The sequence below is a fragment of the Miscanthus floridulus genome, chromosome 1 (assembly GCF_019320115.1).
Source record: "Miscanthus floridulus cultivar M001 chromosome 1, ASM1932011v1, whole genome shotgun sequence".
Classification (NCBI taxonomy): Eukaryota; Viridiplantae; Streptophyta; class Magnoliopsida; order Poales; family Poaceae; genus Miscanthus; species Miscanthus floridulus.
The window spans coordinates 156,820,226-156,891,922 of NC_089580.1; the positions used below are offsets into that span (position 1 = coordinate 156,820,226).

Consider the following 71,697-nt stretch of genomic DNA (forward strand, 5'->3'; position numbering starts at 1 on the left):
AAGCTATTAATATTTATAGTACATAATTAATATCATTAGATATATCATTGGATCTATTTTATAATAAATTTATTTGGAGATACAAAAGTCGCTAATATTTTCTATAAATCTAGTCAAACTTATCAGCACGCAAACCGTGGTGACAGATATTTAGGGACAGAGGGAGTATGCTTTCACACATATGTTGCAAGTGTTTTATCTAAATATTGTGTATGTTTTCAATGGTTTTCAAGTGTTTTTTTATGTTTTTTGCAAGTGTTTCATACGCATGTTTCATCTGCCTTCAAACGTGTCACGTATGTTTAAAACACGATCAAATGTTACACATTGTGCAACAGGACGCACCTTCCACAGGCCGCAGAGGGGCCGCGAGCCCGCGTGGGCAAGCGAAACACATGCGCGGGGTGCAGTGGCAGAGCCAGGAATTTACGGCTAGGTATGCCAAATGTACAAAATTTTGAAGCAAATATGCAATATGATTGACGATAAGTTATAATAGTCATAACATTTAAACAAATCTATAGTAATAACCAAAGTACAAGTTTGAAACATAAATAATTAAGAAATATTACTCTCAATCTCAATAGAACGAGCATTTGATGCGGATGTGGAGGGTTTTTTTTGCCTTTGCAGCTTTCTCCCACAATGCAAATATGCTAACACCCTTCTTCTTCATCTACATTATAAGAATGAAGAATACAATCAAAAGAATTAGAAAAACAAATTTTCAATAGTTTACTAAGGAGTGAATCTAGGGTGCTCTGCATCTGCTATGCTCACCTTGCTTGAAGCTGCCTTGCAGAGGAGGAGGGTCGGTCGTCGGAGCCCAGAGGGTGCTCGGTGCTATAGATGGGGAGGTGCTGCCTAGGCGTCGCTGGTGGTGGGCTCCTTCATGCTGGGACTCTGGGGGCGAGCTACGAGGGGGAGGGGAAGGGGAAAGGGGCGAGTCGGCCGAAGTGGGGGAGATGGCGAGGACGGAAGGACACGAGGTGCCACCTGCCGGCGCCAGTCGCTGGAGACTGGTTGGTGGAGGTCCGAAGGTGGCGCGTGGCGGGCGTCGTGCTGCCGTGCGTGGCTGTGTGCTGTGGTGTGGAGCAACGAGCGTGAAAGCGCTAGTTTGGTTTTGGTGAATTGATAAAACCCTAAGTGCTAACCTAGTTTATCAAGTGATCATGAGATAGGTAGCACATTCCAAGTGGTGAAGCAAATGAAGATTATGACATGATGATGGTGATGCCATGGTAATAATCAAGTGCTTGGACTTGAAAAGAAGAAAGAGAAAAACAAAAGGCTCAAGGCAAAGGTATAAATGGTAGAAGCTATTTTATTTTGGTGATCAAGACACTTAGAGAGTGTGATCACATTTAGGTTCGATAGCCGTACTATTAAGAGGGTGTGAAACTCGTATCGAAATGCGGTTATCAAAGTGCCACTAGATGCTCTAACTCATTGCATATGCATTTAGGATCTAGTGGAGTGCTAACACCCTTGAAAATATTTGTGAAAATATGCTAACACATGTGCACAAGGTGTTACACTTGGTGGTTGGCACATTTGAGAAAGGGTTAGAAACTTCACCGGTGGAGTGTTCGCCCGTAGAGTGCGGACAGTCCGACGGTGCCACCGGCACCCTAAACTCAGGTGAACGTGGTCACTGTAAGTGACCAGACACTGGTCTCTGAAGGACCGGCGCGTTGGGTCAGTAGCAGCAGAAAAAGCACAACGTCGGTCGTCGACCGGACGCTGGCTGGTTGTGTCCGGTCACACTGACATGGTCATGCACAAGAGAAACGCCAAGTGACCGGACGCTGGGTGAGTCCGGTCGAGCATGACGGGACACGTCCGGTCGTGAAAAATCGTCTCTGGATGCTTACTGGAAATGACCGGACGCTGAGGTCCAGCGTCCGGTCACTTCGCAGCAGCGCGTCTGATCGTCACTTGACCGTTGAGATCGGACAATCAGCATTTGAAGAGAGGGGACATATGTCACGTATCGCGTGACCGGACGTTGAGGTCCAGCGTTCGGTCAATATGACCGGAGCGTCCGATCACTCCGTGTTGTGCCCAGTGAAGGGGTACAACGGCTCTATTTCGTGGGGGCTTCTATTTAAGCCACATGGCCGACTCAAGCTCATTTTCTTGGCCATTTGCATTGACATAGCAACCTTGTGAGCTTAGCCAAAGCCCTTCCACTCATCTCCATCATTGATTCATCATCTTTATGAGATTGGGAGAGAATCCAAGTGCATTGTTTGAGTGTTTGCATTTAGAGGCACTTGGTGTTCGTGTTTCGCTGTGGGATTCGCTTATTACTCTTGGTGGTTGCCACCACCTAGATGGCTTGGAGCAGCGAGGATCATCGAGCGGAGAGTGGTGATTGTCTCCGGCTCCGATCGTGTTGATTGTGAGGGGTTCTTGACCTTTCCCCGACGGAGAGCCAAAAGGTACTCTAGTGGATTGCTCGTGGCTTGTGTGATCCTCATCTTGTGTTAGTTGTGTGGCACCCTATTGAGGGTTTGGCGTGTGATGCCAATTAGCTCGTGAACCTCCAAGTGAATGAATCACCACAACGAGGACTAGCTAGCCAACAAGCAAGTGAACCTCGGTAAAAAATCATTGTGTTCATCATTTGATTCTGAGGTGATTAGTCTTCATTGGTATTCATTCTTGTGATTGATTGGCTCCTTCCTCGACACGGCGGTATAAACAAATTGCTTACTCTCTTTACATTACCACAAACTAGTTGTCAAGCTCTTTGGTGTAGCTAGTTGTGAGAGCTTGTTAGTCTGGTTAGTGTGGCTCTTTAGTTAGCCTTTGAGAGCACACTAACTTAGTGTAGTGACATAGCTATTATGTGGATAGAAACTATATAAACTAGAATTGTGGTAGGTGGCTTGCTATTTTAGTAGGCTAGCGCAACACTTGCTTCGCCTCATAATTGTTTAACCAGTTTGTTAAGTGTTGTTGTATAATTTTTTAATAGGCTATTCATCCCCCCTCTAGCCATTAGGACCTTTCAGAGCGCGAGCAAGGAAAGGGGCGCCGGGTAGGAGCAATGCAAGCGATAGTGGCTCCGTTCGCGTGTCCTTAAACCCGACTTGATCTGCTTCTTTTTTTCATCCGGAACAGTGTTTTCCTCTCACTTATTCCTCCAGATTCATTCAGATTCCTCCAAAATTCCTCCAAGCGAACCCTACTTTGTTGCTTTCGTGGGCTGCCAGATTGCCACAAACAGATGTTTTATTGAGCCTATGAGCCAGAAACGTGAATGTATGAAGATATGTATAAAGATGTATATATTTATTAATTTATTCTCTCAAATCTTGGGTATGCCTTGGCATACATGGGCATACCAGACGGGGTGGAGTGCAGGCGCGCACGAAAAACGAAGTGCAGCCACAGGCGGGTGGAGTGCAGGCGCGCACGAGAAACGAAGTGCAGCCACAGACGTCCGAACGTTAACACCACCGCTGGTTTATTTATTGGAACAAAGTAACAAAGCTGAGCAAGTACCATTGGGCATTAGCCATCTATATGGTGAGTTTTTATTGGGCTTATTTGAATGATGTCGTAAGATTCTTGCCTGACCTAGACAACGTCACGCGTCCGATTTCGTCTGCCTGCGACAGGATCATCTTCATGGGAAGCTGTGATCCAAACATATCCTAAGTCTACTAGTAACGGGCTCAACATGAACTGCGATTTTGCTTAGCCATTTGACAGATGCATAAGTCTGTTCGACAAAAACAAACCATGCTATATGCCTTATTTAAGATACAAATATATATGCGCTACTGAAAGATCTCATTACGGTCAGACATGATCAAACACATTCCAACTCCACGGCAGCTATTTTCCAGCCGTGTTCCTTTGCTTTAATTATCAACACCAAAACTATGATCAATACAGATATAGCTACCCTCTTTACACAAAATTATTTCTATATGTGCTGGTCATGGATCATCCACCATGCTTATGTACATATGGTCACAGCCAGCACAATGAATACTGCAGATGCAGACTCATGCTAACCTCTGGAGGATAGCCCTCGCCTCTAAAAGGCAACACCTCTGTCAGCTTATTGCCACCACCCACCACACTGACGGCTTAATCACCCGATTTCGCTGATTTCTGTATGGGAGACGTGCGGTTAAATTCTCTTTGTGCTTTCCCTGCCTTCAGTCTGTAGAAGCTCCTGATCTACGCACCTCTGACGCCCAATCTCAGCATAATAAATTACTCGTCTTGCTATTTAGCATCCGGTTCTCATCTTCTATGTCAGTGGATTAGGCTGGTGTGCCGTCTTGAGCCTCTTCTGTACCATCATAGTCATGGGCTCTGTGATTTTCCGCTTCATTTGCCGGTTCCTCATGATCCACAGCAGCAGCAGCTAATTCCTTGTCATCAGTAATGCTCTTCATCAGCCTTTTTGATCTTTTAGGCCTTGGTTCAGCAGTTCATTTTCTGTGTGACTACTCCCCGGATGATCTCCCACATCGGGCTCTCCAGTCTTGTCCGTATTGTCATTATCATGAGTATTCGTATGTTTCTTGTGGGAGCTCTTTTTCTGGAAATATTTTTCAAAAAAAACTTAAATTAGCAAGGCTTCTGAAAAAAAAATCAAGTTGGATAGACAAGGTGGCAAAAGAACATATGAAAATTATTTTGAGCATAATTGCTTTGCACACTAGAAAGTTACGGATACAAAAGGTCTCAACTCTCAAGAGTGTCAAATAGAACAGCAGTTTTGGATTGCAAGATAAGGCAGCCCAATATGACGTCAAGGTGCATAATGGCTCACGAAGGCAAATACAAGAAATTTATAGTAGCAGAGAATTCTCAAGCCCAAGCATTTCTGTTTAGTGCTCTCAATTTGCAATGATATATTGCACAAATACAGCAGTCATATTATAGTTATCATATGGACTAAAATGCAAGTCAAGTTCAACTGATATAGCCCAAAACAAAACCCCATATAAAGATTAAATGGGTTATTAAATTAAGTTCAATCCATTGAGGCCGGGCTCTTTCAGGTTCGCTACTTGCTTGCAGCAAATCATTGGCTCTCCTATGTTGGATCAGTGGCGAAGTCAGAGCTGGGGCTTCTTGTGAGTAGTGGTGTGTTAGGGCTTCAGCTGATGTTTGTTGTGGGAAATCAGAGCTGCTTATCGCTATAACTTGTGATGAGCTCAGCAACGATGACGTGCGGTGGGCTCCATCGGTTGTGTTATCTTTGTGTAGGTGGGTTGCTTAGGGTTAGTCATCTGGGTTGTCGTGTTTAGGGTTTTCGCCACCTTTAATAACTGTGCGATGTGAGGTTTTAGGCCTGGTTCCCCTTATAAACTGGGTCAATTCTGTTTCTTCTTAATTGAAGGGCAGAGATCCTGCCATTGCGTTAAAAAAAAAGCTATGCAAAATTGAATTTATGTTTCCTTTTACACTAAGTTTTAAATTCATGCTTGCATATTGAATTCTTTTGTCATTCATTTGCTTCCAAGTGCATATGAACAATTGAAGAAAACTCAAGAAACTGCAGGTATATATACATCAGAAAAGAACAATGACAGTTCGGAGGATGTGGGATACTCGTACTACAAAATAAATTAAACAGGTACCTCAATAGCTCAAATATATTTCACACATGTACCTTTTTGCTGGTTGTTTTATCTTGATCTACAGCTTCTGCAGTAGCAGTAGCAGTAGCAGTAGCAGTAGCATCATCCAAGTCTTCGAGCGTCAAATCTCCTTCTTTGTCAACCTTGATGCCCTTAGCTCGTCTTTTCTTTTGTCGATCCTTCGCCTAAAATGACAAATGGAGATGAAAAATGTTGTTTTTGCAAGACTTTTTCCCATTGAATTTAAATATAGTATTGTTTCCAAAAACAAGGGGGGAAAAGGATATTATACAAAATCGGTACTAGAAGCCATTGTTACAAGCGGGTGGACCAATATTTTCATATAAATAAGTCTAACAGACAGGTAAAATTTATGTCACCATAAAATATTGAGACACCAGTGGCCCTGCCTACCAGCAAGAACAGTAAATTTCTGGACAGTTGAACAATATAGAGCACAATAAAGTATAATCATAATGATGTAATAACAACAATAACACCTCACTATGATGGCCAAAAAGCAAAGAGCACATTATGTGTCCCCCCTCCCCCACCACCAGTAAAAGCTAAACTATGTTGTCCCTTCATTTCTACAAATTTAACACATGTTCGTCTTCCCCTATTTCCCCCTTTTTCAGAGGGATCCAAAGACTCCCAGTTGTCTTTGTCAGTCTAATCCTCTCTCTTCATGCAACTGGGCAATCCTCCAAGGATGCAATTTGAGAAATGTATTGCTATATCATGCAGGTATCATTAAGTATTGTACTATTGGAGATGATGTATCCAAAAAAATCAAAATTGTTCTGATACTTGCAAATATATATCCCCTACGCATTGGTTCGATTCCGTGTACATGTGACATATCATAGCAATTGCTACAAGCCAATACTGATATTGCAAAATGTATTTCTGTTTGATATGTGCTCCAATTGTACGAGTATCAGATATTCAGATAAGTGACCAAAAGATGGAAATGACACTATATATAATGTTTACCCGCATGGATATTTCTTTCAACTTATGTGCAATCTGTGTGTCATCAATAAGTAATGAAACAACATCCTCTTGTCTCATCAAATGATCATCCTGGACATGTTTCCCCTTCATAACCAACTCTTGCACTGCATTTTTCTGCTTTGCTCTTTGTAATATTTTCTCCTCAATAGTATCTTTGCATATAAGCCTGTACACAGTTACCTAAAATTGCGTGTTTCAAAGAAAATATAAGGACCTGACCTATTATAAAACTTCTTCATACAAAATAAAACAACAAAGATATTTAGTTCCAGTAACAGCCAAGAAGCCAATTCACAACAAATGGTCACAAATACTACTTGCTTTGGACATAAGCAGTTGAACTTTAAAAATTTTATCAATATCCCTTAGCAAATACATTGCAAACTCGAAAAAAACATGTCTAGATTTGTCTCAGAAAGTACCCACATCACTTTATTAGGTTCTATAAACATACTACAACAGGAATTAGCAGTAAAAAAATATGCTTTGGAGATTGCGTTGATATCCAAGACAAATATTTGTGACTAGTAGCAACACGGAATGCTAGCGGAAGAGTTAACAGGGTTGACAATTAAGTCTGACTTTATTGTAGAACAACAATCTACAAGGTGAAAAAAAGAAAAAAAAAAAGGAGTGGTGGACACTTTTAAACTAAACTGAATGAAAGGAATGATGATTAAAAGTGGACAAGAAAATTAAACAGCTTGTTAGCTTTCATTAATAAAGAGGCGTACCCAGTGCAGAGAGCTCCCACTCTGTGCGGGGTCTGGGGAAGGGTGTTAGTGGCAAGCCTTACCCTCGCCTGTGCAATGCGAGGAGAACGCGACTCGAACCCGGGACCTTCCGGTCACAGGCGGTAAGACTCTACCGCTTGCACCAGGCCAACCATAAAGATTATCATACAGCAGTTAGTCAAACTTCAGAAGTGACATGTTTTCATAGTAAGTTTGTCATGAAGTTCAGATGTCATTTAAAAATCATAAATGATGGTCTGTGAAATGAAGGAAATAAACTTAGCATAAACTGAAGTTTCAGTTACCTCCTTTGTTTGACCAAGTCTGTGCGTTCTATCCATTGCCTGCTGGTCTTGTGTTGGATTCCAGTCAATTTCATAAAAAATAACAGTATCAGCAGCAGTCAAATTAATACCAAGCCCCCCAGCTCTTGTGCTTAACAAGAAAACAAATACATCATTCCTGCAGAGAAGAAAAAAAATGGTTAAGGCCATGTTTCAACAGAGTTATGTCATCATATTGCAGCAGTCAACCCTGCCACCAATACATTAATATGCATACCTATTCTGGAAATCTCGGACCATGTCACGGCGGTCTGAGATTGCAGAAGACCCATCAAGTCTGAAATACTTGAATTTTCTGAAATTCATGTAATCCTGAAAATATAACATATTTGGTCGTAAATTGGAAGAATACTAATTTTAGTACACCACAACAGTACATTCTCCAGGAATAATGGACAGATAACTCATTTTTTTCCTTGAATTTGCAGGAGAGCTGTGTATCATTGCATTAAGGAGAAGAGAAAAAAAAATACAGAAACACACAACATCCACACACTCAGCACAACTCACACAACCCAACCCCTGACACAAGAGTTTTCAACTGTGCTGAAATATTTAGAAATCTATTTTCAGTCCCTTCATGAAAATCACAATGTTTGCATTACAAATAGTGGAAACGGAAATTGCTACCCGTCTTCTGAGCATCATTTGGTACCCATGGCTACAAAAGTATATAACTAAACTTATAGCATTAGTAGATTTCGCAAATTGTAAGTGCATACCGCATAGAAAGTACAAACATGTAGCATAGTGCACACATTAAATAGTAAACATGTAGCATAAAGTAATACCTCAAGAATGTCCAACATTTTAGTCATCTGGGCAAAAAGAAGCACGCGATGACCTTCAGCTCGAAGGCGCCGTAGTAGCATATCCAAGGTGTGGAGCTTCCCAGAATCCTGTCATCAAGCACTCCATATAGTAACACAGTACCACAATAGCTAAAGTAAGGTGCAATAAAAACAGAAATTGCTTGGCCTTTATGTAAAGGAGTTCACTCCAAGCGTTCTAATAATCAAGTTATTTCCTGTCCAAAGACATATAAATGATAACTTGGGACCTCTATTTGGATGAGGGATTTCTTCTAGAAACTTTCAACCTTTGGTTCAAATTTAATCTAATCTAAGGAACTGAACCAAATGTCCAAACAGGACTAAAAGGGTGATGAAATTATGCAGGTCAGCCGGTGAAAGAGCAAACATAAACAACAATGTGCAATTGTGCCACATAACACAGCAGAAGTGGTGAAGACTTACGGTGAGCATTTTAGCTGGATCAAAATTACTCATCGGTGGAGAAGACCCAAATATCCTATAGGGTAGCTGCAGCATCGGCTCAAGGATGGGGAAATCAGTATTGAGTTCTTGTATCAAAGGATGAAGAGCAACTGGTTGTCTAGGACCATTGAACTCAGAAGTACGAGCAAATCCCAGGAACAGTTTCTTGGCCCAAGGATCATGCATCTCATCGGTGAACTTATAGGCAAAATTTCGATCAGCACACCAAACATTTATCTGGCAAAGGGGGAAGGGCTGTTAATGAACACTGACAATACATTTGATAAAACAGATAGATGTAAAAGAACAACTCCTACAATACTTGGAGGTTCCAAACTCTTAACATTTGAGCAAAAAATGTACTCAGTTGACTCTATACACACAGATGGCCTCATGCAATGCAATATACAAAAGAAACCGACATGAATAAGACAAATGGACTCACAGGTGGTGCTCTAGCTGGCGGAATAAAAGCATATGCTGAACGAAGAAGCCTTATGTTCGAAGCAAGCCTGTCACGGTGAGAAAGCACCAGTGCTTCATATGGGCCGTCACTTGGCCCAGTCCCAATCTTTGTCCTAAGCAAACTGGGCTTGCCCTTTGTAGACGAAAGCAACAATCGGGCAACTGCACGAACTTTTGTGGAATCATTCTGACTGGACTGGATGTCAGGATCTTCTGAATCAAGAAATGCATCCATGATTTCATCAGTGTAGTTCCTATTCCATTGCATTACTGAAAACACTAGTCTCTCAAATAATGAAGCAGTAGCCAGGAAGGAAGCTTCAACTGGGCACAGATTTGACAAACGTGTAAAGCCAAATGCACCAGATGATAGAACAGACTCATTTGATGAATTAACTTCTGGAATGGCTGAGCGATGGATATTGCTGGCCAAAAATATATTAAACAGCCTGTTCAAATATCCATTCTGAAATCCACAGATGTTTCCAGAATTTTCCGTGTTGCAGATGATTCCCTCATAAACTAACTTTGGAATCTGAGGAGATTATGTAAGATAGATATTAATACAATGTTCATGATCAGGAAGAAATATATGCAGGAGGTTGTACAAGTGTGGCCAATAAAAGACAAGGGCTAAGGTAACAGAAATTATACCTCAAAGATTATAGGGTTTCTCTTGCCTGCATAGTGTACATCTTGTAATTCCCCAAATGGGGGAGAAAGAAGTGAGTTTGGGATATCAGCAAAGTAAAAGTAAGAGCTTCCCTCATTGCGCTCAAACAGCTCTGGGTGATTACAGACCTAAAAGGCAATGCAGGCAAATAACATCCAATTCAAACCAGAAAAAGGAGCCAAATTTAGCAAAATTTGCAATAGGGAATGGTTGTTTTCTGGGCAGTTGGGTTCTTCTGAATGATTTTACATATATGATCAAAAGTAAGAAACATACTATAACGATATACTACCTTCCGTAGCTGCATGACAATATTCATCAGGCTAAGTAACTTCTTATCATTTAGATTTCCACGACTTCCATCAAGCAACTCGTTAAGCGAGATCTTATTTTTTATAGCTTGATAGAAAACTTGTTGACGAGAACTCAATTTGCAGGGAACAATTTCTTCTTTCTTTTTGGTCATTTCAGCAATGACATCAATCTTAACCCGGCGGAGCATAAAGGGCTTCAAAATAGCATGCTGTGAAAAAAGAGAAGTGTCATTATAATCTTAGGAGGATAGCAATTGTACCAAGACTCAAAATATTCAATAAACAACAACATAAACAGTATGATCATGTCTTACCAATCTACTAAGCTGATGTACATTCAAAGCTCCTCCATGCTCAGCATGACCCTCAATACTGCCAAAACATCAGCAACTTAAGGATGGACAAAATAAAGAAGGTACAACTAGAAATAGAAACACACAAAAAAAAAACAGTACCCCTTTGAGAACCACTCGTTGAACTGTTCATGGCTGTCAAATAGAGTGGGCATGATGAAATGGAGAAGTGCCCATAACTCAGCCATATTGTTTTGTATTGGTGTCCCAGTAAGAAGTAGACGGTTCCTACAGTTGAAGCTCAGTAATGTCTTCCAGCGCTGGCTGCAGCAGAGAGATAATTTGTCAAGCAAGGGAAGGCATATAGGATAGTTCCTTAATAAATCAATGAAAACACACACACACACACACACACACACAGAGAGAGAGAGATTTCAACATGCAAGTCACCTGCTTGAACTTTTGATAGCCTGGGCCTCATCCAGTACCATGTATTGCCACTTAACACGTCTCAAAAGCTTCTCTTCATTCACAAGTATCTGATAGTTTGTAATAAGAATGTGGAACCTAGCATCTCTGCAGAGTTAAGAGAGAAAAGGTTAGATGATTAGGCAAACAAGTTATGAGCTTTTTAAAGAAAAGGGTCACTCGCATAAGTTTCTGCCCTTGCCAGCAACTTACCTGCGATACAGACGCTTGGGGTTGATATTCTTTCGAAGAACCATCCTCTCTGGGCCCCAGTAAGGAAGTATCTTTAGGTCAGGGCAGAACCTAATCAACTCCTCAGCCCAATTATTCACAACAGATGCAGGAGCCACCACTAGAAAGGGGCCCCATATGTTTTTGTCCTGTGTGATATATCGAATGGTTACCATCCAACCATTAGGTGTTAGATTTATACTCCTGTTCCAAATTGCAAGTCATTTTGGCTTTTCTAGGAATCTAGGTACATACTGGCTTTTGCTATGCACCGCTATGTCTAGATACTTGGTAAAAATTATGTATCTAGAAAAGCCAAAAATAACTTACAATTTGGAATGGAGGGAGTACTTTATTCTAAAATATATATAGATACGTTAACTGGATGAAAGAATAAAAAAATGAGTTAAAAATAACAGGAGATTGATCACAAACCCCAAACACATCATGGTACGAAATAATAATCAAGCACTGGACTAGTGGAAAAAAAATTATGTTAAAAGATAAATTAACCAACCTCAGCCAAATGAGACAGGAATGCCATAGCCTGAACAGTTTTGCCAAGACCCATCTCATCAGCAAGAATGCCATTCAACCCCTGCAATTCCAAAGTTTAAAGTGAATCAAAGAGTAGTGCTCATACTAAATGGTAAAAATGTATATGCTTTTAACATTAACAATTTACCTGTTCATAACAATTAACCAGCCACTGTAAGCCCTTTAACTGATATTCTTTCAATACACCCTTAAACAACTCCGGTGTCTGCACAGATGACTTCTCAGGCATTGTTGAGCTAAAAATAAGATAGTACCAAAGCAATCAGGTCTAGAGAGCTCATTTATAATGTTGTAAATAATAAACAAATTTTCAAGCAGAACTTACGGGTGTAATAGATCAATCTTGCTAGGGTCCATGCTAGATGAATCATCAGTTGGAAGAACAGATTCAGAAGTTTGACGAAGCCTCACAATTTCACTATCAAATGCATTTGTCTTCATCTTTTGTTGAGAGACGGCATGCTGTGCTGCTCTCAAGGCCTCTCTTTTCAATTGAGCTTCCTCAGGATCTTCTTCCTCATCTTCATCAGGGACATCTTCCTCATCAGGAGGTGCTGAGCCACCAGCCTTGTTCTGCATGAAATGACTGTAAAGCTCTGTTTGTGACAGCAGAAAGTTTAGCCTCTGTTGCTGTCTTTTGGCTTCACGTAGCTCCTCCTCACGTTTCAAAGCTTCAGCAGCTTCTCTTTCCTCTTTTTTCCTCAACTCATACTGATGCAGACAGGAAAAGAATTGAGTGTCATAATCTTATGTGTCTTGTTTTGAAGACAACTAAAGGGAAAGCATGTGCTAAACTGAACCAAACAAATGAGATATATGCAAGAGGAGTGGAAGAGAGAATATATGTTGAACTCAGTGCAGATAAATAAAAGGACTGAGAAATCAAAAAAGGTATAAATTTAAAATAAGCCTCAGCAGAGCGTAAGGGCAAAAAGAAAACCTGCTCTTTGTCTACACGTTTCCAAAATATCAGCATATCCCTAGCCAACTTCCTTGTACGTATTGCCGCACACCTCATCAGTTTCAGTGACCTGCTTACTTTGAGCTTTACCTGGATATTTCAGACAAACATTAAGACTGTAAACAAGAGCACATGAGAATTGTACGGTAAAGGCCAACAATATAAATGGGCACAATACCTCTCGTTGACAACTATCAGAGAAGCGCTTCGCATCTACTTGTTGTTTCTTCATCAAAGCAGTAAAATTCCTGTGATGCTTTGGGATGCTTTTGGTAGCAAGAGACTGCCATAGTTTGTAAGTCTTTTCAGACTCTTCTTTCACAATTACAGAAGGTTCCTTCTTTACTATTTGCTTCTTTGGTAAGCTACGCTCGATAATCTGCATTAATGATATCACATGGTTGCTAAATACAATGAATATAAAAAAGTGCAACTACAGTTATATCAGCTAATACCAACCTCATATGTATCTCCTTTTTCCAAGACTTTGACATAATGAACCTGCAAATTGCCAGCTTCTGATATAATAGACCTTTGTATCCTCCCAGCTGCTCCTTCCGGAATTGCAAAGGGGTCCTCGGTAACTTGCAGAGAAAATTTCTGCACCTTTACCCTTTCCTTGAGAGATTCAAATTGTGGCAGGGGTTCAGATAATCCACCACGATTGGAAGCTTCAAACTTTTGGTCAGTACCAAGCATTGCTGCTAGGGTGCGTAAATCTAGCATGCCCTTCAAGAAGTGTTCCTCGACACGTATATCAGAAGAAACAGGGAGATTAAGGGATGATGCTAACTTATCATAACCCTCTGGAACTAAGTAGCGTATATTATCCCCCATATCTAAATAGGTTGAATCAAGGGATGCTACAAGCTTGTTAAAACCACCATGAGTTTTAACACATTCTATCCCATTATACTCATGTGAGGCTTCTACCCCATCTAATGTCGCAACATCCCTGAAATCACTTGCGTGCTTCATAGTTTTTTTACCACCATTTTTGTGTTTTATTTGGGGGGTTGCCACACGAGGAGGATCAGAACTAAAAGCACCCTCCTTGAACTTTGACCTCCGGTACTTCTGGACATGTTCACTGAGCATAGCACGGTAGTGCTCCTCTGTTATTTTGTTACTATAGGCGTCTGCCTCATCATCATCGCTGGCACCATTAAGATGCCTTTTTCGCTTCCGATGCAGGCCATGGGAAGCATCATTTACACCATTGTACTGATCCAACAAGGATCCTTGACCTAAAAAGGAGAAGCTGAATAAGACAAATGATTCATATAGAAACATAACAAACGGTAACAGAGTTGCTCAAGCTGCAAGATGGGTTTTGAAAACAAACTACTGTTCAAAAGATAACTCTTAAACAGAAAACGTCAGAATAAAGGTCAAAGAGATAAAGGTGGCCGACCTTCACTGCTTGGACTCCCATTTGAGCTGCTATTACCATAGCAGGCAAGATCTTCTGGTACAGGAACCCTGAAGTTCAGCAAAGGCTGCAACAGTATTTCCAGTACCCCCCATCATCAGAATGGCATACCAATAGGAATAAGAAGGCAGAGAGACATAAGAGTAGATAAACTTATCTTCTTCACAAAGTTCAAAAAACAAGAGAACATGAATGTTACTCTACCCATTTCTACACTACCTGAGACTACAAGGTTTAAAGATCCTACACAGTCCAAATTGATAGATAAGCAACAATCAAAACAACACGAGTAATAAAATGATGGACCAATAGCTCAAAGATGCAAACAAATAAACAACACTGGCATGATCAACCGAAATTTCCCTTAGCAGGCACAAATCATAAGATTAGCAAACTGCATAAAATCAAAACACAACTATGCATTTTGCTGATGAAAACTATGTAAAATATAGCATGACAAGGAACTGTTTACGATGCATGAGTGCGCATGCTTAGAAGAATGAAACACCAAGCAAAACTAGTCTGTGTGAGTTTAGAGAATACAAGAATAGCAATAGTGACAATTGACACACTGCAAACTAAGCAGACCACAACCACACAATGCACAACATAAGAGCCTAGATAGATCCCAGCAACTAATAAGCGATCTATGTAACTCAAAACATTGAATAACTACATTAAGACCAACAACGTATTCAAGCAATTGTGCCAAAACAAATTCGCGGTCATGCATGAAATACTATAAATTTTGACAAAAATGATTACGCAGAAACAGCACAGCTGATATAAGTTAAACAAGACAATAAGAACACCTTTTCAACACACTAAGAATCATACTTAGACTAAAATAGAGCAATAAGGGAACCCAGTAACTTAGGCCTGGCAAAACACAATGCAGCAATTAAATGGTAGTCCAAACCAATTAAACAGTAGCGTTGAGTAACGAGTATCGGCCATCATACACAATAGAGCAGCACCACTAGGCAACCACTAACAACCGAACTGAAAAGGGGACCCCAACCCAAAATGGCCACCAGATTGCACCCAAAAAAAAAAGGAAGGGCACAAAGTATGTACCCCCGGGGAAAAGAATTAACCCAAAACCGAGCAATAACGAGCTCGGTGACTCAACAATTGCATCCACCACGCAGCGCCCAATCCAACACAGCCCCTAGCGCGCAGAGAAACCCTCTTCACGCGAGAGAGAGCAGAACTAAACAGCAAGAATAGCGGCTACCTCGAGGTTGAACAGCGTGGAGTAAGAGAGCCCGCCGCCGCCGTTGGCGCCCCCGCCCCGCGGAGGCGCGCGGCGCGGATCCATGTAGAAAACCCTAGCGCCCCGGCTCGCCGCGCGAGGTGGGGAGCCGGGGAGGGAGGACGCAGGGGCCGAATATGGCGCCGAAGGCGCGGTGCGGACGTCGGCGGGGTCGGTGCCGCGGCGTCTGCGGCGACGGGATTAGGGTTAGGGTTCGTGGGCGGAAGCGGAAGGGGATGGGGAAGGACGCGGAGGTGGAGGGAGGCGGTGGGGGTGGTGTGGAGGCCCTGTTGTGACGGGGTGGGGGAAGTAGTAGAACGAGGCATGGCTTTGGCTTGGCCGCGGAGGGGAGAGAGAAGAGAGGGGAGCAGAGAAAGCGAAACCGGAAGGGGACTGGGTTTTTCCGCTCCGCTCGACGTACGTGCGCCCACTAGACAGCTCTTGGATTTTGGAGCACGGCCTTTGTTTTCTTCTCTTCTTTTTGTCCCCTTCTGGGCAAAGACGAATTCTTTGCATCGGTGATTTTCAAACTTATCAAACTTATCAGGAAACGGATGCAAGCTATAAGAGTTTGTTATTACTCCCTCCGTTCCAGATTATTTTGGAGCACGGCCTTTGTTTTCTTCTCTTCTTTGTTATATACGAGTTAGGGTTCGTAGTCATTATATTACTTTTTTTTTTAAGTCAAAGCATCTCAAATTTAACCAAATTTATATAATAAGATAAAAAAAATACTAACTTTTATAATACCAAATAAGTATTATTAGATTCTTTATTAATTATATTTTTATAATATATCTATTTGATGTCATAAATCTTTGTAATTTTCTCTATAATTTTGGTCAAACTCGAGATGCTTTGACTCGAAGAAAGTTTGAGCGACTTATAATTTGGGACGGATGTAGCCATGTTTTAAAGACGGCTAGGCATCCAGGCGAGTGCTTGGTACGCCTGGACACCTAGGTGCCGCCTAGGCGACAAGGCGCCACTGTTTCCCAAGGTGAGCTGGGTACGTCTGGACGCCTAGGCGACGCCTTTAAAACCATGGGAGGTAGTATATAATTTTTGATAAAATAGACTGATTGATCTTGACTGTCCATTAGTCATCTAAGAGTCAACATTAGAGTGTTACTTTTTATTGTCTTTCACTGGCTCCGGTGGATTTTTAGTTTCTATTGTCAATTCTTATAGGAAACCAGCACAACCAGAGAATTGTCGATAGGAAAAGTTGACTTACAAATTTTAAGTTAGTTCTTGCATCTTTTTTAAGTTTGGCATAGTTTGATTGTGCTGGGGTTAGATTTTGATCCCAATGGGGAGCTGTCCCTGACCCCCGAGCATCACCAGGATTATTTTTCCATCCTCGTCTTTGTGAAACCTAACGGGGCTTTTTCTCCCCCATTTCATTCCCGTGGGGTCTAAATTGACCCCATCCCTGTCCCAGGGAATTCCTCATGGAGAATCAGGGATCAGGGGGCATTGACATCTCTATCTGGAGAGCTATCTCTGCCACTGCGTGAATCCATGGTTGCCCCATCTCAAGAATGCCCTAAATGCGCAACACACAAACTTCTCCGCATTCTTTAATGTTGCAAACAGTTAGAGCCATACAGAACCACGACATTCTTATTTCTATAGTACAAGTACAGATCTAGAAGGGCGGGCCTGGTGCAAGCGGTAGAGTCTTACCGCCTGTGACCGGAAGGTCCCGGGTTCGAGTCGCGGTCTCCTCGCATTGCACAAGCGAGGGTAAAGCTTGCCACTGACACCCTTCCCCAGACCCCGCACAGAACGAGAGCTCTCTGCACTGGGTACGCCCTTACAAGTACAGATCTACAAGGGATGGAAGGGAATTGAGAAAGAAAGAACCATACCTCTAGCATTAGCTAAGGGCCATGAATGATTGTTCTCCTTTAGAGCCTTCATCATGTTATTGTAATGTTCATAGTAGCATAATGAATGAACTCAAATTCGCTTGGTGTTTTAAGTTGAGATTTGTAAGTCAGGTGAATCAGACGAGTAAGATAGAGTATAATAACATATCAATGATCTAAATAGAAAATTATGGCATGTGTGTTTAGTTTGCTACCAAATTTTCCCATGCCAAAATTTGTCAAGCAAAAGTTGATAAAAATAGATAAAAAATTTGCTATGTCTCAAGCAAAATATGGCATGTGTGTTTAGTTTGCTACCAAAATTTTTCCAATTCAATCCAATCTTGTGTACATTCTTCAGTGATTTTTCCAGTTCAATCCAATCTCAGTCTGACTGTCTCCGCTTTATTAGCTTCTCTTGTATTACATCCATATTAGCTTCTCTTGTATTACATCCATAATAAGACTTAGAGCCTCTTTGGCAGGGTTCCTGCAGGGGCTTCAGCTCCGGCTCCTGCAGGAGCTGTGCTAAATGTCTGTTTTGGAAAGGGCTCCGCATGGGGAGCCGGTCAAGAGCCGGAGCCATTTTTTTGCCTTCGCAGGAGAAGCCTAAAAAACGAGCTTCGCATGGCTCCTTGTTGTGGGTTCACGTCGTCTAGTGCGAATGAGTCGTTTTGTCAAACGTTTTCCAGAACGACTTCAGCTCCTCCAGAGAAATTGCTCCTTCAGAGGAGCCAGAGCCATTTTCAGAGGAGCCAGAGCCTGTCAAACAGGCCCTTACTAAATCATCTTATTGACAAACATGTTAGTTCCATTGACAGTCATTTTTCAGTAACAAATAAAATATGAACGCGAAACAATTATTCATCCCTTATTAGGACAAACAATTGTTGTTCAATAAAGACACCTCTAAATCTCTACGGTCACTTTTAGCTTATACTATCGCTAGGGTGACTTTTAGCTTATACTACGTGGCACAATCGAAAAGATAGGATTCATAGGATAGGAGTGACATATGTAAGGTATGTAGGAATTCATGAAGCCGCAAAATTGCAGTGTGCAGCGTTACAAAAATTAGGGACAACTTGACTTGATTTAAGTAAAATTATTGTAACTGTATTTGTAGTAGACAGTACAGATAAACATCCTGATACAACCAGGTACCTAGCAAAACTGCACTACTTGCCCTATTACAAAGATTCAGGTACGACAGTTACAAAAAAAGAACCCAGTTGCTCCGCAAATCAACATGAAACTTTTTTTTCTGGCACACCAGTGATATGGTTAAGTAGCTACACAATACCTGGGCTGACAAACTCATTAGCCTTGACATATCAGCTCTAATCCACATCTGTACCAAAAGATCACTCAGATTGCTCTGCATGCTCGTCGTTGTCTGCACTCTCAATGTCTTCGTTATCTGCACTCTCAATGTCTTCGTTATCTGCACTCTCAGTGTCTTCGTTGTCTGCATTGTGTTCCTTGTGGCAGGGTACATTCATGTTCTGCTGTGATGAAATTATTCCTGCAATGGCTTTCATGGCAGCGGCAGTCCTGTTGCTGCTTACTCCGTCCTCTTCGGTTTTCCCAACAGGTTCAGCACTTTTAGATGCACCATCCTCACTTTGCTGCGGAGGGGGTACAAAAAAGGGAATTTTACCCCTCTGCCAGTCATGAAGTACCATCTTGGCTGCTGTTGTCAGATCAGGCTCCCCACCCTGAGAACCAAAAGTGTAATTATTATATTATGGGAAAGAATACCATTACCACGTGAATGAACAATAAATCATACCGTGTCTTTCTAACACAGGAGTAATATAGAATTTTGTAATAATCTAGTTAAATATCCATTTTTCTTAGCTTGGGAGAAATACTAGGTAGAAATATAGCAAAAGATATCATCAGATATTAAGAACACATGCAATACCTTGAGAAGTTTTCCAGTAGTCCTGCACAGCTGGACAAGAAAATCGTTATCATCAGACCTGCAGAGAAAAGATAAATCCAGAATCAGACCATGCCATCATAGGAGCATGCTGAAAACAAATATATTTATTCATCTTGGAGCACACTTTATATAAACAATTGATTGATGTATTCCTAACAATATGAAAGGTGCAATCATAGTAATACTAAACAATAACGTTGTTCTAAATGACATACCATTCTTGAATTTTGTACGCTCTTTGAAGATGCTCCTTTTTAACACGCCTAAGAACTTCACCAATGTGCTCAGCAGCATCCTCCAAATTTGTCACTCGTACCTTGTGACAAGTACATAAATTAGAAAGCATACATGTATTGATAAAGGAACGACTAAGAAAAATATTGTTTCTAAGATAGTTGAGTAGTTGCATAAAATATATTTAATATGGAACAGGACACGTCATCAACTCCCCATAGAAAAATGTATGAGCTAAACATTGTTTTACACGTGTCCCAGGAATAAACCTCATGTTGAACTAAAATACTTCCTGATATTTGTTCAAGGGGCAATAGCAACTGGGGAAGGGAGGGAGCACTACATGCTTGAAATAATTATTTTTGCCAATCCCAGGTAAAAAAAAAACATATGCAAAATGCACAGCTGAAGAAGATACATACCACACCCTTCAGAACTATATCAGTTTCTGAATCATTATTCTGATATACAACACCAGGACAATCAATCAAAAATATCTTTTTAGTGAGAGTGGTGTACTGCCACACTTTTGTCTCTCCAGGAATTGGAGCAACCTTGCAAACCTGAAGGCATAACCTAATCATCAGAATAACCTGAAAGACAATTAGAAAGTGCTACCTTTAAAGCATGATGATGAGAGAATTACACTCTTTGACCGTAGTGTGTTAATAACTGATGACTTTCCAACATTGGGGTACCCAACAAACCCGACAGAAATAGCTTGTTTGTCATTCTTCAAACGAGCAAACTGCCTCAATACTGACAGAAGAGATCCCTGTACATTTTCAAAAAGGTTAGGGCTTAATCAGATAGAAGAGATATGAGATGATACACCGAAAAAGATGATGCAAAAGCAAACTTACTTTGCCAAAAGACTTGTTGATGCTTGCATGGAATGCTAAGGTGGGATAGTCCTTCGAAAGGGTCCTTAACCATCCTTTTGTAGCCCAAGCAGGAATTAGATCACACTAAACGAAAAATGAAACAAACAATCAATACGCCACTAGACATAACAACAGGAAGGTGATTAAGATTTTGTACAGGAATATGCTGCAGAGTAGTTGATACCTTATTTAGTAAGAAAACCAAGTGTTTGTGTTTGCAATTCTCTTTTAGATGTTTCTCTAGATGGTAGCATCGAGTGCCCATTGGATCCCTAGCATCCAACACCTGCAGAATAAAATCTATAAAGATTAAGCATACCATTGGTTGAGTTCACAGATAAATCTTCACATGGACAAAAGAGTTGTGGCGCACTGGCGCTAACCTGCACAACAACGTCCGAAGAGTCAATAACTTTGTATAGTTCACCCCAGATTCTTTTGCTCTGTCCCTTCTCAAACATTGTATGCCTCACTAGATCCCGCAAGCCGTCGTCTTCTTCCTCCCTTGGCAACTTTGATGAAGCATACTTTTGCTCAAATGCATCTGAAGAAGATAAAACAACATACATGTTCACGAAAATAAAACAGCAGTACACCAAACAAGGAGGTGCCAGATGACCATTTTAAAGTTTAACCATCCAATGGGCTTCAAATTGCAAGTTCACTAGAACATGAACATCAATGATTCAAAACATTTTAAACCAACAATTGTGGAGTTAACTTTAAAAGATCAATAGAACCGATCAAATTGCTGTCTTCTAAAATGGCATCCACTACTTTGGATAGTTTATCAAAGTGTAATAACTATCAATGTCCATGACTCACCTTGGGAATCATCAGCTCTCTTCAGCAAAGATTCATAGTCAAGAGCAGTTAGTTTCGGGCGTTTCCTCTTGCCCTTTGGCCCAAAAGCATGCTCAAAAGGTTCAACATCAAGAAGATGTGCCCTCGCTTGCTGCATCAAAACAAGCAAATACACATAAGAATAACTTTTTGCATACCATACAGTGGTGGGATAAAAAGTATTAATATCCAGCCAACTCAACAGTCAACACACCACTTAACCAGCTAAACAGGGGAACAACATTGACAGTAGTTGCTTCAAACTAAAAAGGTCGCGATGTTACACTTGCCCCCGTCCTTATATTTTCAACAGGGTGATGACCACAATGGCAGATGATAATCAAGACACAAGAGTAGAACCTTTTGATGATCTTGCAGGAGCGATAGTGGCAGCTTCCGTTCTTTCAGGATGACACTGAAGTTGTCGGAAAGCCGACTCTGGAGTTCCTCCCGAAACATTGCAAGCTGTGGCTGGCCCACAACGCGAGTATTGCCTGCAAATACCAAGAGCTGGATCAACACGAGAAAGGTACAAGCAATCAGCGTCCGTCGATGAAATTTAAGCGGTGGAACCATCCAAGTAGATAACTATTGCCACATAGCAGCAATCAATCCTGGAGCCACAGTGAAGCATTCAATCGCACAATTGAAGCACCGACTAAGCGCATCTTATCCGAATAAAGCCGTTTGAACAATACAATTAGACACGAAGCTAGGCGGTGGCGATCGGACTCACCAAACCACCGGCGGTCGGGCTCGATGCGGGTGTTGGGGAGCTCTTTAGACTGGAAGTCGTTCCTGAGCACCTTCCCGGAGCGGTCCCTCTTGGGCCGCGTCTTGTACATCTTGAGCCGCCGCACGGTGGCCGCGGACCGGCTCCCGCCGCTGGCGCCGCCACCCGCGCCCTTCTTGTCATTGGGGCGGTTGACGTCGTTCGAGTGCCGCGGCTTGCCCGACACGTTCACCGCCTTCTCCTTCTTCTTCGCCATCTCCTTCTCGCTCGTCTACTTGGTAGTCTCGTGAGTTCGCGAGGGAGAGGAGGGGAGAGGGTGAAGAGTCGAAGGAGGCGGTGGAAGAGAGGAGGCGACGATGTTGGCAACCTAGGGTTTTGAGAGGAGACGGATGGGAGCGGTGGAGCGGGCGGCGTGACTCGCACGTGCGCGTCAGGCATGTGAGCCTTTTGTGGGCTGGGCTTTGCCGAATGTAAGGGTCCGCAAATTTTTGGCCCACTACTCATGCGATGGCGTCTTACCGTAATAAGTCCTTAACGGACAAGTAGATTTAACATGAGATATTTAAGCCATCAAAATAATGCGTCTTCCTATGTGGTCCGTTTTTTTTTTCCGAACTTAACTGTAAGTCCTTCCGTCCGTTTCTAGCACTTAACGGTAAAATAACCATTTTATCGCTACCGAAAAAAATAAATTGTAGAGTTTAGTGGAGTAATATTGCAATGTATTTGTGTATCTGATTATGTGTCCTATTATGTACTATTATGTGTGACCTTATTTGCACAATATTACTCTAAATCTAAAACAGAGAAGCTAAACTCTACAATTTATTTTGTTCGACAGGCGTAAAATGGTCATTTTACCCTTGACTTGACATCGTTAAGTGCTAGAAACAGATGGAAGGCCATGCAGGTAACACATTTTTATTTTCGGGCCTTACAGGTAAGTTCGAAGAAAAGCAATTCATGGAAGGAAGACACATTATTTCAAGGGCCATATAGGTAAACATCTCATTTAATATACCTAAGTTTTTCCTTTTTTATTATTACTATACTACTACTACTGCTACTTGTTGTTGCTGCTACTACTAAGCAACTTGATTATTAATTAATATTACTACCTCCGTCCTGGAAAAATTCAATCCTAGGTTTGAATTGGGTGAAAATTCTTTGAAGTTTGATTAGATGTATAAAAACATTACTAATATTCATAACTCAACATAGATCCACTATAAAAATATATTACATGATTAATATAATATAATGATACTTATTCGATATTATAAAAATTAATATTTTTAATAGATTTGGTTAATCTAAAACTATTTGACTTTTTTTATAAGTGAGAATTAATTACATCCTTTTGGGACAAAGATAGTAGGCGTAAGGTAATTTGCAACTAGAAGATCTGGCCTAGGAAGAGAATGTGCCATGAGATTCTGAGTTCTACGGATCTTGTAAATTCAATGACATACTTTTGTGTTGTTATTAGCAAAATCTATCAACAGAGGTTTAAGAATCCAGTTCTCTGTAGTAGCATGTTGCGGGTTGGTGATCATCTTCACCGAGACATCATTGTTGGAGATGTAGGCTTATTTGGTTCGCAATCTCAGCCACAAGCAGCCTGTTCGGTTGGCTGGTTCGTATTGTTGCTGGTTCGTGAAGAAGTACTGCTGGCTGATTTGTGTGAGAGAAAAATAATCTTCCGACTGAAAATTTACGATCGTTTATGACAAGCCTCAACCAAACGAACAGGCTGAAGGTGATTGAAAATCGATGGCCAGCAAGAGCTGCTTGGGCACCGAACCCACACCCATGGATTACTTCTCCGAATCTCAAGATGCCAATGCGAGAGCTATTGTTCCAGCCCAAAAAAACTGAGTATGTTGTAGTTGTTCGAGCTCTCATATATAATAACAGCAGCGGGTGTCCTGTCGCCCTTTGAGTATCTATATGTTGTTATCCGATGCTAGAGCTCCATCGGTCTGAGAAAAAGAGGAGTGGCAACATCTTGCTCTTGCTGCCTCCTCGATGTGAATTGTGGGCCAATAGTGTGGTGTTGGTCATGCGAGTTGGATTTTCTCATGGCACCACCATGGTGGTAACCTTGACGAAAACTTCATATATAGCAGTACAAGCCAGCATGAGGACATGGATTTCAAAAGTTTTTTGTTCGATATAAGAAGATGCCTATTATGCCGTTTATGAAGTCGTTTGTGTTATGTGTACAGTAGAGGTCAAAAAGAGGGATACTTCATTGGCCAAGACGCCAATTTATACTAAACTAATCCCTGAATCGATATATATACAAATAAGAAATTAAAGGAGGGTGTGAAGAAAAAAAAAAGGTAAATCCGACGGCCCACAAGAGCCCAGCCTGAGCCCATAAATCTTCTCCCCTCCGCCCCGCACCAACCCACCATCACTCTTGTGTCCTCCTAAAACCCTAACCCCTCCGCCGCCCCTCGGCCTCCAACCAGCAGCTGCCGCCGCCATCCGCCGGCGAGATGGCGCTGTACCTGCTGTTCGAGTCGGCCTCCGGCTACGGCCTATTCCACGCATACGGCATCGATGAGATCGGGCAGAGCGTGGAGGCCGTGCGCTCCTCTGTGCTGGACCTCGACCGCTTCGGCAAGGCCGTCAAGCTCACCGCCTTCAACCCTTTCTCCTCTGCCGTCGACGCGCTCAACCAGTGCAACGCTATCTCCGAAGGTTCTCTCCTCCCCACCTAAGCACGCAGCCTCGCTGCGAGATGCTTTTGTTTTGACCCGGGCTTTGGCCTTTCCTTTGGTCAGGGATCATGACCGATGAACTGAGGAGCTTCCTGGAGCTGAACCTGCCGAAGCCTAAGGAGGGGAAGAAGGCCAAATACAGCCTCGGCGTCGTCGAGCCCAAGGTCGGCTCCCACATCTCCGAGGTCACCGGCATCCCCTGCCAGAGCAATGAGTTCGTCCAGGAGCTGCTCCGCGGTGTCCGCCTCCACTTCGATCGTTTCATCAACGAGCTCAAGGTATCGCCTTTTCCCCATCCTATGTTCAGAGGCTCAGATTCTGCATTGTTAGTTTCCCGTGTGGCTCAAAGTTGCGTGAATATGATTGTGAAGCTTTGCCTGCTCGATTTGTGTTTAGCATATCATAGGCCTTCTTTTTTGGTAAAGCTGGATGGGTGGTGTGTAATTTGGTTTTCGGATGTTGATTGTCTCAAAATTGTGTGAATATGCTTGCGAAGCTTTGCCTGCTGGGCTTATGCATAGTGTATCATATATCTAAATTTGTTGTGAAGTTGGATGCCTGTTGCTTAATTTGTGTTTCCGATGGTGATTGTAGGATTCTGACTTGGAGAAGGCCCAGCTTGGCCTTGGGCATAGCTACAGCAGGGCCAAGGTGAAGTTCAATGTGAATCGTGTTGACAACATGGTGATCCAGGCAATCTTTCTGTTGGATACACTTGACAAGGACATCAATTCCTTCTCCATGAGAGTCAGGTCTGTTCCTTGTTCTCCTATAACTGTTTATTGTTAACTTTCTGAGAGGTGTAATAGGCCGTATTTATACAGTCTGCTCTGGTAAGAAACTCCGAGAACATGAATATGCCAATATGCCCTTAGTATGATTATTTATTGCTTTCTCAATAAAACACTGCAGGGAATGGTTCTCATGGCACTTCCCTGAGCTTGTCAAGATTGTGAATGACAATTACCTATATGCCAAGCTTGCTAAGTTTATCGTGAACAAATCTGATTTGGCGGAAAAAGATATTCCGGCTTTGGCTGATATAGTTGGTGACGAGGACAAGGCTAAAGAAATTGTTGAAGCAGCAAAGGCTTCAATGGGTAATGGGATATGATGCAGTCAATTTAGTTTGACTATGCTGATTGTAGTAAATGCTCTTATGTTTTGTTTTCTCTTGTTTGTTTTCAGGCCAGGATCTGTCACCAGTTGATTTGATCAATGTCCAGCAATTTGCCCAAAGGGTTATGAATCTGTCCGAGTATCGTAAAAACCTTTATGAATATCTCGTGACTAAGATGAATGATATTGCACCCAACCTGACATCGTTGATTGGTGAAGTAGTTGGAGCTCGCCTAATCTCTCATGCTGGCAATCTTTCAAACCTTGCTAAGTGTGCTGCCTCCACCCTTCAAATTCTTGGTGCTGAGAAGGCCCTATTCAGGTTGGTAAATTCTTAAAACATCTTATGGTTTCCCACTGTTTCAGTAAATTTGAGTTAACTCTGTAATTTGTGGTTATAATATGGTCGTATTTGAGTAAATTTTGCTACTAGGAAGATGTCTCTTACACTTCTCCTTTGTCCACCAGAGCACTGAAAACTCGAGGGAACACACCGAAGTATGGGCTTATATTCCACTCCTCTTTTATTGGCCGTGCTTCAACCAAGAACAAGGGCAGAATGGCTCGTTACCTGGCAAACAAATGCTCGATTGCTTCACGCATTGACTGCTACTCAGGTTAGTTCTAGGAAGCTCTGTTACCGACTCTTACATTTGCTAAGTTTGCTCATTCCAAAAGCATCATATTGATTGTTTTATACGGTATATTTGACTCCAGAGGCTAGTACCTCTGTCTTTGGGCAAAAGTTGCGCGAGCAAGTCGAGGAGAGACTGGAATTCTATGACAAGGGTGTCGCTCCTCGTAAAAACCTTGATGTGATGAAAGCCGCTATTGACAGTATGGTCAATGGCACCTCAATGGATGATGATGGTAAGCGTAGGCTAATTCCATCTCTTAGAAATGCAAACTGTTTTAATTTTAATTGCCTGTAGGACAATGCATTATTCAATGCATTTATGGTTGAGTAATATTTCCCTGTTCTTCAACGTGTGCAGATAACCAGAAGACTGATGCATCTGCCAAGAAAAGCAAGAAAAAGAAGACCAAGGCCGAGGCTGATGGTGATGCAATGGATGTGGATAAGCCCTCCAACGTTGCTGATGGAGAAGCTGAGCCTGGAACTGGGAAGAAGAAGAAAAAGAAGAAGCATAAGCTAGAGGAGGCACAGGAGGAGAACGGTGCAGCACATGCTAATGGCGATGCTGAAGCGACGGAGACTCCCAAGAAGAAAAAGAAGAGCCGTGAAGTTTCGGAAGAAGCTGAACCTAAGACGGCCACTGAGGGGAAGAAGAAGAAGAAGAAGAAGGCCAAGGCTGAGGATGACGAGTAGCCAAGTTATTTGTTGTATGGCGTACGAATCCGAAAGTATTTGTTGAAAACAGAGATAAACACCTAGCTTCTAGTTCATGAGGCGTTTGATGCAATCCAACTCAACTATGAAGTTTTCCTATCGTCTCTAGCCTGCTTGTATTTTTTTGGTTGTTGGATAGGCTAGTGAACTCTAGTGACTGCGTATGAGTGCAAAACAGCATAACCAAACAGCAGCCTAGTTTGGTGTTCGATTGTTATTGAGTGCGAAAACTGAGATTGGAAGGCATCTTCCCACTGTGTCATGCTCACCATACATGATTAGGGGATAGGCTGTAGGCAGGGTAGCATTGAACTGTGAAACAGATGATGCCTTCCAAGTTCCAACATGGCTTATCCATGACCAACGACTATTTTATACTCTCTCCATTTCAAATTATTTCAAATTATAAGACGTTGGGATGGAGGGAGTATATATCACACTGAAATACGTAGCAAGCAACGAACTGAAACGAAATCAGACCCAGCATTCAACCATCCATGTATCTCAAAAGCAGCAAGAGCCCCAATAGGGACGGTTATAGACACATCCCACAGTCAACAGCGACGAGCCGTGCCAAAAGAAACAAGTATTAACTCATTTTTAATGTTCTATATATACACGCACGAAGCTAAATGGCAAACGGAGTATAGTGCTACATCACAATATCATTTACAGCCTTTGTGTTGAGTGCATAGGAAGATGTCCTACACCTAACACAAGTTTTTTATACATATTTACAGTCCACTGAACCTGAACTCCTAAAGCACTGAGCTCATATCGTCTTTCTGTCTCCACTGAGATGTAAGTTACATGCTTGAGAATCCTGCTTTCTAGTTTAAATTGAAACACACTTATATTCAGAGCAAAAGCAAGCTTCATCTTAACACCCAAAATTTAGCTTCTAGGAGCATCAGATTAAACTCTTAAATTTCTCAATCAATCACTATGTTCTGCATATATACTGACTCCTGTCTTACAGTTACAGATCTGATCGTTTCGGATGATCCTATAAATCTAGTAAATGTAATAAGATGATCCGATGTTTATTGCAAGATTGGCAGAGGATGTATTTCTGATGCCACATTCGTGGAAAAGATAGTTATGTGAAACCCTTAATGTTTATTGCAAGACTGACAGAGGATGTTTATTGCAAGACTGACAGAGGTGCTAATCTTTTTGAAGAATCACGTCAAGATTGTTAGAATTGGGATTTTAGGTAGGACCGTTTTTTAAATGACAATATCGGATCATAGAATTTAAGAATAGTAGTGGAATTCTTTCTGATTGGACGAAATATATACTTGTAAGGTTTGTAATAAGTTGTAAAGATTAAAGCATATAATATTGGTTTCTAATTAATTTAATTGACTCTTTTATTAAATTATTAAGTAGATTCATTGACAATTTTTATCCACCTTAACTTTAAATGACATTTTATCATTATTATGTAGGATGATAGGACCAAAGGTTCTATGTAAGATATTGCCAATATTATGAGATGCTTGTTTAGAATCTAAGGTTCATGTTGAGATCATTATCGTTTTAGTTTGGTAGAATTATAAGTTTATAACGTAAGATTCTAGGATCCAAATCGGGATCCTGACAAGCTTAAAACACTGCTCGTTCCTATCTATTTTATGATTTACCAGCCCGTGGAAAAAGTACAGGTGCAAATGCGGTGCAGCACAAAGAGCCGATATTCCAGTATGTTAAACCAAACTGAAATGCAAAGCAGTATGTAAAAGCACATCGAGATATTCAGATTTTTTCTTGTAACAATAAGTATTCGTGTATGGCACTTTGAGAAATGTTTTACACATACATGCGTGACAAGCTCTTTTCTGATACATTCAACAATCCATTGAAAACCTAATTACAATGCTGTTTTCATCTTTCAACCTCCCTTGAGATGTAAATGCCATTACTTTGGGGCATGAATGTCGGTAGGGTGAAGCTTGTTTGTTTAGGCACAAAAGCTTTCATACCTTCGCTCTTGCTGATTTCAAGTCCGCATATTCCACACAGAGATTCCAGTTCCGATTCCTAAGCGTTTGCCAATAAGCTTCAGATAGTCAGTTTTGAACCTTGAGATTCAGAAACAGCAACTTCCCAAATGCTCATCAGTAGTGGATCGAATGGTTCTAGTTTACAGTAAGATTACCTCGATCATCAGGATTCCTGATAGATGTTCCAAAGGGTGGTGTTGGAGTTTGTAGCCACTATGGTTGAAGTACATTAAGGCCCTAGCTCGGACCTTCAGCAGAGAAATGGGAGGAGTTAAAGTTGATGCCAATACAAATGATCAGTGACAGTTTAGCTTGTGCACAAGGCAAGAACAGTATTTTGTTTATTTGTCCCCTAACAAAATGGTGCAGGTTTTGATATAGAACAACTGAGCAAATGTCATTAGCACCAGAAACTTCAGGTAGTAGTTTTTTATCTGCAGGGATCAAAACACAACCAAAGGGATAATTGGGAATGAAACTAACTTGAAATCTTTTATTCCTTTTGCCACGGAAGAGATCATCTGTTCAGTATCATTTAGGCTTCAAACTCATTTCAAGGATTGTTTTAACTTTTAAATAGCAATCGTGCTTGTAAGAAGAATAGGCTAAAAACCCAATATAGAAGAAAAATGTTATGCCTTCAACTGAAAATGCCGAACTTGCCATCATGGACTCACCTCGTTGAGAAAAGGTTCTACAAGGTGCAACTGAAGATCGGTTGCTTCAGCTGCTACCATGCAAAAGAAACGCTTGAAGTTTCCTAGGCGATAGCATCTACAGAAGATATATACAATTATCTAAGATTCAAAAAAAACATGGTGCAGCATGGAAGTAGCCAACTATGAATCAACAATAAGTACTTATGACCAAATCATACAAGTGGTCAGGCACAGAGAAAATGAAAAAGCATAAAGAATGAAGGTTTACATTGGCAAGCAATTCGTCTAGATATTACCTTAACAAAGTTCTAGCAAATATCATTTCCTTCGACCGTCTGACTGGACTAGCCAATTGACCATACCACAAAGAGAGTGAATCTATCTGAAGATAAATAGAAAGTTAGCTATGAATACAAGCTGTAAGATAAAGTATAAAGCTCTTGAATAGGAATAAAACAAATTTGAACACGGAAGCAGTGGGAAAGCAAAAACAAATTACCATTTTGTGTATTTTGCAGCCCAAATGTAGAAGCACATAGAAGGAATAATACTCGGCCTCCTTTTTGCTGTGTGAATCACGCTTATGAAGTACATGATACATATCATACAGAGAAAGCAGGCATTTTGTTAGCTGCTCCATGTTTAGGTAACACAGGGAAGATGCATCTGAATCCTGGCAAGACCTGGAAAGTCTTTGATGGGACCTGATATGAAATGTTACCTGGGAAGTAGGCAGGTATTAGATAAAGCTTAAAGAAGATTATTTTAATATAAGTTTACACTTGAAGCAATGATATTTAGCAGCAGGAAAAAAGTATGCCAGCAACATAATAAAAAGTAACAGTGCCAAACAAATAAAGGACCACCTAATGGATAAAAACTGATGGCTAAAATGCATGACAGAAACTAGCACTAATACAACAGTAGTTCAGAAAGAAACATAATTTCCCTCCCAAATTGGAACAAAAGAGAGCCTAAAGAAAGATTTGAGAATATCTAGTTACACTACCAGATATCATATGCATAGAGTGATCAGCCGCCAACATTATTAAAAATACTGCAACATTGCTTCAAGGAGAAAAACGAAAATGAAGACTGTTCTGTAGAGTACAGAAAATCTAACTTAAAAAGATGGATTTTGAATCAAGAAAAACTTCCATCTGATCAGACCAAACTTAGCTTCAAGGGTCATCAGACTAAACTCTATTGAAAGTTTGATTCAACAAAGCTGAAGTTTCAAGAAGAACAGAACAATCTAGGATCATAAAACATGTTCATGCAATAAAGAGAGTTCACAAGATAGGAATATACCACGTCCTCATATATTTGAACTGCTTGATCATTCACCATATTCTGCATACTTAAGTCTTGTCTTATAGATCTTGTCCTATCAAAGATGAAATCATGTATTGTCTCAAATGGATGCTCTGAAGAATCCAGTAAATGCAAAAGATAATCCATTGTTTCTTGTAAAACCGGCAGTGGACGTATATCTGACGGCAGTACATTAGTGGAAGATATAGTTCTGCAAAACTAGCGGGAAACCAGGGGTTAGTAAAAATAAAAATGAACTCCATAGAATACTTATTGGTTATTATGTTCTTTTATAATGTAGACAAAGTCCACGCAGTCACTCAGACAACAGAAAAGCATAAACTGCTACCTGAAACAATGTTTTCTGTTGGTAGATCAGCTATACCATGTGATTGATAAATGGAACGATCACATCAACACAGTTTGCGATTTTCTAGCCATAACTAATGGCGTGCGTTCTTTGACTCCCAATTCATGGCAGCATGAGAGAATTCATGTTTGAATCAACATGTAAAACTAATAACTCTTCAATATCCATATTACTACTTAACATTTATAATTCAGCAGTTAGTAAGGACCACATGGATGTAGAACAGGAGCTTCTATGAGCTCATCATTTTAGGAGATAAAACATGTGTGTCTCTAATGACCTGCTAGGCTGCTCCACTGCTACAGAAAAGTTCTCTACTGATTTACCACCACCTACTATGACACACTTCCTTCTTTCTCTGAAAGTGTGATTCCTTTGCTGATCTTCCATCTGAGCTTTTCAGGGAAACAGGATTGTGTCCTATCTGATAACTTGAAAAAGAGGGAATCCCAAAGCAAAAGGAAATGCTAGCCTAACTATATGTAGGACCATTTGCACATGAAGGCAGGTGCTGTCATTGGTGGCATATGCAATGCAACAATAGTTGGCAACTAACATAAAAAGTTCACCAGTTCCAGCCATGCTTACTAGCACATGGATCTCCCTGTGAGAAAAAATGGACAGTTGCATGAACATAAGCATACAATGCCATAAATCCACAGAGAGCAGGAGCTAACCTAACTACCACACGGAAAAGCCAAGCTAGTTAGGCCATTTTGCATCGGGGGAAGATTACAAGCAGTCAAGTGCATATACGGGCAGAAGGACCAGAAAGAAAGACTAAACCTTACACATCAGCGTGAATAGACGCTGGACCAATAGCAAAAGGGTACAAGCATGAGCGAATGGATGGCTCACCTTCTTGACGGCGAGGGAAGGAGACGTGCGCGTGGGGTCGCCGCCCACCCGCTCAAGCACGGCCAGGTCCCTCAGCCGCTCTCTCTGCACTCGTTCCCTCGCTGCAGCAGAAATCATGGCAGCCATAAGCTCGAGCATCGACAACTGATCCAACCGGACCGCTGCTCGCGCAATTTGGTCGAACAGGTTGTGCGCGTTGGCGCCACGGCAACACCAACGCCCGGCTGCCGGCTGGTTTCATCGCCTTCGCTGAACAGGCGGCTAGCGCCGATGTAAGAAGGGAGGGGGTTACCTGGGCACATGTCGGGGCAGGTGCCCATGATCGGCGCTGCGTCGTCGACAGGAACGGCCGGGGTTGGGGTGGGGTTGAGCGCCGCAGGGGAGGCGGTGGAGGAAGGTGGTGATGGGGAGGGCCGGCCGCCGCCGCGTCCGCGTCCTCGCCAGCCGCGTCCGCGGTAGGAGCTCTGGCCCCGGTGGCTCGCCTCGCCGCGGCGGTCCATGGCTGTCTGGCTCTCCGGGGCTTCGAGGCTTCGATCTAGACCGGAGGGGAAGAAGAAGCAGTTGGAGTAGTGGCTCAGTCAACTGATTAAACTGCCTCAGGTCACTTTTTTGAGAAAACTCCTTTAAACTGCTTCGAGCCTTCGACTTTGTATAAAATAATATTTTGTTTTAAAGGATACTCGTAAACACATAAACATCTAGACATCAAACAAGATTAATTAGATACATCATGATATTTATTTTAGTTGTATATTTATTTGATATCGTAGATGTTAATAATTTTTTTTATAAAACTATTCGAAAGTTGAAATTAGATAGATTTAAACAAGGACAAAACTAAAATGATGTACTCCATCTGTCCCTAAAAGAATCAACTCCTGAAGTTGTCCTAAGTCAAACTTTTTAAACTTTGATCAAATTTATAAAAAAACATCAAGATTTATGATATCAAACTAGTATCATTAGATGTATCATAGAATATATTTTCATAATATGCTTATTTCATGTCATAGATGTGTTATTCTTTTCTATAAAGTTAGTCGAACTTAAAAATGTTTGACCGGTACGAATTCTAGGAATTGATTTATTTGATGACAGAGGGAGTATAACTTATATAACTTGAAAAGAAGGGAGCGTGGTTGAGTAAAAAGACACAAGTTTTAGTTTTTTATGTAGAATAATGCTTTCTCCATTCTAAATTATAAATATTTTGGTTTTTCTACATATATTGCTTTTACTATGTATCCAGATATAATGTATATCCAAGTGCATAGCAAACTACATGTGAAAAGTGCAATCAAGCCCTAATTATGGGTTTTGGTGATAATAACCACGTATTTAGAGAACTAATGAGATTTATCGAGATGACAAGCAGGGAATTTAAATTCGAGGATGCTACACGAAACGGAGGAGCCCCCAATTATATATGTAGATGGTTTCAAACTCAAAGAAGGTTTAAATTCTTTTATATCTTAAATTTGAGTATAGGAAAAGCCGTTCTATAAAAGAGGACACAATGCTTAAGCTAATATATGCTACCAAGTGCTCAAACTACCATAAGCATCCTCAGATTCATAGCCAATTCAGTCTGTACTTCACTATTACCCTTGCCGTCTTGCGTGGTGAGAGCTCCATCTCGCCCGACCCCTTGGGTGCGGGATCTGGCTCGCCTGACCCCTTGGTCGCGGGATCCGCCTCACCCGACCCCAGGGTCGCGGGATCCGCCTCGCCCGACCCTGAGGTCGGGGGCTCCGTCTCGTCCGACCTCAAGGCCGCGGGTCTCGTCTCACTCGATCCCTTGGGTGCGGTGTCCATTGAGGGCTGAGGTATATATATATATATGACCGTTGGGGGCTGGGGGTATATATACATTTCTCTTTCCTTCCCAACGGTATGAAACTAACATGTTCTCTTTCTTTCTCACTTCAGCACGCCCAAAATAGAGCAGGAGCTCTATCTCTCTCTCTCACTCCATTATTGACCTAAAGCCCCAAGCAAATTCAGTGATTTCCCCATCAATCATTGGGGGAAAATGGTTAACAACTTGATTAGAGAGCAACTCCATTAATTTCCAAATTCTAAAGAGCACTTGGTTCACGTTTTAGTTGGCGGTTGTGTTTGTTGCTCTTAGAGCTTGGCTCCTAGCTGGCTAGAGCGTCGCCTGTGGAGCTTGCCAACTTATGTGGCAGCACCGGAAGGTTTGTAACCATATCTTAAAGCTAGTAAACTCACTCATCATCTCAAGAGTTAAGTCTCTTGACTTGAGAACGAGGAAGGGCTAAAAAGCTCTAAGCCTTAGTGGTCAACCTCAACAATGTATAGGTAGGCAAGCCTTGGTGGCGAGCCGAACCATAGGATAAATCATTGTATCACTTGTGCTTGATTTACATTACTTGCATGATATATTATTGTTGAGGTGATTTCTAGAGTTTGAGGCTGATCTATTTGTGTGTGGTGTTCCCACCACTTTTAGCTATCGATCTATGATCTACTACCCTGCAGGAAGCTAAGAAATATACCCAATCTAAATTTCGTTGAGTAGATTTTGAACTGTGAATTAATCTCTTCTGCAGGTACGACAGTGCCGCGGGTGAATTTGACATCGGTTTGAGTTGAATTTTTATAGGCCTATTCACCCCCTCTAGGCGTACCAGAGATCCTACAAGTGGTATCAAAGCGAGGTTACCTCGTGTGCGCTTCACCGCGTAAGGTATGGAGCTCAGGAGAGGATCTGATGTTGTGAAGCTCATCAACGTCGATCCGAAGGATGTTGGGCTGCATGATACCGTCAGCAGTGAGATTAGCGCCTCTACAATAAGCAACTCCACACTCCCACAGCTAGAGGCAACTGATGCCAAAAAAACTCAAAATGAAGAAGAAAGAAGAAGGACAGCTAGAAAAGATAAAAGAGAAGTAAGAGAGAAGAAGAAGGAGGAGGAGCGGTTAGAAGAGAAGAAAGCAAGAAAAGAAGAAAGAAGACTCAAGAGAGAAGCTAGAAGAAAAAAGAAGAGAAGCAAGAAAGAAAATGAAACAAGAAGCAAAAGCCTCCAATGCATCTTCAAGTGAGCTATCAAGCAGCTCCGAAGATGGTGATGATGATGAGTCCTACCAAGTGCATAGCAAGAAGAACAAGAAAGGAAAGGGCAAGAAGAATGACGATAATAAATATGCTGCCGTATCCTTTAACTATTCTTCTATGTCTATGACTAACCATGATCACAAGTCATTCATCAGTGTGCCCATGGGCAAGTTATCTCATTTTGATGGGACTAACTTTAACAAGTGGAAGCACTTGATGAGATCCTATCTTATAGGTCTTCATCCCAGTATTTGGGAGGTTGTTTGCAATGGATTTGAGCCACCAGTTGATCCCAAGAATCCAACCATGGAAGAAATGAGAATCATCCACCTCAACGGTCAAGCTACTAGTGTGCTACCTAGTATCTTGGATGATGATGAGTATAATAGAGTGATCAGTGTGGATGTTGCCAAGCAAATTTAAGATACTTTGCATCTTGCACATGAAGGGGTTGACAAAGTGAGAAAGGTAAGAATTGATTTGCTGATGTCCAAGCTCAACCGATTTGTTATCTTAGATGGAGAAGGGCCACAAGAAATGTTTGATAGGTTGATGACAATGGTGGGTAAGATTAGAGGCTATGGTTGTGATGAGCTAGATGATCATAAAGTTATCAAGATTATATTGGAAGCTTATTCACCTAGAAATAAGACTATAGTTACTCTAGTTAGAGACAAGAAGAAGTTTGAATACTTCACACCAAATGATGTACTTGAGAGGATCTTGACCTTTGACATGCAAAGAGAAGAAGCAAATGAGAGGAAGAAGCTTAGAGAATTGCAAGCAAAGCTAGAAGGCATCAAGATCAACAAGGATGTAGCTCTCAAGGCCAACAAATCAAGCAAGCAAGGCTCTACTAGCAAATCCAAGACCAACAAACAAGCTTCAACTAGCAAGCCCAAAGCAAGCAAGCAAGTTCAAGAAAGAGTAGAGACCACATCATCTTCAAGTGAAAGTAAAAATGATGATGATCAATATGATAAAGTTGAGTATGTTGCTCTCTTTATGAAGAAGTATCACAAGGGGCTAAAGAAGCAAGGCTACAAGGTAATGAAGAGAAGCTTCCCAAACAAAAAAAGAGGGCATACTACAATTATGGAAGCACCGATCACTTTATTGACAAGTGTCCATATGAGATCAAGGACAACAAATACAAGAAGGACAAAAAAAAGGAGAAGACCGACCAGAGAAAAAGCAAGAAAAACATGAGAGAAGCTCACATTGGGCATGAATGGGATTCATCTATTGAAAGCTCAAGTGAAGATGAGAAAGTTGCAACCATTGCTATCCATAAGCCATCTTCTTCACCAAGACTCGTCACCAACATGTCTGATGATGACTACTACTCTCCTCACATTTGTCTTATGGCAAAGGGTGAGAAGGTAAAATCTAAATCCAAGTCCAAAGCTCCTCCACCTCCACCTCCTAGTGATATCTCTAGTAGTGATATTAGTGATAGATCTAGTGATGATGAATCTAGTGATGAAGAAATAAACATGATAACTAAAAATTTAGATGGAAAAACCAAACTATTCATCACTAAACTAATGAAGGACTTAGAAAGTGTCCAAGCCGAGCTAGAATCTAGATTGGAAACTCTTATTCAATAAGAGGATCTCTACATTGCTAGCAAGGAAGCTCTTGCATTAGAGAGAAGTGAGGTGGAATCCTTGTACAAGGCCTTAGCCAAAAAATAAGGGGAACATTCTATCACAAAGAAAGAAAATATTGCTCTCAAGAAAAAGTATTGTGACTTAGATAAAAAACACAAAGAACTTGAGCTATAATATAACATTCTTTGGAACAGCAACTCACATCCCTCTAAGGCAAAGGATGCCTCTACAACCTCCACTAGTCAAGGTTGTGGAAAATATTATAATATTGATTTGAATGCTTATTCCACTAACCTTGCAAACATGGAGGCAATGAGAAAAGAAATTGCTAGACTCAATGAGATCATTGTTAAGGGCTACTTGAGTGGTAAGGCTCAAGTAAGTGACAAAAAGGCAAATGATTTAAAAGTGCCTCAATTCAAGCAAGGGAGACACCTCTCAATTAAGCATGGGCTTGGGCACACAAAAGGAGCCAAGACAAATGGAAGAAGGATAGTGAATGGCTATGAGTGTGTGCAGTTTGAGATGAAGGGAAAAATTGGTATAGATCACCCTACACAGACCACGATAGTGCAACATCCTCGAGTAGCAGTGCCGCACAGCGGCAGTGTCGTAGTGAAGGGTGGCAGTGCCACGCCCCTCAAAAATAGGAAGGCTACCAATTTTGTTTCTGATCAAATTAAGCTCAAGAAGAAGGTGTCCCAGCAGAAATAGGTTCAATAGAAGCCAAAGGAATCAGTGTGGGGCACTATGAACAAGTATGCCCACCAACCAAAGTTTCAACCACCTCGACAAAGTTTGACTTCGTGTTTTGTTTTAAGGGACAACAATAGTGAAAAAGTGGTTGTCAAATATGTTGGAAAGGAAGCCAACACATATAAGAATACTTCTATTTGGGTTTCTAAATTTCTTGTGACTAACATGCAAGGCCCCAAATCAAATTGGGGGCCTAAATTAAGTAACTAAATCTATTTTGCAGGCATACTTCTCCGGTGGATCAAGTTGGGTGCTTGATAGTGGATGTACAAATCATATGACTGAAGAAAGGAGTATGTTCTCATCATATTCTCCAATGACACACTTAAATGAAAATATTGTCTTTGAAGACAATTCAAAGGGGGATGTGATTGGTCTCGGTAAAGTTGCTATAACCCTTGAACATTCAATTATAAATGTATTACATGTTAACTCATTGAGTTATAATTTGTTGTCCGTTTCTCAATTGTGTGAGATGGGCTACAATTGTCTCTATGGATAAGGGTGTGAAAGTCTTTAGAAGGGTGAAAGGATCAAGATGCCCAAGAGGGGGGTGAATTGAGCTAATTCTAAATTTCTTTGCAATAATTAAACCCTACGGTTAGCCCACTTCACCCCTTGTGCCTAGAAAGTGTTTCTAATATTCTACCGCACAAAAAGTCTTGCAACCTAAGTTCCAATCCTACTTTAACATGTCAATTCTATGAATGTAAAGACAATAATTGAATTGCTCAAAGTAAAGAGAGAAGGAGGAACGCGGCGATGTTTTGTCGAGGTATCAGAGAATCGCCACTCCCCACTAGTCCTCATTGGAGCACCCACGCAAGGGTGTAGCTCTCCCTTGATCCACGCAAGGATCAAGTACTCTCTACGGGTTAATTCTTTAACACTCTGTTGTGGTGAATCACCCAAAACCGCTCACAACTTGAGTTGGGTCATCCACAAGCTCCACCGGATGATCATCAAGCTCCCAATCACCACCAAGCCATCTAGGTGATGGCGATCACCAAGAGTAACAAGCACGAACTCTCACTTGACCACGACAAGCCTAATGAGAAGGGTGGATGCACACTTTGCTACTCTTGCTTTCACTAATGAGGTCTCTCTCTTGGATTCTCAAAACTCAATCACCTCACTAGGACCTTGCTCTTCTTGGCACTCTCAAGGGTGTTTTTCAGCTATTGGAATGAGCAAAAGTGCCCCTCACATGAATGGAGGAAGCATTTATACACCCGTGTTCAAAACGAACCATTATGTGCCTCTATAGGGTGACCGAACGCTCTGGTCAAGTTGACCAGACGCTTTGGTCAGTTCTCCCCGCCATCGAGCAGTTAAGTAGTGACTGGACGCTAACCAACGTCCGGCCAGCACTGGCCGAACGTGTCCAATCACAAAAACTGCCCTTTGGAACCTTACTGATGTTGACTGGAACTAGCACCCAGCGTCCGGTCACTTTGCTTCTAAGTGTTCGGTCAGTAGCCAGAACCTTACCGGTGTCTGGTTAGCACTGACTGGACATGTTCAATCAGGATTCTCCCTCTCTAGGACCTTACTAGAGTTGACCAGATGCTAGCACCCAACATCTGGTCACATTTCACTCAGCGTTCAGTCACATCCAGATGACTTCACCTTGATCAAATGTACTGACTAGACTCTACGCCAGCGTTCGGTCACACCGAAACCAGCGTTCGGTCAACATTTGACCCTTCATTCACTTCCAACTCACAATCATATGTGAATGAAGTTTGCTCCAATTGATCTTAGGGCTACTTAGGAGCTACCTAGTGCTAGTTTTGATAAGTATGCACCACACCTAACCCACTAGACTCACCTAGGTCAAGCTACCCGTCCATACCCCCTTAATAGTATAGCCAAAGAAAAAAAGTCCTAACTACTCTAAGTGTCTCTTCAACACCAAACGACACTTAGAACTAGTCCATCATTAACCTTGTCGTCCATCCTTTGAAAACCAAAATGATTTCCATCGTAGGGGCATGACAACCATGATTGCCCAATCAATTGCCATTACCGTGACCTAACTTAATTGCCTCTACAAAACACATGTTAGTCACAGTAATCATGTATTGTCATTAATCTCCAAAACTCAACTAGGGGCCTAGATGCTTTCAATCTCCCCCTTTTTGGTGATTGATGATAATACAACCTCAAGTATGTAAAAGAGATGAGGTTTTCAACATGCTTGATTCATATAAGCTTTTGACAATAAGAACAAACGAGTTAGGCAAGCTTATATGACCTAAGCCAACATGGTGTACTCAACAAATATGAAATAAGCATGAGTACAAATAATAAAGCTCATTTGCATCAAAGTATAATGCGGAAGCAAAGCAAATGAGCACAACCAAGTGATATGACATATAAATAATTCAAGTAGAGAGCACACATGTCACATATCACATTGATATCACAATTACGATCATACTTATATAGTTTAATGCATAAAAGTAAACATGAATGTGCATAAAAGTAAACATGAATGCATAAAAATGTATCACGCATAAAAAGCCAAATATAATATATAAGCTCCCCCTAAATATATCGCTCCCCCTATGTCTAACATACTCGATCCCTCTCCCCCTTTGGCGTCAAACACCAAAACCTAAGGGTCGGTTGGTGGGGCTACAACGGACGAGTCAAGCACTGAGGTGCGGTGAGCGATCTAAAACTATGTGCCATCATCATCTGATCCTGAGGTCTGAGCTATGTGACCCTCTATCACTGAAAGTGACGCTGAAGCGATCTGGGTCAGATCTGGTACTAGGGCGGCCTAAGACTCTGTAGGTATGACTATAGCAGGCGGCTCTGATGATGCAACTGAGGAAGGGAGTGTCTCTGTAGTCCTAGTAATAGGAGCAACTATGGAAGGACCAGAGACATGTAGATATGGCAGAGTAGGCTGCCCTATCAACTCATTGAATGTCACACCAAGGCTCCTAGATACTGAGGTGTCTAGCACAAGTAGCGAGGAAGTTTAAGTTAGTGTGAAGCCCATCTGAAGAGGTGTGAACTGTGGGGGTGGCACTAGCGAGGCAAACCACTGGGACACCTGCTCTATAGGCGAAGGAAACTGTGCTGCTGGTTGTCCCAGACTCTGAAGCCCACTGGGCTAGAAAGCTAGAGTCTGTGAAGTGGTGGCAGGCTGACTGATCTAGGGTAAAGGCTATGGTAGTGGAGTCCCAATAGTAGTAACTACATGCTGCATGAATCCAAGTAACTGCTGTTGCATGGCCTGCTGCTGCTGTATAGCCTACTATTGTTGCTGGAACTCATCCTATCTAGCCTGAACCTATGATAGAGCAGCAGCTGTCTCTTGGGCCTAGTGAGCCTGATCCTGCCTCATCTACTCAAGGATAGCAAGTAGAGCGGGGTCTATCTGTGGTGTAGGTGGAGCTGAACTAGAGCTACTAGCCTCATGATTATGTCATCGTGGAGGCATCTGAGGAATGTCCTGGTAGTCATCATCAGTACTATCACTGGGGTCGCTCTTGACCATCCCCTCCTGCTGAGCATCAAGCTCCTCCTCCTCTGTAGCTGCTATACCCCTGATGGTCTCATTCTACTGGGTTGTAGTCTCAGGCACCTCTAGACGACGGCGTGGCTAGCTAGGTGCCCTCGGTGTACTATGGCAGAGCAGTTGAGTCATGTTGTATGCAGGAAACTCTGTAGTAGAACTACTATACTCTACCAGCATCTTAGGTGGCCTCATAGTAACTACCCTATGAATCAGAAAAGTAGTCTAGTGGGCATAGGGCAACTGTCGGTGACCTCTGAACCCCTCTGCAATAGTATCCTCCATCTCTGATAGTAGGAGATCCCAAATATCAAATACAGTCTGTTGTATCAGAGAGTTTAGTAGCCATAACTGTATGCAAGTCAAGCCCTCGTGATATCCCATCCTGGGAAGCAGGGTCCTCCTCATGATAGCATAAAGCACTCTAGCTATAGGAGTGAGGTCACTGGGTGTCCTACTTGACCCTTCACTAAATGGCTCTATGAAGCAATGGCGAACCAAGTCTGTAGGAGGCACCATACTGCCATGAGGGCGTCTAGGAGGTGCTATTTGTCCATAGCAAACCTCATGTAGCTAGATAGGTAGCTCCTGAAGCATGAGTATCTCCCTGACCCTAAATCTTATCAGCCTGTAATCTCTACCTCTGAATGCAAAATGTATAAATCTATGCTGTGGGTCAATCCAAAGTGTAGCATAGAACTCACGGACCCAAGATGGAACATATAAGCATGTCCATCCGATTAAGTCTGTTAGCCCTAGCAAGTAAGATAGGTAGGGGCAAATATGCTCTCTAGCTGCTGCTATAATGGACTCAATGTTGCACACCCTCTATGATCTAAAGGTAGCCCCATTGTTAAGATATGCATGATAAAAATCCTCCTGCAGTGGTGTGTAGAAGCCCTTTGATGCATGCTCATCCTGCCTCAGCGGAAACCACTCCTTGAACTGAACAAACCTGAGCTGTTGCACCTGCTTGGCCATGACGGTCCTCAAATCTAGATGAGTCACTAGAGGTAGACCCTATGGTCTAGGAGGCAAATGAGAACCCCTCCATTGTGTCTTTGCCCTCGGTGTCACCTAGGTACAAGTACAACCAGAGCGGCATAACTGTGGCTGAGGTGCCTGCTCTATCTCCTCTGACTACACTCCCTCCTGAGTCTAGTCTATCTCCTATGCTTGCTGCTGTGACTCCCCCTGAGGCTAACTCTCATCAATAGTGCCACATCGTCCTCCAACCATGGCTATCCTAGCTAGACCACCATGATGATGCTCAATCTCCTAGACAGTGGCCCTCTGAGCTGCTGATAGCTGATCTGTAATCTAGACTCCACTCCTAGCACCTCCTGCCTTGACACGCTCTGCAGCGGCTACAACTGTGGCTGCTCTCGCTGTATCTGCATCTGCATACTTCTACTTCTTTGACGTGAGCTTCTTTGTCGCCTTGCCTTTTGCCTCAGAAGGTAGGTGAGGCAGGGGCCTTAGATCCTCATCACCAGGACCACCTCTGACATTCTTGACACAAGCCATCTGATGGAGCTAAAAAGAACAACTACACTGACAAGAATCAACTGTCAACTATCACTTCCGAGGCTTGGCTTCGATCTATACTCCATGAGCTTGGCCCCGAGTTAATTGACAACTACTAATGTGACCTTAGAAACACTGACTCGCTGCATGTTAGAATAGATCAGATATATGAATAATTACAATATATCTAAAGATACGAAACCCTAAGAAGCAAGCAATAGGTACGGAATTAAAAATGAGGGCTTGCTACCTGACGAACCGGTGAACCAAAGAATAAGGAATAGATCACAAAGAACAACTGGGTCGGCACTGGGAAGCTAGGGTAAGGGTTGGTGAAGTGCGGTGAGGAATCGGCCATGGAGAGGTAATGTGGGCACTAGCGCGTGAAGCAATGCGGCAGGGGAGGCACTAGCGTCAGCTAGGGCATGGGCACGGTGGTGGCACTGGAGCACAATGCAGGCGAGCTACGATGCGGACACGGGCATGCATGGTGTGGGCACGGTGGTGCAGCATGGTGGCACATGGGCGGTGCTGGTGTAGGAAGACGGTGCTAGCATAGGAAGGCGACGCTGGCGTGGGAAGGAGCGACGCTGGCGGATTAGATGGCTAGGGCATGAACACGAGCAATGGCGAGCTCGAGGCAAGGCGGCAATGTCAGTGTGGGTAGAATAGGTCAAAGGCGCGACGCCGGTTGGATTATATGGGTCCCCATGATGGAATAGAAAAGGAAAAAGATAAGAGTTTGAATCCTGCATGATTTCTATTGACTGGATGCTCCGGTGGCAACAACCAGACACTGCCATCCAGAGTCCGGTCGACTCTAGAGAGGTCCAAAACCCTTGGAGACACGATCAGACATGTCCGATCACCACTTACCGGACGCTGCTAGAGTCCAGTCGATCCTGACTTTGTCTTCTTCGCTTGATAGGACGCAGGATCACCTTCTGACCGAACATAGGGAGAACACTGTTCCAGCGTTTGGTCACTCCTCGCAGCGTGGTTCACCTCCTGTGAACTGACCGGACACAGGGTAGCAGAGTTTGGTCCAACGTCTGGTCACTCTTTTTCAGCAAATCTTCAAAGTTCCTTCGTGCTGCCTGTTCCCAATGAAGTCCCAACTTCAATAAGACCCAAATAAATACCAATTGGGACTCATGTGAGTGACCTCTCTTAAACCCTCAAAATTTTCAAAATATTTTGCCTTAGGCTATAATTCTTTTTAAGAAAATAGGCAATAAAAAGAGTGATTTAAGAGAAACGACAAAAACAACATTCATGCATATGCAATGCAATACTTGAAGGTAATTCTAATTGCTTGTCAAGTTTGATCCAAGGTTAAGCTTCTTCACACGCTTAACGACGGTTATCCTAACCATGTTAGACAAGCCCTAAATGCATTACCACAAAATAAACATGTTATATATTACAATGCAATGCAAGGGACAACACAAGCTCATTTTCTAGTGAAGTTGCTAAAATCAAGCACATTGGGCTCATTCCTCAACCGACAAAATGTTGCCTCATCTAGCGGTTTAGTGAAGATATCCGCCAATTGATCCTCGGTCCTTACACCTTCTAATAAAATATCATTTTTAGCAATATGATCCCTAAGAAAGTGATGGCAGATATCTATATGTTTGGTGTGAGAGTGTTGAACCAAATTATTTGCAAGTTTTATCGCACTTTCATTATCGCACAAAAGAGGTACTTTTTCTAGAACTACACCGTAGTCTAGCAAAGTTTGTTTCATGTAAAGTATTTGTGCACAACAAGCACCCACGGCAATGTATTCTGCTTCGGTGGTGGACAAAATTACACTATTTTATTTCTTTAAGGACCAAGACATAAGTGGTCTACCAAGTAAATGGCACTCTTCGAATGTGCTTTTTCTATCAACTTTGCAACCGGCATAATCCAAATCGGAATAGCCAACTAATTCAAATATAGATTCTTTGGGATACCAAAGGCCAATGCTTGGTGTGTGCTTAAGATATCTAAGGATTCTTTTAACGGCAATCAAATGAGTTTCCTTAGGATTAGCTTGAAATCTAGCACACATACACACACTAAACATGATGTCGGGCTTAGATACGGTTAAATATAATAAGCTACCAATCATAGAGCGGTAGAGAGTTTTATCAACCATGTTACCTCCCTCATCTAGGTTGAGATGTCCATTTGTTGGCATTAGTGTCTTGATTGGCTTACATTCATCCATTTTGAATCTCTTGAGAAGATCATTAGTATATTTCTCTTGAGAGATGAAAATCCCTTCTCTCATTTGCTTGACTTGAAAATCAAGAAAGAATGTAAGCTCTCCAATCATTGACATCTCGAACTCCTTCGACATCAATTCACCAAACTCTTTGCAAGAATCTTCATTTGATGATCCAAAAATGATATCATCAACATACACTTGACAAATGAAGATATGTCCATCAAGCTTCTTGGTGAATAGTGTGGTGTTGATCTTCCCAATGGTGAAGTCCTTCTCAATGAGGAAGTACTGAAGGCGCTCATACCAAGCTCTTGGGGCTTGCTTAAGCCTATATAACGCCTTGGACAACCTATAAACATGATTAGGATATCTAGGGTCTTTAAACCTAGGAGGTTGATCAACATAAACTAGTTCATTAATAAAGCCATTTAAAAATATACTTTTCATATCCATTTGATATAGTTTCATGTCATGATGTGATGCATATGCAAGGAGGATACGAATGGCTTCTAGTCTTGCAACCGGTGCAAAGTTCTCTCTAAAATCCAAACCTTCAACTTGATAGAACTCCTTTGCAACTAGTCTTGCCTTGTTCCTCACAACAATGCCTTGATCATCTTGCTTGTTGTGGAACACCCACTTTATTCCAATGACTCTTGCACCTTATGGTCGCTCTTCAAGAGTCTAAACTTCATTGCGGGTGAAGTTGTTCAACTCTTCATGCATGACATTTATCCAATCTGGATCTTGAAGAGCTTCTTCTACCTTAGTAGGCTCAAAACAAGAGACAAAGGAGTGATGTTCAATAAACAAAGCAAGCTTTTAAGAGCGAGTCATTACTCTCTTTGATGGACTCCCTATGATGAGATCTTATGGATGAGCTTGTAGTAGAGGTTAATTTCTTCTATCAACCACTTGAGGGGAGGTTGTGGAGCATCAACATCTTGTGCTTGTACCACTATTTGTTCATGAGAGACATAAGTGTCTTCATTTTCTACTCTCCCATCTTTATCACCATCTTATGGCACATTTGATGAAGAAGGTGGATTGATCACTTGTACATCATCTTTATCATCATTAGGCTTGATGTCTCCAATCAAAATATTCTTCATGGCCTCTCTCAATGGTTCATCACCTACATCATCAAGATTCTCATGTGCTCCTTGGGAGCCGTTAGATTCATTAAATTCCACATCATATATTTCTTTAACCAAGCCGGTGGTATGATTAAATACTCGATATGCTTTGGACTTTGATGAGTAACCAACAAGAAAACCAATATCACAACATCTTTGAAACTTTCCTAGGTGTTGCCACTTCTTATAGATGTAGCATTTGCAACCAAACACCCTAAAGAAGAAGATGTCCGGCTTCTTAACATTGAGCAACTCATAAGGTGTCTTGCCAAGAAACTTTTGAAGGAATAGGCGGTTGGATGCATAGCATGCGGTGTTGATAGCTTCGGCCCATAGAGCTTCGGGAGTATTGTACTCATCAAGCATTATTCTTGCTAGTGTGATCAATATCCGATTCTTTCTCTCAACTACACCATTTTGTTGAGGAGTATATGTTGCAAAGACCTCATGCTTGATCCCAACTTTATCATAATAGGCTTCAATATTTGTGTTATCAAATTCTTTCCCATTGTCGCTTCTAATCTTCTTGAGCTCCACTTTAAACTCATTTTGTGCTTTCTTGGCAAACTTCTTGAAGCATGATGCAACTTCAGATTTGTCATGAAGGAAGAATACCCATGTATATCTAGAGTAGTCATCAACAATCACAAGACAATAAAGATTTTCTCCCAAACTCTTGTATGTTGTTGGTCCAAATAAGTCCATGTGCAGGAGCTCTAGAACTTTTGTGGTTGACATGAAAGCTTTTGTAGGATGAGTGTTTGCAACTTGTTTGCTGGCTTGACATGTAGTACAAAGCTTGTCCTTCTCAAACTTCACATCCTTCAACCCTCTTACCAAATTATTCTTCATTAACTTCTTAAGTGAGCTCATCCCAACATGAGCAAGTCTTATATGCCATAGCCACCCAAATGTTGTTTTGGTGAATAGGCAAGTCTTCAAATTAGCATCTTTGGAGATGAAGTCCACTAGATATAGGTTGTTGTATCTGAATCCCTTGAATATCACTTGATCATCATCTTTCTTGGATACAACCACTTCCTTCTCGGTAAGTAGGCATTGAAAGCCAAGATCACACATTTGTCCAATGGATAGCAAGTTGAAGCTCAATGAAGCAACATATAGCACATTTGAGATTGAATGATCATTTGATATTATCACTTTGCCCAATCCTTAAACCTTGCCCTTTGAATTATCTCCAAATGTGATTCTTTCTTGTCCATCTACTTCTTCATCTAGTGAGGTAAATATACGAGGATCACCGGTCATATGTTGTGTGCAACTACTATCAATAACCCAATGACTTCCACCGGTCTTGTAGTTCACCTACACACAAGAGATCAAGCTTTAGAAACCCAAACTTGTTGAGGGCCCTTCACCTTCTCAACAAGTGACTTTGCTACCTAAATTTTCTTAGGCCTATTCTTGTTGGGAGGTCCTAAGAACATGACTTTCATCTTTCCACTAGAATCATTTCTAAGCATGTAATGAGCATTGAAAGCAAAAGGTCTAGCATGCTTGGGCAAGGGTTGTGGTGGTGGAGTTTGGCACTCATGGGCAAAGTGGCCTTCTTGTACATACTCAAAACACTTTTTTGGCTTTGGCTTTTGTTGTTGTTGTTGAGATTAAGCCTTCTTCTCTTTATTTGCCATGTACACAATGCCACTTCTATCCATCTTCATGATGGTGTTCATTAGTAGTTCACTTTGAAGATGTTTGCCTCTTGTGAACTTGATCAATCCAATCTTGAGATGCTCTTTCTCCAACTTGAGCTTCTTGTTCTCTTCCTTGAGTGAATCATTATTTTTCTCTTCCTTGAGTTTCTTGTTCTCTTCTTTTAGCTTTTCATTCTCAAGAATCAAATCACCATCATGATCAAGAGTTTCTAGCACAATAGTGTTGTGGGTTTTGATCTCTTCAAGATCTTTCTTGAGCTTTTCATTGTCATTCTTGAGCTTGACAAACTCATCATAATTATCGGTCTCAACCACTTGCTTGCCCTTGCTACTAGAACTTTGCTCAAAGCTCTCAATGATCAAATCATCACATGATGTAGCTATATCAATCTTAATAACATTGTTAGTAGCATCATATGGCTCATTGGATAAAAATTCTTGAGTAATAACAAGATTATCATGATTTATCTTGAGAGTTGTATATTCTTTTTGTAGCATATTGTGGCTAGTGATGAGCTCATTATGTATCCTCTCAAGTTTATCATGTTTTTCTTTAAGCTCTTTCTTAGAAGATTTGAGCTCCTTCAGTTTGGATGTCATAGCATCATTTGCTTCTCTAAGCTCAACACTAGCCTTTTTTGCTATATCACATTTAGCTAAAAGAGAATCATTCTTAGCTTCTAGCTTGTCATTTTTAGCTCTAGTCTTTCTAATGATCTTAGTATATTGATTTAGCAATTTAACAAGATCATCATATGAAGGTGTTTCATATTCATCATCATCACTATCACTATCACTGTCATCATCATTAGCATGATCATCACCACTACTATCATCATCATTTGATACATTTCATTCACCCTTAGCCATAAGGCATAGGTGTGTAGAGGATGATGGCAGTGGTGTCGATGAAGATGATGAAGAGTCAATCACAATTGCGGCCACCTTCTCATTATCACTATCATCATCGGATGAGCAACTAGATGAATCAATGTCCGTAAGCCAATCACCGATGATGTATGCCTTGCCATTCTTATTTTTCTTGTGGAAGTCCTTTTTCTTGTCATCCTTCTTCTTGTATGGCTTGTTTTTCTTCTTCTCATCTTCTTCTTCATTACTTGAGTCATCTTTCTTGCCCTTGTACTTATTCTTGTACTTGTCTTTCTTGGACTTTGTGCATTGGTGTGCTAGATGACCAAGTTCTCCACAATTATAGCAATCCATCTTAGAGATTGGCTTCCTTCTAGAGCTAGTGAAGAACTTCTTTTTCTTGCCATCAAACTTGATGTTACTCTTGTTGAGCTTCTTTAGCATCTTAGCGGTTCTTCTCACCATGAGAGCAAGACTTGCATCATCAACTTCATCATCACTTGAGCTCTCATACTTAATTCTTGCTTTGTCCTTCTCTTGGCTAGCCTTGAATGCTAAGTCTTTGTCTTTCTTCTTGGTAGAGGATGAGCCATCTTGTGGTGTGATGTGCATGTACATCTTATGAGCGTTAGTCTTTTCCAAGATTTGAGTTGGTGTAGCGGTGGAAAGATCTCCTTGATGAAGCACGATCACAATATGCCCATATTTGTCAATGGGGAGGACACTCAAGATCTTCCTTACAACATCGGATGGTTGTATTTGTGTAAGTTCGAGCCCATTGACTTCCTCTACAAGAACATTCAAGCATGAGTACATTTTATTAGCACTCTCTTTAGAAAACATCTCAAAAGAATTTAGCTTTTTCATAACGAGATGATAGCATTCCTCATGCTCGCTCTTAGTTCCCTCATGGAGCACACAAATGTTCGACCATAGTGCATGGGCGTCCTTGTGGTTCCTCACCCGATTAAACACATCTTTGCAAAGGCCTCTAAAGATGGTGTTTCGAGCCTTTGCATTCCATTTCTCATAGTTCACTTTATCACCTTGAAGGTGCGTGGGATCCCAAGGTTTTGGGAATCCTTGTGAGCCGGCTCTAAGTATTCCAACATCTAGAGCTTCTAAGCGTGCCTCCATGTGGATTTTCTAATAAGAAAAATCATCCCCCTCAAAGATAGGAGGAGGTCCATCCCCATGAGACATCTTTCTCTAGGCGGTTAAGCCTAAATACGTGAGCACGAGGCTTTGATACCAATTGAAAGGATCAAGATGCCTAAGGGGAGGGGTGAATTGGGCTAATTCTAAATTTCTTTGCAATAATTAAACCCTACGGTTAGCCCACTTCACCCCTTGTGCCTAGAAAATCTTTCTAATATTCTACCGCACAAAAAGTCTTGCAACCTAAGTTCCAATCCTACTTTAGCATGGCAATTCTATGAATGCAAAGACAATAATTGAATTGCTCAAAGTAAATGCTCAAAGTAAAGAGAGAAGGAGGAACACGGCACGGCGATGTTTTGCCGAGGTATCAGAGAGTCGCCACTCCCCACTAGTCCTCATTGGAGCACCCACGCAAGGGTGTAGCTCCCCCTTGATCCATGCAAGGATCAAGTGCTCTCTACGGGTTGATTCTTTGATACTCCATCACGGTGAATCACCCACAACCGCTCACAACTTGAGTTGGGTCATCCATAAGCTCCACTGGATGATCACCAAGCTCCCAATCACCACCAAGCCATTTAGGTGATGGCGATCACCAAGAGTAACAAGCACGAACTCTCACTTGACCACGATAAGCCTAATGAGAAGGGTGGATGCACACTTTGCTACTCTTGCTTTCACTAATGAGGTCTCTCTCTTGGATTCTCAAATCTCAATCACCTCATTAGGACCTTGCTCTTCTTGGCACTCTCAAGGATGTTTCTTAGCTGTTGGAATGAGCAAAAGTGCCCCCTCACATGAATGGAGGAAGTATTTATACACCCATATTCAAAATAAACCGTTATGTGCTTCTGTGGGGTGACCGAACGCTCCGGTCAAGTTGACCAGATGCTCCGATCAGTTCTTCCTACCACCGAGTAGTTAAGTAGTGATCGAACGCTGACCAGCGTCCGGTCAGCACTGACCGGACGTGTCTGGTCACAAAAACTACCCTCTATGACCTTATTGATGTTGATCGGACACTAGCACCCAACGTTCGGTCACTTTGCTTCTCAGCGTCCGGTAAGTAGCTAAAACCTGATCGGCGTCCGATCAGCATTGACTAGACATGTCCAATTAAGATTCTCCCTCTCTGGGACCTTACTAGAGTTGACCGAACATTGGCACCCAGTGTCTGGTCGCATTTCACTTAGCGTTTGGTCGCATCCAAACGACTTCACCTTGATCAAATGTACTGACCGGACTCTGCGCCAGCGTCTGGTCACACCAAAACCAGCGTCCGATCAATATTTGACCATCCATTCACTTCCAACTCGCAATCATATGTGAATAAAGTTTGCTCCAATTGATCTTAGGGCTACTTAGGAGCTACCTAGTGCTAGTTTTGACAAGTGTGCACCACACCTAACCCACTAGACTCACCTAGGTCAAGCTATCCGTCTATACTCCCCTTAATAGTATGGCCAAAGGAAAAAAGTCCTAACTACTCTAAGTGTCTCTTCAACACCAAATGACACTAAAAACTAGTCCATCCTTAACCTTGTCATCCATCCTTTGAAAACCAAAATGATTTCCATCGTAGGGGCATGACAACCATGATTGCCCAATCAATTGCCATTATCATGACCTAACTTAATTGCCTCTACAAAACACATGTTAGTCACAGTAATCACGTATTGCCATTAATTACCGAAACCCAACTAGGGACATAGATGCTTTCAAAGGGATAATTCCTCTATTGTCTTTATGGGTCATTTAAAGAACAAACTTTACCTAGTTGATTTCAACAAAAGTAAAGCTTATCTTAAGACTTGTTTAATAGCAAAATCTAGCATGGGGTGGCTCTGGCATCGCCGACTAGCCCATGTTAGGATGAGGAACTTGGCCAAACTTCAAAAGGATGAATACATCCTTGGGTTAACAAATGTTCACTTTGAGAAAGATAGGATATATAGCGCATGTCAAGCCAGAAAGCAAGTTGGCATACCTCACCCACCAAAGAGCATCATGACCACGACACAGCCATTGGAGCTCATACACATGGATCTCTTTAGACTGGTCGCCTACCTAAGTATCGGGGTAACAAATATGGTCTTGTTATTGTTGATGATTATTCCTGTTTCACTTGAATATTTTTCTTGTTTGATAAGTGTCAAGTTAGAGACAAGGTGAAGACCTTTGTTAGAAGAGTTCAAAAGGAGTTCAGTCTCCCCATCAAGAAAATGAGAAGCGACAATGGGACCAAATTCAAGAACATCCAAGTTGAGGAGTTTCTTGATGAAGAGGGCATCAAGCATGAGTTTTCAACTCTATACACCCCTCAATAAAATGGTGTAGTAGAGAGAAAGAACCATAAACTAATTGACATGGCAAGGATAATCCTAGATGAGTACAAGACACCAGACCTCTTTTGGTGTGAAGCCATCAACACCGCTTGTCATGCCATCAACCGCCTCTACCTACACAAGAAGTTGAAGAAAACTTTATATGAGCTTCTAACCGCTAATAAGCCTAAGGTATCTTACTTTAGAGTGTTTGGGTGCAAGTGTTTCATACTTAACAAGAAACCCAAAATCTCTAAGTTTTTACCTAAAGTTGATGAATGTTTTCTTCTTAGTTATGGATCAAATGAGCATGCCTATCGTGTTTTCAACAAAACCTCTGGGAGAGTTGAAATAGCGGTAGACGTGACATTTGATGAATCTAATGGCTCTTAAGTGGAGCAAGTTGATTCAAGTGTTATAGGAAAGGAGGATCCACCATGTGAAGCAATCAAGCAATTGGCTATTGGTGGTATTAGACCATAAGAAGATGACGTCATTGAAGTGGTGGTTCCTCAAGTTGCTACTGCACCAATTTCTGCTGACGTACCTGATGCTACACTATAGCAAACACCTGCTACAACTCTAGAGTGCGGTAGTGCCGCACCTACATAGTCAGCAATAGCTGATTTGACTCTAGCTTGTGGACAGAACCTACAACCTATATTCGAGCAAGAAGATAATGAAGATCCAGAAGATGGACAAGAGGCCATTGATCATCCAAGGCTAAGGCAAATAATACAATGGGATCATCCCATTGATAACATCCATGGGAGTCTTCGAAAAGGGGTAACAACTCATTCACATTTAGCAAACTTTTACCAATATTACTCGTTTATTTTCTCTTTGTAACCTCTTAAAGTTGAGCAAGCACTTGGTGATATGGATTAGGGTGATGGCCATGTAAGATGAGCACAACAATTTCAAAAAAATCAAGTGTGGACCTTGGTGGAGAGACCCAACACTAATATCATTGGCACCAAGTGGGTCTTCCACAACAAGCAAGATGAGAATGGAGTAGTGACAAGGAACAAGGCAAGGTTAGTTGCTCAAGGTTTTACTCAAGTAGAGGGTTTGGACTTTGAGGAAACATATGCACCGATGGCAAGACTTGAAGCAATCCAAATGCTTCTAGCCTATGCCGCTCATCACAATTTCAAGCTATATCAAATGGACGTGAAGAGTGCATTCCTCAATGGCCCCATTCAATAACTTGTCTATATTGAGCAACCATCGGGTTTTGAAGATCCCAAGTTCCCCAACCACGTCTACAAACTCCAAAAGGTGCTCTATGGGCTTAAACAAGCACCATGAGCATGGTATGAATGCCTTAAGAAATTCTTGCTTAAACAAGGCTTTGAAATAGGCAAAGCCGACTCTACCCTTTTCACTCACAAAGTTGATAAAGATATATTTGTATGCCAAATATATGTCGATGACATAATATTTGGTAGTACTAATCATACTTTTTGTGAGGAATTTAGTAGGATCATGATGAAGAGATTTGAGATGTCCATGATGGGTGAGTTGAAGTTCTTCCTCGGATTTCAAATCAAGCAAGTGAAGGATGGAACTTTTATTAGTAGGATCATGATGAAGAAATTTGAGATGTCCATGACAAAGTACACCCATGATATGCTCAAGAAGTTTGATATGGTAAATGCCAAGCCTATCAAAACTCCCATGCCAACCAATAGACATCTTGATCTCCACATTGAAGGAAAAGCTATGGATACCGAGGTATGTCGTTCTATGATCAGCTCTCTACTTTATTTGCTCGCATCCAGGCCCAATATTATGCTTAGTGTGTGCATGTGTGCTAGATTTCAAGCTAACCCAAAAGAGTGTCACTTGATGGCCATTAAGAGAATCTTGAGATATTTAGTACACACTCCTAACCTTGGTTTGTGGTATCCTAAGGGCTCTAAGTTTGATCTACTTGGGTATTCGAATTCTGATTATGCCGGTTGCAAAGTAGATCGAAAAATCACTTCAGGGACATGTCAATTCCTTGGATGATCCCTAGTGTATTGGAGTTCTAAAAAGCAAAATTGTGTAGCCCTTTTCACTGCTGAGGCCAAGTATGTTGCAGCCGGTGCATGTTGTGCCCAACAACTTTGGATGAGGCAAACCCTTCAAGATTTCAGAAGTCACTTCACTAAAATCCCACTCTTATGTGACAATGAGAGTGCCATTAAGCTTGCAAACAATCCCATAAGCCACTCTAGAACCAAGTATATAGACATCCATCATCATTTCTTAAGAGACCACTAAACCAAAGGAGATATAAAAATTCACCATATGAGCACCGAAATGCAACTAGCTGATATCTTCACAAAGCTCCTCGATGAGTCAAGGTTTTGTGCTTTGCGTAGTGAGCTAAATATACTTGATTCTCATAATGTGGTTTGGATTTTAGCATGCCTCTGTTTGATAAATTAGTATCTAGGCAAAAGAGTTAAAATTTTTTATATTATGCATGAAAATGATTTATAAAAGGCAACTTATGTATCATGATCATGGTCTATATTAATTATTTGTTTCTAGTCATGGTATATAGGTGATATGTGTCCTTATCTTATAAAGTGAGAGTCATATAGATTATAGCTAACTCCCACTATTTTGGGGAGTGCAGCAGTGCCGCACCTGCCGTGCAGGAGTGCTACACTTTGAATCTCAATTGAGATTCGGCCCAAATGGTTTTACTGTGGGGCCTATTTATTCTTCCTCTTATTCTTAGGTCTATAGTAACTTCTTTTCCTCTCTCTCTTACCCCCAACACTGATGCCCACGCCTCTCTCTCCTCTCGTGCCCACGCCATCGTCATCGCTTGGTCACACGTTGCCAATCTTTGGCAGTGCCACGGCAGCTGCCAACCCTCTCTCTATGTCACCGATAGCTGCTACTGTCCCTGGCTCGAGTAGTTTCTTCCCTCTCCTGTCTATTCCTCATTTAAAAAGATGGAGTACGGAGATTATGACTGAAGGGGGAAAGGAAGATGAATGAGTAAAGAGACAAGGATCCACCTCGCTGTGGTCGAGGGAGGTCAACAGCAACATGCAGTAGTGTAGCTCCAAGGTGACTTGGTGATAGGGGGAGGCATGAGCAAAACATTGAAGATAAGGAGAGGCTAGAGATGATAGGTTGTACCACTGATGCAATTCCCGACACCCCATGGCATCTCTCTGAGTTTGATGGTAGATACATGAGAGATTTTGGGGGTGAGATCATCATGAGACCTCCAGATGACTCCTGCTAGCATGCAGTTGTCAATTATTCCAAGAGTTTGAATCTGGTGGAAGAGGCAAGGAGGATTAATCCCTATGCAGTGCGCAAGGATTTGGGCATTGATTACAGATTCTAGAATGAGTTTCATTCCAACTTCTATGTGTCGGGGACCAAAACTAGGGTACCCGAAGAGGAAGGGCTAATGGTCGTTATACGTTAATCCATCTAGGCAGTCAAATGTGCGACTATAGCTCCAACCAACACTGAGGCCACGGGCTCCGCCTTGCCCGACCTCTAGCCACGGGCTCCGCCTTGCTAGACCCCAAGGTCGTGCGATCCACCTTGTCTGACCTCTGTGGGTGGGCTCTACCTCGCCCGACATCGAGGCCATGGGCTTTGCCTCGCTCGACCCCAAGGTTGTATGATCCACCTCGTCTGACCTCTAGGGGAGGGCTCCGCATCACCCGACACCAATGCCATGGGCTCCACCTTGCCTGACCTCTAAGGGCAGACTCTGCCTTGCTCGGCCCTCGAGGGCAGGCTCTACCTCGCCCGATGTCTAAGGGCAGGCTTCGCCTCGCCCAACACCGAGGCCACGGGCTCCACCTCGCTCGACCCCTAAGGGTAGGCTCTGCCTCTCCCAATGTCTAAGGGTGGGCTCCGCCTCGCCTGATGTCTAAGGATGGGCTCCGCCTTGCCTGATCCCTTGGGCATGGCTCCTAACAGAAGCTCACGCCACCGCCAACCACTATGGGCTAGAAGTATGACCCATGGTCAAACTTCTGGTATCATGCAGAGAGCGGTCACATCTCAACACAACCCGTCCCCATGACATATCATTCCAAGGAACTCACATCGCTAATAGTGACGGATGTGTGGTCACTATGCTGCCTACTCCCTGTATGGCCACTGATCAGCACGCTGGTTCACAGCACCGCTCACCAGGGCAGAGTGGGACGTCATGACCCACTGACATTGCTGGGGCATGGCATCATCCGTGGATAGGCGCCTAGCATGGCGCTGTCCCCATCACCACCTGTTGTGTCAGTGGGTCCCACACAATGGATAAGAAAGGCCTAGTGACCCTGAATGACTTTCTTTCTCTCTCGTTCTCCTCTTTTCTCCTACTGTAACTCATGCTTTCCTTTGGCCTATAAAAGGGAAAGCAGGGCACCCCACTAAGGGGCATCACACCGCATTAGATCAAAACCACTAGCATTGAGCCTCAAACACATAGCCGAGCAGCAACCGAGCTCTTGGTACCCATTCATTCTTTCTACCAGAGACTTGGGACCTGTCCCTCTCTCACTTGTTTGTAACCCCTGCTATGAACTTTCAGTGCTAGTAACATGAGCAGCAGCAACAAACTAAACATAGGGACATTCTGCCTGAACTAGTATAAAACTCATGTCCTCTTAGGACACCATCTGGGCTAGACGCGCAATATTAGAAATTTACTCATTGGTGTTTACACAAAACACCGACACTATGCCACTACCATTCTTACATCCAAGAAAACCAAGATCATCAAGATGCAGTATATTGATTGGGATGAGATGTAGGAGAAGGAGGAGCCTGAGTTTGACAAGGTAATCAAAATTGGTGATAGGTTCTAGCTTTCAGACATCCTGGGTTTCCAGTATAACTAGAATAAGGAGGTCCTTGCACAGTTTCATGCCACATACTTCTATGACCAGACCTTTGATGAGATTCACTAGATGACTGATGGTTGGCACTACCGAGTTGACTTTGTCACTTTTAGCAAGATTCTTGGCTTTGGGGAGGAGTACAGAGGTTACACTTACATTCATGATGAGCCTTGAGCTAAGATATGTGACATTAGTTACATGTGGAGAGATAGAAGGATTGCAGATGGCAAGAGGAGTGGTCTACATAGCTTCTATTACATTCTCAACAACCTCATTAGGAACACCATCAACCCAAAGGATGGAGCAACCTCAGATATTAATAGCTATGTGAGAAATGTGTTGACTAGATTTGCTCCATATGGGGATACGTTCAATTTTCCTAGATTCATGTGGACTAAGTTCAGATTTATAGTGGAGGATGGGAGGAGGGGGCTACCCTATGCCCCTTATCTCATGTTCATGATTAAGAGGGTCACTGAATTTTATTTTCTAAAGGATGGGATGCACACTGTCTACAAATTTGAGAAGACCTAGCCAGCTACAGCTACTTAGGGAGTGGGGAGCTCTCATGCTCATGTAGATATCCCTAAATCTTCCCACTCTAGGTGTCATAGAGGAGGAAAGATGAAGAAGTTTGGCAAGTGGTTGAAGGCAATCTTCGGTAGGTGCACCTATGCAATTGACAGAGCGCATGAGACATAGCTTGAGCAGCGTCAGTAGTGTGGACATGACCTTTCACCACTTCCTCCTATTTCACCTCCTCCATAGTATGACCTTTTGAGTCTCTATGATACAGATTTAGATGATGAGGACAATGATGATGATGAGGAGCAACAGGGATGAGCAACAGATTAGGATGAGACTCTAGAGGGATACTGTTAGAGATAGGAGCCGAGGCATTCCACTCGTTCCACTCATAACACCGCCACTACTCACCGTTAGGGCCGTGCACGTATTGACTCCGATGACAATGATGGTGATGGTGGTACCAGGACTACCGTAGGAGGTGATGATATTGTTTAGACGGGCATCTAGGGAGATGACGAGTAGGTGTTGATCTTTCTTCTTTTCTTCTCTTTTTGGTGCTTTATGCCAAAGGGGGAGAAAATTAGAGGGGTCAACATTAGAGGGGCCAAGAACTTTTTGACGCCATGGTCAGTAGCTGCACTTCATGTCCTATTGAAAGAGTGTTAGTCTTCGCTAGGTGGAGAGTTTGAGAGTCTGTTATGCTACTTAAGTACTTTATATATATGTGGGATATGTACATATTAATCTATGCTGTCGCTTGTAATACAATTGTGCTAAGATATATATCTTTATATGTAAGTGCGGCTGTGCCGCACCCAGCTGCAATAGCAAACTATGTTGTACATAAATTGTCATTTGCATCATGTTTTACATACCTGACACAGTATGCAACACCCCATAGGAGCATTGATGTAGGGGGAGCCCCATCACTTTCACTAAAATGTGGATCTTGGCTTCGTATGCCAATTTAAGAATTCAATTATCTATTCATATACTTAGGGGGAGGCTCTACACCATGGCTCAAAAATCTCAGTATTTATTTTATATCTTTTGTAAGCTCTAATTGGGTTGTCATTAATCACCAAAAAGGGGGAGTTTGAAAGTGCAATCAAGCCCTAATTGTAGGTTTTGGTGATAATGACCACGCAATTAGAGAACTAATGAGATTTATCGAGATGACAAGCAGGGAATTTATATTTGAGGATGCTACATGAAATGGAGGAGCCCCCAATTATATATGTAGATGGTTTCAAACTCAAAAGAGGTTTAAATTCTTTTATATCTTGAATTTGAGTATAGGAAAAGTTATTCTATAAAGGGGGACACAATGCTTAAGCTAATATGTGCTATCAAGTGCTCAAACTACCACAAACATCCTCAAATTCACTATTATTGTTGAGGGCTAGGGTATATATATACCTTTCCTTTTCCTCACCAATGGCTATCTGCGATTTAAAGTGACCATTGGGGGCTGGGGGTATATATACCTTTCCCTTTCCTTCCCAACGGTATGGAACTAACCTGCTCTCTTCTTCCTCGCTTTAGCATGCCCAAAATAGAGCAGGACCTCTCTCTCTCTCACTCCATTGTTGAGCTAAAGCCCCCAAGCAAATCCATTGATTTTCCCATCAACCCTTGAGGGAAAAGGGTCCATAACTTGATTAGAGAGCAACTCCATTGATTCTTAAATTCTAAAGAGCACTTGGTTCATGTTTTAGTCAGCGGTTGTCTTTGTTACTCTTGGAGCTTGGCTTCTAGCCGGCTAGAACATCGCCTATAGAGCTTGCCAACTTGTGTGGCAGGTTTGGGAGGTTTGTAACTATCTCTTGAAGCTAGTAAACTCACCCCTTATCTCAAGAGTTAAGTCTCTTGACTTGAGAACAAGAAAGGGCTAGAAAGTTCTAAGCCTTAATGGCTAACCTCAATAATATGGAGGTAGGCAAGCCTTGGTGGCGAGCCAAACCATGGGATAAATCATTGTGTCACTTGTGCTTGATTTACATACTTGCATGACATATTGTTGTTGAGGTGATTTCTAGAGTTTGAGACTGATCTACTTGTGTGTGGTGTTCCCAACACTTTCAGCTGTGGATCTATGATCTACTACCCTATAGGAAGCTAAGAAATATACCCAATCTAAATTATGTTGGGTAGATTTTTGTAAGGAAATGGACCTTTGGCCCATTTACTTTGGATTTTGGTGTTTGATGATCAACACAACCAAATTGGACTAATAAATTTGCAAGTGATTGTTTTATAGTTTAATAGGATGCAAGACATGACTAGGACAAAGGCGACATGATGATCCGATGATCAACACCATAGGCAAGACCCTAGAAGCACAAGAAAAGACCCAAGATAGCAAGTAAAGTCCAAGCACAAAGATAGGAACCAAGCCAGACGCAAGATCGCGAAGAAACGAGCTCATAGAGGTGACCGAACACTGGACAACTCACAGAGGTGACCGGACGCTGTGTGCCACAGTCCGGTCAACATTAGTAAGGTTCCAAAGAGCAATTTTCATGACTGGACGCGTCCGTTAGTGTTGACCGGACGCTGGTCAGAGTCCGGCCAGTAGCAGAAAAGCGGGATTTCGTCCCCAACGACTACTTTCTCAGTGAGGCTTATAAATAGACCCCCTAACTAGCCATTTGAGTAGTGTGGAGCTGAGGAAACATATCAAGGGTGTTGATACACCATTTTAGTGATCTCCACTTGCATAGTGCTTAGTAATTCATTAGGTGATTAGTGTAGGTGCTTTGTGAAGTGCTTAGGTTGATTAGACCACCGCTTATGCGCTTGCTCTAGGTTTAGGCCTAGTGTTTAGGGAGGTTTGCATACCTCTTACCACTCAGTGCTTGCACGCACCATTGTTGTACATTGGAGGGGCTTGTAGTCTTACGAGATCACACCAACCGCGGTTGTGGTATGGCCGCCACCGTGTACCAGAGGGAACATGACCCGCGGTGTTTTGGCTGGAAGCTTGATAGTGAAGACAGCGGGGAGCATTCGGAAGAGGCTTGCCAGAAGGCACGTTGGAGACCCACTTGCGTATGGGGAAGGCTCGAGGCTATCCATAGGGTTACCCAACCGGGAGCTTGGCCCTTGCAAGGGATTCCTTGCAAGGGGCCCCAATGAGGACTAGGGGGAAGCTTGCGTGCTTCTCAAACCTCGGTAAAAATACCGGAGTCGTCGACGGGAGTTTGCATATCTCTACCTTGCTCTTTAGCTTCCGCATTTACATTGATTGTATTACTCCTTTTGTGGTAGAGATAGCAACACACTAGCAAAATCATAGTTGCACATTTAGATATGTTATCTATTGCATAGGTTTTGCTAGGGTTAGAAAAAGAGGCCATAGTTTAGAGTTAGAATTTTAAGTTGCCTAATTCACCCCCCTCTTAGGCATCATGGTCCCCTACAATTTTGAACTGTGAATTAATCTCTCCTGTAGGTGCGGTAGTGCCGCGCTCATAGAGCGGCAGTGCCATGGGTGAATTTGACTTTGGTTTAAGTTAAATTTTTATAGGACTATTCAACCCCTCTAGGCATACCAGAGATCCTACAACGTGTCTAGAACAACCAAACTATCTTGTAATTTGAAATAAAGGGAATAATATTTATATGTACATGCCATTGTTACAATGAAAAGGTGTAATTCATGTCATGCATAGAAAGGTGTTGCCCTACCATAACACCAGTGAGGTTAAATGGTGAAAAATCAAGCACGACATATATTTTTTTCGTTATAGCTTTTCTAGGTACATGCTCGATCTATTCTAAATTGTAAATTATTTTAGCTTTTGGATATAATATATGTCTAAATACTCCCTCTATCTCAAAATAAGTATCGCTATGGTATGGCGGTCCAACTTTCTCAAGTTTAAAAATATTAGCAACATTTGTATCTTCAAATAAGTTAATTATGGAAAGAGATTTAATGATATATCTAATTATACACTATAAATAATAATAATTTTTTTTATATTTGGTCAAAGTTAAAAGTGTTTGACTCTTTGGGAACCGAAAATAACTCTTATTTTGAGATAGAGGTGAAAGGTCCTAATGGCTAGAGGGAGGGTGAATAGCCTATTAAAAATTTCTACAACAACACTTAACAAACCGGTTAGACAATTATAAAGCGAAGCAAGTGTTGCACTAGCCTACTAAAAATACAAGTCACCTACCACAATTCTAGTTTCTATAGTTTCTAACCACACAATGGCTATGTCACTACACTAAATTAGTGTGCTCTCAAAGGCTAACTAAAGAGCCATACTAACCAAACTAACAAGCTCTCACAACTAGCTACACTAAAGAGTTTGATAACTAGTTTGCAGTAATGTAAAGAGAGTGAGCAAGATGGTTGTACTGTCGAGTCGAGAAGTGGACCAATCAATCACAAGAATGAATACCAATATAGACCAATCACCTCAAAATCAAATGATGACACAATGATTTTATACTGAGGTTCACTTGCTTGCCAGCAAGCTAGTCCTTGTTGTGGTGATTTACTCACTTAGAGGTTCACATGCTAATTGGCATCACACGCCAAACCCTCAATAGGGTGCCGCACAACCAACACAAGATAAGGATCACACAAGATACAAGCAATTCACTAGAGTACCTTTTGGCTCTCCACTGGGAAAAGGTCAAGAACCCCTCACAATCACCATGATCAGAGCCAAAGATAATCACCAACCTCCGCTCGACGATCCTCGCTGCTCCAAGCCATCTAGGTGGTAGCAACCACCAAGAATAACAAGCGAATCCCACAGCGAAACATGAACACCAAGTGCCTCTAGATGCAAACACTCAAGTAATGCATTTGGATTCACTCCCAATCTCACAAAGATGTTGAATCAATGATGGAGATGAGTGGGAGGGCTTTAGATAAGCTCACAAGGTTACTATATCAATGCAAATGGCCAAGAGAGTGAGCTTGAGTCGGTTATGGGGCTTAAATAGAATCCTCCATGAAATAGAGCCATTGTATCCCTTTACTGGGCACTGCTCGGGGTGATCGGACGCTTTAGTCAGATCGATCGGACATAGGACCCCAACATTCGGTCGCCCAATGCTTGCCACATGTCATTGACTTCAAACATTGATTGCCCAATCTCAATGGTCATCAGTACATTTAAGTAGTGACCGGATGCGCTGCTCAAGGTGACCGTACATAGGACCCTAGCATCCCATCATTTCTAGTAAGGTTCCACTCGTGACCAGACGCGTCTGGTCATGTTCAACCGGACACATAGTGTTCGGTCACTCACTGTCTCCTCTGTGCATTGCCACATCAGTAGGACCAGACGTAGCTAGCCAGCGTCTGGTCATGAAGTGACCCAGTGTCCGGTTGAAGACCGATACTAGCATCTCCATAGCTTTCACTGACCGAACGCTCTGGTCTAGTTGAGACCAGCATTCAGTGTACTATGTGAAACTCTATCTTTTCTATATAGGGTCCTGGTGGCACCGTCGAACTATCCGCACTCTATGGGCGGACACTCCACCGGTGAAGTTTCTAACCCGTGCTCAAATGTGCCAACCACCAAGTGTATCACCTTGTGCACATGTGTTAGCATATTTTCACAAATGTTTTCAAAGGTGTTAGCACTCCACTAGATCCTAAATGCATATGCAATGAGTTAGAGCATCTAGTGGCACTTTGATAACCGTATTTCGATATGAGTTTCACCCCTCTTAATAGTATGGCTATCTGAAAGCTCTAGTTTGGTTTTGGTAAATTGATAAAACCCTAAGTGCTAACCTAGTTTATCAAGTGACCATAAGATAGGTAGCACACTCCAAGTGGTGAAGCAAATGAAGATCATGACATGACAATGACAATGCCATAGTGATGATTGGGTGCTTGGACTTGAAAAAAAGAAAGAGAAAAATAAAAGGCTCAAGGCAAAGGTATAAATGATAGGGGCCATTTTATTTTGGTGATCAAAATACTTAGTGAGTGTGATCACATTTAGGATTGATAGCTATACTATTAAGAGGAGTGAAACCCATATCAAAATGCGATTATTAAAGTGCCACTAGATGCTCTAACTCATTGCATATGCATTTAGGATCTAGTGGAATGCTAACACCCTTGAAAATGTTTATGAAAATATGCTAACACATGTGCACAAGGTGACACACTTGGTAGTTGGCACATTTGAGTAAGGGTGAAGAAGATAGAGTTGAAAAGGAGTTAGTCACACTAGTCACGCAGTGACCAGACACTGGTCTCGGATGGATCGATGCGTCCGGTCAGTTGCTGCTAAAGACGCACAGCGTCGGTCTTCGACCGGACACTGGCGTTAATGTGACCGAATGCTAGATGGCTGCATCCGGTTGCACTGATGTGGCAACACACTGAGAGACAGTGTGTGACCATACACTGGGTGTGTTCGATCGGGCTTGATTGGATGCATCTAGTCACGCGAGAAAGCTTACTAGATATGACCGGACGCTGGTGCTGGAGCATGCGATCAGTTTGTGTAGAGCGTTTGGTCAACACTTGACCATTGAGATCTGATGAACAACTTTTGAAGCCAATGACACGTGGCAAGCATCAGGCGATTGGACGTTGGGGTCCTATGTCCGGTCGATCTGACCAGAGCGTCCGGACACCCCGAGCAGTGCCCAGTGAAGGGGTACAACGACTCTATTTTGTGGGGGCTTCTATTTAAGCCCTAGGGCCAGCTCAAGCTCACTCTCTTGGCCATTTGCATTGACATAGCAACCTTGTGAGCTTAGCCAAAGCCCTCCCACTCATCACCATCATTGATTTAGCATCTTTGTGAGATTGGAAGTGAATCTAAGTGCGTTGCTTGAGTGTTTGCATCTAGAGGCACTTTGTGTTCGTGTTTTGCTATGGGATTCACTTGTTACTCTTAGTGGTTGCCGCCACCTAGATGGCTTGGAGTAGCAAGGATCATCGAGCGGAGGTTGGTGATTATCTCTAGCTCTGATCATGGTGATTGTGAGGGGTTCTTGACCTTTCCCCAGCGGAGAGCCAAAAGGTACTCTAGTAAATTGCTCATGGCATATGTGATCCACATCTTGTGTTTGTTGCGTAGCAGCTTATTGACGGTTTGGCGAGTGATGCCAATTAGCGTGTGAACCTCCAAGTGAGTGAATTGCCACAACGAGTACTAGCTTGCCGACAAGCAAGTGAACCTCGGTAAAAAATCATTATGTCATCCTTTGATTCCAAGGTGATTGGTTTTCATTGATACTCATTCTTGTGATTGATTGATTCACTCCTCAACACGGCGGTATAACTATCTTACTCTCTCTTTATATTACCATAAACTAGTTATCAAGCTCTTTAGTGTAGCTAGTTGTGAGAGCTTGTTAGTTTGGTTAGTGTGGCTCTTTAGTTAGCCTATGAGAGCACACTAACTTAGTGTAGTGCCATGGTCATTGTGTTATTAGAAACTACATAAACTAGAATTGTGCTAGGTGACTTGCATTTTTAATAGGCTAGCGCAACACTTGCTTCGCCTTATAATTGTCTAACTAGTTTGTTAAGTGTTGTTGTAGATTTTTATTAGGCTATTCACCCTCCCTCTAGCCATTAGGACCTTTCAAGTGATATCGGAGCCGAGGTCACCGTGATTTGAGGCTTAACAACCTTCGGTATAGAAATGGCTCAAATCAACAACACAAAGAAGCCACCCCAATTTGATGGCTCCAACTATCCCTATTGGAAGGCTAAGATGACAACATATATCAAATCAATTAATAGGAAGGTTTGGAAGGTGGTGGAGACCAAGATTGAGATTGAGGATGAAAAGGCTCCCACCACCGCCGAAGAGATGCTACTCCAAAATAATGACATTGCACTTAGTGCCATCCATGATGCTTTGGATGAAAGAACATTTGAGAAAATCAAGAATATTTAGAGAGCTCATGAGGCATGGAAGAAATTAGAGGAATCATTTGAGAGCACTCAAGCCATGAAGGGTGCAAAGGCATACATTCTCAAAAAGAAGTTTGCAAGCTTAAAGATGAAGGAGGATGAGAGTGTGCTAGAGATGTTCCATAGGCTTTAAGTGCTTATCAATGATCTCAAAGCACTTGGAGAAGATATGAAGGACAAGGACTTCTCCCACAAGTTCTTGAGATGTTTACCTTCAAGATTTGGCATATTAGTCACTATTCTAGTGAGGAGTGGTTTAGACACCATGACACCAAACCAAGTGTTGGGAGATATTATGACCGATGATACATATAGAGATGATGAGGAGAAGGAAGAAAAGAAGGAGAAGAAAGATGACAAGAAGGATGAGAAGAAGAAAAGCATGGCATTCAAGGCCACATCATTCAAGGGCAAGGCAAAGCAAGATACATCAAGTGAAGATGATAGTTCATTGGATGATGACAATGATGATGAGAAGATGGCTCTCTTTGTCAAGAGATTTGGCAAGTTCATGGTGAAAAAAGGACACCATGCTAGAACAAAGAAATCTTCATCCAAGAACAAGGAAGAGTCAAGAAGGTGCTTTAATTATGGAAGCAAAGATCATCTCATTGCTCAATATCCATACAATAGTGACAAAGATGATAACAAGAAGAACAAGAAGAAGGACAAGAAGGAAAAGAAAGAGAAGAAGGACAAGATGACCTTCAAAAAGAAGAAGTGTGGTTCATATGTGGCCACTTGGGATAGTGATGCTTCCTCAAGTGATGATGATGATAGTGATGATAATAAGACCACCAAGAAGAAGGCACTTATAAGCATTGCTATCAATGAGAAGCCTTCTCTCTTCTACACTCCATCATGCTTCATGGCTAAGGCCACTAAGGTACAAATTTGTGATGATGAAAGTGATGATAAACATGATAATGATAGTGATAGTGATGATGATGATGATGAACCTACTAAGGATGAATTATTTGACATACTAGAAGATGCTAAAGAACACTTTGACATTAAGAGAAGGGAATGCAAGAGCTTGAATAAGGAGGTAAAAGCCCTTAAGCAATTCCTTAATAAGCTCAAAGCAACTCATGAGAAGCTAGAGGAAGCCCATGAGAAGCTTGGCAAGGCTCTCAAGAAGCTTGAGAAAGCTCATTCCTCTTTGCTTAATGAACAAAACAAAAAGAAGCATGTTGAGACTTGCAATGTAGGCTTAACTTGTGATATAATTGATGAATCATTATCTATGCCTATTATTGTTGCTCCCACTGTAACACCCTAGGTGTTTGCCACTAGTTAAGCAATGGGTTTGAGCTAAAACATGGTATATTAAGTGATGATGAAGATGTCAAGGTCAAACCTATAGAAACGAGCCCCAACCTAAACTTGGATATTGCACCTTTGCTCGCCTATAGACCCCTTTTCAAGATATATGCTTGGGTGGTGTGATTGGAATATCTTCATGTATCTCACATCAATACCCATCTATATTGATCCATGGAAAAGTTTCGTGAAGTTTGGAATCAAGAAGTCACATGAAATGACGAGTTATGTCCTTGCTTGAATAATTTTATAAAGTGAATGGAATTCTTGATCGTCAACCAAATCTTGCAATCTTGCCCAAATGACTCTAGATGAACTCTACAACAAAAGTCATGAAAGGTTCATGTTGAGGAGAAGTCAAGAAAATGCCTCAATCGGTCAATAACTCTAATTTAAGCTTTATAGTGACGATACTTTGACCTATGTTGACCAACCACTTACAGTGCTTGCATGGAGTTGCACCTTAAATAAAAGTTGAAGATTGGGTAGAGTAGAACAAACTTTGTTTTTGGACTAAGAGCTAGATCAGCTTGGAAGTAAGTCAAATCAAGGTCACAAGATCAAATTTGCTGCTGATTTCAGCACTTAGAAAAAAATTTCTAAGTCTGGAATCCATTGTCATCACTGTTGGCATTCCGCGTTCTCCAAATTTTGCTAAGCAACTTCAGTTGATCCAAATGTAAAAGTTGGAGCTTACATGATGGGGAAGAACATACAAGAAGATGGCACCAGTTGCATTTCATTTCGACCATCAATTTTGGATGTTTGCTTGTCGCTGTCAAATCACTGACACTATCAAGTTTAGTACTAATTATCTGCTAATCCAACAGCCTAATGGCCGAGCACCCTTAATCAAGTTTGTAGAGCATCAGAAGATGAAGAATTTTGCTTCAAGGCCCATAGCCCAGTTCGGAGCAGAGCTGGCCCAAAAACGGACCCCAAGTCGGGCACAGAGACGCACGCCACGTGTTCGTTGTTTTGTCTCCATGGCAGCCATGCAACAGAGCACGCACTCCATTGCCGCCGCGCATCCCGCCTCCGCGCCACGCGCTGCCCTGCCCCTGCGCCTCCAAATGCGAACGCCCGAGCTGCCCGAGCACTCACTCGCCTCCCCACTCTCCTTCCCTCGCTCTCTGGTGCTGCGCGCGCTCCGGAACGCGGCCGCCATGGTTGCCGCCGCGAGCTCGAGTTTGGCCGCTGCCGTTCTCCCACCTCCGAGCGCTTCGCAGCCCAACAGCCACCGCCACTATCTTCTCCTTGCCTTGCTCCATCTCGCGTGCACGCTCGCCCAAGCCATCGGTCGCCGTATCGCCGTCGCCACCGGAGGACAGCAGCCGCCGCCGCTGCAGGCCGCCGGCGTGCGTGGCCAGGCCGCGTCGGGCCTCCTCGGAGCAAGCTGCGGCCACCTACGGGTGCGCGTGGACCCACCGGTGCTCCCCCGCCCCTCAGCCGCCGACGCCATGGCCTCCTCCGGCCGGAGCAGCGAGCTCCGACGGCCTCCCCTGCTCAAATCCCGTCAGGGACCTCCTACAAGAATTCGACGAACTTCAGGGTTCTAACTGCGAAGTCAGTGACTCATGTGAATAGTGCGTAAGGACTGGTTTGTAATTATTTTGCAGGAACTTTGGAAATTCATAGTAAATCGTAGAAAATTCGTAAAATAGTAAATGAGGACTTTTTGGAATCCTTGTGAAATTGTCTATGCAGTGGATCTATAATATGGCATGTTTTAGTTTAAATATTTTGCGGTAAAAATAGATTTGTGCAGTAAGGTTGTAATGCTAGTTGAATTTGTTATTTTTCATAACTGTAGATCTAGGGCTCCAAATGAAGTGAAATTTTTGTGGCATGCTACTCATATGATAGTTGATGTGTGATAAAAATTTCATGAGTATTGGATGAAGTATGAGTGAGTTATTGGTTTATCTTGCTCTCACATGAATTCTTGCTTTAGCAACTTGTCTTTTTCGTAGAGGTTGCTATACATATCCAAATGGAGTGAAATTTATACAGTAGACTATTAAGAGGATATGTGAGCGACTGTAATTTTTGTAGAAGTTATTGTGCACTTTTGGTATATGTTCATTAAGTCACCTTATTATCTAAAATAAATTAAGAAATGCATTAAAAGAATTTATTTGGTCATGGACACTAGGTTTTCTGGTGTTCTTTAGTCATGTGTGACATGTTGGTAAAGTTGGTTTTGCCTAATTATGTATTTGCAACATAAGTTAATAATTATTTTCTTGCCGATGTGGTTTATGGATAGATCTGGGAACTTAGCAAAGTTCTTCATGATAATGTGCTTTGTTGTGAAACTTGTTTATACAAAAGTTGTAGATAATTCATGTATCTAGCTTCTATTAAAAATTGGTGTCATTTGGCCAAGTAGTTTAAGAGTTATAGCTGTTTAAAGTTGGGTTTCAGAAATGGCTGTTTTCTGTCAATTGTAGACCAGTTTCTGTAAATGAATATATTTGACTTAGTTAACTTGAGAATCATGCTGAGATGATTAAAGATGAAATGTAGATAATTTCCTAAGCTTTCCAGAATGTCTTGTTTCATATCATTTGGATTTATAAAACTCCAGATATGATTGATTTATGAAGCTGCTGTTTGCAAGTCCAGAAATTGGCATATTCCGGTTATAGTTGTTGCTTCACCTTGACTTGCTTTGCATGTTGCTAAGTGTGGTTCACGTCCTTGGTAATTAAGTTAAATACACCTGAGATCTTGTGAGACTTATGTGCCATGTATAATATTCTTTGTTATCTTAGCATGATAGATTGTGTGATGTTAAGTTAAGCATCGCAAAGTACTTAAGTGTGTTTAGTGTAAACGATGCTTGTCTTGCTTGCTATTTGTGATGCGTCTCATGGTACTATTCTTCATATTCATGCACTTGCATCTTGCATCTCATCTAGGTACGCTAGATGAACCACGTGAAGGACGTGATGTTGGAGCCGAATCCGAAGACGATGTATGGAGTATCTGTCCCGAAGATGGAAGGACTAAGCGAGTGCTAGGAGCTGAGATGTCACCAGGATGGTGCAAGCTAACTGAACTGACTTGTGTCGGATCCCAGGCAAGCCCCGGAGCATTATAAGTCTCCTAATTTATAAAAGCAATTCTTTCTATATATGAGTTATATATTGTTGCATTAAGTTGTAGGAGTTGATTGAAACCGTTGATGCATTTATTACTATCCTTGCCTACCTTATTACCTTTTTACCCTGTTAGGTCAGGATCGAATAACTGCTTAGCCTTGCTTAGACCGGTAGCGATCGGTGATATCCGGTCACCTACATTATAGGTGGTTACTGGAAGAATTTAGCTATGGAAAGAATGATATCCTGGAATTAACCATGTGTGATGGATAATTGGAGACCGGACGGAAAAAGTTGGAGGCAACCAGACAGGGTTCTGGGGTGCTGTTAGTTTCTGTCTGTGTCGATTAAGGACCGACCGTTGTTGGGCCTCGAGTCATGTTGAACGCATGCCTTACATTTAGCTGGCCGGATAAAGTACCTTCCGACCGCGAAGCTGGGAGATTTTTCGGGCCGAGCAGATTGCCCGCAACGCACTGTGCCGGAGCAGGTGTGGTAGGACACGGGGGCGGGATGATAAGGCCAAAGTGCAGTCGGTCGGCCCCCGGGTACATGTGGTTCCTGGCAAACTCGAGATTCCTGGAAAGTTGACTCGGTGATCAATATCTCACTTTAGCGGGTGAGTGAGGTTTGTGTAAGGAATAAATCACCAGCTGGTTAGGAATCGATTCGAATCGCCATCGCTCCTGGATAGTGAGCACTTGACTCGAGTTACTTCATCGTAGTAATTATTATGGAACAATGATGGTTATCTGGATGGTATGGGATATGCTAAATCTAAATTGGTAACTGGATGTTATTGGTTAATCAAGTGATTGCTATAGTACAGGTGCTTACCTAGATGGATAGGTCATAATAAAGATGATGCGAAGTACTTAAATTGGTTTCTTCATGATAGCTTATGCTTTTCGCAAATAAGTCAGCTAGCCCACTAAAGAAAGCCTTGCATGATCCTTGGTGTCATTTGTTTTGGTTTTCGACGGGTAAGTCTGGCTGAGTACATTCGAGTACTCAGGGTTTATCCCACCTTGTTGCAGGTGATGTTCTCGACCTGTTGATGATGGTGGCTAACCACCGGTGGGCTCGGTGATTCTATACTTACTTCTCATCTATATGCTTTTATCGGATGATGTCACTATGCTAGCAATATATTTGGAACTTATATTAATGTAATCATTTGAAAGCTATGTTGTTTTCACTAAGCGGTTTTGAAACCCAAACTTGTACTATTATTTGTTAACCCCTTTGTAATATTATTTCTGCTGCAACCCGATGTATGTGATGTGTATTTGCTTAATCACGCGATCTTGGTTGTGATGTTGATTTACCGAGGTCTTTCGGGACACTCGGCGGACTACCGGGTTTATATGAGTGAAAGTATGGGTGTGTCAACGTGTTAGCGGGGACAACCGTACTTGATCTTATATAAATTGGGCGGTTCTGTCACAGCTGGTATCAGAGCGAGATTAAGCATAATACTATCAGGTACATAG

At 42.1% G+C, this 71,697-nt stretch overlaps 4 protein-coding genes across 4 annotated transcripts; 1 reads left to right on the forward strand and 3 right to left on the reverse strand.

Moving 5' to 3' along the window:
• Window positions 1–3,743: 3,743 nt before the first annotated feature.
• Window positions 3,744–15,949, reverse strand: LOC136544940 (chromatin-remodeling ATPase INO80-like). Its single transcript, XM_066536999.1, is given in 23 exon segments — window positions 3,744–4,456; window positions 4,459–4,567; window positions 5,648–5,800; window positions 6,612–6,812; window positions 7,672–7,828; window positions 7,928–8,022; window positions 8,502–8,609; window positions 8,967–9,224; window positions 9,433–9,987; window positions 10,107–10,253; window positions 10,418–10,648; window positions 10,754–10,811; window positions 10,895–11,056; window positions 11,183–11,308; window positions 11,414–11,580; window positions 11,949–12,029; window positions 12,117–12,225; window positions 12,315–12,700; window positions 12,930–13,040; window positions 13,129–13,329; window positions 13,410–14,197; window positions 14,365–14,449; window positions 15,620–15,949. Coding segments are annotated over 23 exon segments (4,542 nt in total). The 5' UTR covers window positions 15,704–15,949; the 3' UTR covers window positions 3,744–4,286.
• A 2,576-nt stretch (window positions 15,950–18,525) lies between these two features.
• LOC136499199 (nuclear/nucleolar GTPase 2-like) lies at window positions 18,526–22,561 on the reverse strand. Its single transcript, XM_066494903.1, has 11 exons — window positions 22,157–22,561; window positions 21,781–21,914; window positions 21,403–21,532; window positions 20,961–21,121; window positions 20,762–20,863; window positions 20,557–20,661; window positions 20,340–20,468; window positions 20,116–20,256; window positions 19,675–19,775; window positions 19,439–19,496; window positions 18,526–19,229 (listed from the first exon to the last, which is right to left on the reverse strand). Exons 1-11 carry the CDS (start codon window positions 22,407–22,409, stop codon window positions 18,876–18,878), a joined length of 1,668 nt encoding a protein of 555 aa, XP_066351000.1. The 5' UTR covers window positions 22,410–22,561; the 3' UTR covers window positions 18,526–18,875.
• Window positions 22,562–24,572: 2,011 nt separating this feature from the next.
• On the forward strand, window positions 24,573–27,451 carry LOC136499211 (nucleolar protein 56-like). The gene is made up of 8 exons (XM_066494912.1): window positions 24,573–24,862; window positions 24,946–25,160; window positions 25,477–25,634; window positions 25,795–25,982; window positions 26,071–26,323; window positions 26,470–26,618; window positions 26,719–26,871; window positions 26,997–27,451. The coding sequence occupies exons 1-8, from the start codon at window positions 24,658–24,660 to the stop codon at window positions 27,329–27,331; spliced, it is 1,656 nt and encodes a 551-aa protein (XP_066351009.1). The 5' UTR covers window positions 24,573–24,657; the 3' UTR covers window positions 27,332–27,451.
• Window positions 27,452–29,108: 1,657 nt separating this feature from the next.
• Window positions 29,109–33,151, reverse strand: LOC136499218 (SAC3 family protein C-like). The gene is made up of 8 exons (XM_066494926.1): window positions 32,852–33,151; window positions 32,560–32,660; window positions 31,329–31,550; window positions 30,517–30,738; window positions 30,314–30,399; window positions 30,036–30,132; window positions 29,514–29,606; window positions 29,109–29,395 (listed from the first exon to the last, which is right to left on the reverse strand). Exons 1-8 carry the CDS (start codon window positions 33,057–33,059, stop codon window positions 29,240–29,242), a joined length of 1,185 nt encoding a protein of 394 aa, XP_066351023.1. The 5' UTR covers window positions 33,060–33,151; the 3' UTR covers window positions 29,109–29,239.
• Between the last annotated feature and the right edge of the window lie 38,546 nt (window positions 33,152–71,697).

Excerpts from the sequence above, each read along its gene's own strand:
- LOC136499199 (XM_066494903.1), bottom strand. The coding sequence starts at position 22,409 with ATGGCGAAGAAGAAGGAGAAGGCGGTGAACGTGTCGGGCAAGCCGCGG. Across the intron at positions 21,533-21,780 it reads TCCTGCAAGATCATCAAAAG|CAAGCGAGGGCACATCTTCT; the intron begins GTTCTACTCTTG and ends GTTTTGATGCAG. Across the intron at positions 20,469-20,556 it reads TCAACAAGTCTTTTGGCAAA|GGATCTCTTCTGTCAGTATT; the intron begins GTAAGTTTGCTT and ends GAAAATGTACAG.
- LOC136499211 (XM_066494912.1), top strand. The coding sequence starts at position 24,658 with ATGGCGCTGTACCTGCTGTTCGAGTCGGCCTCCGGCTACGGCCTATTC. Across the intron at positions 25,983-26,070 it reads AGCAGCAAAGGCTTCAATGG|GCCAGGATCTGTCACCAGTT; the intron begins GTAATGGGATAT and ends GTTTGTTTTCAG. Across the intron at positions 26,872-26,996 it reads CACCTCAATGGATGATGATG|ATAACCAGAAGACTGATGCA; the intron begins GTAAGCGTAGGC and ends CAACGTGTGCAG.
- LOC136499218 (XM_066494926.1), bottom strand. The coding sequence starts at position 33,059 with ATGGACCGCCGCGGCGAGGCGAGCCACCGGGGCCAGAGCTCCTACCGC. Across the intron at positions 30,739-31,328 it reads TTCAAATATATGAGGACGTG|GTAACATTTCATATCAGGTC; the intron begins GTATATTCCTAT and ends CCTACTTCCCAG. Across the intron at positions 30,400-30,516 it reads GCTGCAAAATACACAAAATG|ATAGATTCACTCTCTTTGTG; the intron begins GTAATTTGTTTT and ends ATTTATCTTCAG.